Below are 72,089 nucleotides of genomic sequence, written 5' to 3'. Positions count from 1 at the left end.
GAAGTGCTGTTAGCTTCTTCAGTGAACACCGCCACTTTTATTGCTATGCCAATTGTTAAATTCATTCACCTTTCACCAGCATACAAGTGTGTCAAATTGTTGAAGAATTATATTATAATGGAATTATTTAAATATTTATTTTATCTAAAATTATGAATTCTATGATCACATACCATTAAAGACTTCATATATGACGCTGTCTATACACACATCTAGAAATTTTCTATCTTTCTTCTATCATTCATATTATTTTTAATAATTCTTTATTCAACCTCTAATTAAGTTTACCAATATTTGCACTTGAAATATTTGAATTTCTTTTCCGATAAAATCTTCAAGTCATCGTCTATCTCAGCGCCTTTATCCAATTTGCAAGATCATACTGTTCAACATAAATTGATTCAAATTCAATGGCAAATTAAGTGGCGCTATAAATCGGCACATTTAAATCACTTGACAAAGTTGTTGTCGGTGTTAGAGTTGGGTCCCAAGGAACACATGCCAGTCACTGTGAACCCCAAAAACAGCGCCACTCAGACGAACAGACAGCGAAGACAGAAAGAAGTCAAAGAGCCAAACTAGCAGGCAGTCAGTCGGTCTGCTTGTTTAACATAATCCTGGCCCGTAAGGCTGACAAAATGCGTCGGCAATTTGTTTATTGGCGCTGACTTTGCTGTTGCCGTTGCTGTTGCTGTTGCTGTTGTTGTCGGCAAACATGCCACAAACTACGCGCTGCAAATAAATCACCAAAAATATTTCAACTACACTCGCTGCCTGGAGTCGGATTTGGATTTGGTTTGCTTTGCTTTGCTTTGCTCTGGTAGCTGTGGCAGAAGTCGAAGTCAAAGCGACCCACACCGCCGGCATATGTTTTCGCCAGTTCCTTTGGCAGTCGGAAGTTTGCAATGTTTCGACAGGAAGCGGCTGATTGTTGTTGTTGTTGCTGCTGTTGTTTGTTTGTCATTGAGCTTGTGCTCTGTGAACTGTTATTTCGACGTTGGCCTGACACTTTGACTTTTGCATTGAAAGACACGCATTGTATGCGACATCATTGCCTCTGCCATTGCAGAGTGAATTGCGCTAATTCATTTGTCAAGTGCTTGGTGAAACTCGTGAATCATCGACGATGATATTGATGCTCCTTTGTCTGATTTTCGACTTAAGGATAACCGATTTGGGTCATTGACTTTTAGCTTAAAGCTACACTCCTGCCCAAAATTATACGACACCTCTAAATTTTTTGTTTCGGCGCTTGTGGCAGAATGGGAAAACGAAAAAGATCAAAAAAAAGTATGAGGAAAGATAGCACAAAGAGTAATGCACAAAATGAGATATTGTTGACTCTGTTTGGATCTCCCGTTTTCAAGTAACGGTAAAAAAAGCACACACGCTTCAATTTTAGCTAGGCTGCACGTGTATCAAAACTATACGACACATTTCAATATTTCTATGCACAGTCAAGATTTTATTTATTTTTTGATTAATTATTTAAGATTATTAGTTAATAACAGCATTTTGATCTTTTTTTAGTTCAAAAATTCTTTTAGACATTGAATTAATTAATTTTTTTTTTAATTATTTGGCCTGGGAAAGACCATTGCATCAAAATCTTACGTCGACGGTCTCAAATTTACTGTTTTCGGCATAATTTCGACTGGCTCAGATACTCCATCTGTTTTATATTGGGTTAAGGCCAGGAAAGTAGGCTGGGCAATTCAAAACATTTATGTAATGCTCCTTAAAACCCCGTTGCGTTACTTTGCATTTATGAATAAATGCCTTATCCCACATAAAAAAAAACATTTTTTTCCTCGTTATGTTTCAAAAATGGTAGAAGACGATTCTCTAATACTTTTTATATTCATTCGTGAGCTTGTGAAGCACAGATAATGCGTTACAGACGCATGGAAGGCTCTCCAAGCCATTGCGGATCCACCTCGGAAATTGCGCCTTGAAAACATAAGAGGATCTCTATGCAAATCTCGCCAATAATGTCGAAACTCATCTAGGCCATACAGATTACATATTTTCTCATCAGAAAAAATGATCTTAGTGAGAAATATTGATAAAATCTTCATAAACAAAATGAAGGTGAATTTCCATACCGAGTACCCAGTTTATCTTCAATTTTTTTTTGAAGACGTAATTTTTTTTTGGTGTTTTAAGTACCAAGTCTTTCTTAAAACTCCTCTTACAATATTATCCGAGGTTTGGAAGTTCGCCAGATAGTCAACTGAGACATAGGATTACTTAAACAAGCAGCAAGGGAGGAGTATGATGCAAATGAATTGGTTAATTTTTTTATTGTGCGTCGTTTATCACTATCAAACTGTTTGGGTTTTCTCCCGGAGCTGCGTTTAAAACCGTATGCATCCATATCACTTATAAATTTGATGATCACACATCATTTTTGACCCAACATCTTCGATATTTGGCTTATATTGAAGCCGACATCGTTATTAGCTTTATTTCTTCCATTTTCTTCATTATTTAATATGCAACCATGCGGCATTTTATTTTAAACTTATTAAATGTTTCATAAAACTATAAAAAAATTTAATTCCCACCAAATTTTTCTCTCCAGCAGCAAAAATTGAAATGTGTCGTATAGTTTTGATACACGTGCAGCCTAGCTAAAATTGAAGCGTGTGTGCTTTTTTTACCGTTACTTGAAAACGGGAGATCCAAACAGAGTCAACAATATCTCATTTTGTGCATTACTCTTTGTGCTATCTTTCCTCATACTTTGTTTTGATCTTTTTCGTTTTCCCATTCTGCCACAAGCGCCGAAACAAAAAATTTAGAGGTGTCGTATAATTTTGGGCAGGAGTGTACAATACTCAACAATAATTAAATATGCTTTCTACTTTCGGTACTTAGAATTATTTTCCCTAAAAAACAAAAACAAACAAAATTAAATCGCATTCCTAGCGACTCTCATAAATCAGCGTGAAATTCTTAGCCAAAAGGTAACAAAAGAATGTTTTGCGTTCTGGCCACCATTTTCAAATTTTCCTTGCATTGTTTTCACTTCACCGTTTTTTCTCTCAGTTCATAGCCGTGTTACCTTTTGTCAGGTAACATGTGGCCCATAAATTATAAGGCACAAGAACACACACATGTGAGTGTATGTAAGTGATTTAAAACAGCGGAAGACTAAATGAAAATGTAATGATAAGAAAATTCTCGCTGACGCCCCTGATGGGGTTGAGATGCGGAACATTTCTGTACAAATTTTTAATGAATGTGGGAAGTCCTTATCGTACAAGCCTGATCCTTAGTGATAAGCGGCTGTGGAGTTGAGCAGCTTAAGAAACACCATAAGAGTCTTAGCTAAATCTGTTTTGAGCATACATTAAATTAAATTTCTTTGAATTTAATAAACTAAGGCAGAAGATATAATTATATATTGCATTATTTTAAACTATTTGTATTTGAGGAAAAGACCGAAAACCTATTTATTTTAAAGTCTAAATTTATTTTTATTTAACAGCACTTGATATTTGTGCTCGATGAAGATTTTTTTTTAATTTTTGTTTCGCACACTTCCGTATCTGCAAATTGAAGAAAACCGGATAACAAGCTTTATTTTAAAGCTAGAGTTGCGATTTCTGGCACCCACAGTAATTACTAAGCTATTTATGATTTCCAATTTTGGTTGATATGGCTCCGACCGGATAAAAATTGTCGAAGTTACGCCTACGTTTATGCCTACTGCAATCAGGTCTTAGTTGCTTTGACTTTTTTAAAAATCCATCGAATTGTGAGACTTGAAATGATAATTAAAGCGAAAATTAAAAAAGTTAAGCATTTCTTCATTGAGATTCTAACGAAATCTAATTTGGCAATTGTAAAATTTTCGTAATTTAGCCGATTTTTGTTACGTTTATTATTAACTACAGTATATATGATTTATTAAAATTTGGTTGCAATCAGATTAAAATTGTAAAATTGTATTTTTGTATGACAAATAACTCCTTCGGTAATCGGGTCTTAGTTGCTATGGCTGATAAAGTGAAATATTTTGAATATAGTACAATATCGATGTACCAAATACAGCAATCTGTATATTTTTGTATTTTTAGTATATTATTTTGGTATATTTTTGGAATATGGTTTTATAAAAAATGGTCAGCGGGTATCTTAAAGTTGAGCACACTCAACTGTAGCTTTCCTACTAGTTTTCTTTTATTGGTTTACGATCAGAGCGTAGATAATCTGTGTTTGAAACTGAAGAATTATTTATATATTCGCAATTTTAAAAAATCAAGTAATAAATTTTTTAAAATTTAAAAACACATTTTCGGTTTATTAAGTTTCAGTCTTAAGTCAATAAAAATGTGGAATTATTTAAAGTAGCATTTAAGTCTCTCCTAATCCACTGCTCCCCCACAAAGTTGTGCCCCTGAGGTCGCAGCGGCAAAGTGGCAAACAAAAGCTGCCAGGATTGCCGCAAGCTTGTCAAGTGTCACACACACACATGTGTGTGCGACTCCACCTGTGTGTATGTATGTGAGAGTGTAACCTGCCCCTTTTTAAACCGCTTAATAAAGTCACTTAAGCCCGACCTTTTGACTACGTTACAATTGACACGAGGAGAGTGTTCCCTTGTCTGTGTGCGTGTTGACAAAGGCTGTCCTGTCGCGCTGCCATTGTAGTTGCTGTTACAAGACACACTCGCACACACACTTTGCCACAGGCAGCGTGACATCATGTCTTTTGTTGCGGTCAACCGGAAAACTGCAAAACATGTCGCCCAAAAAGTCACATGCCACCCCGTCCCATGTCCCCTTGCCCCTTACTTTGTATATTGTTGCTTGCCTTGTGTCCTGTGCCTGTGTTTAGCAAGGACAGGCCACGTTTGTCATAATACAAACACATACACACATATGCACACCCAAACAACAAAAAAAAAGGATCACAAACAAGTCTGTCAAGTTTTCTACTTACAAAATACCTGTCGCCGTCGTTTATTCAAGAGTGAATGTGTGTTGGGTATGTGTGTGTGTGTGTCGCACACACAAATGTGATAAATACGCGCTACATAATATTGTGAATCATTAATAAAAAGCTGCCCTTGGCGCGGGGGTTGCTTACTCGCTTCGCTGGAGACGTGGCAAGCAACCCCGCTTCACCTGACATTGCAAGACTCATCCTTAGACCTCAACACAATGATCCTATATAAACAGAACATTGTGTCCGAAATGATTTCATTTGTGGGAATACATTTGCCTCGTTCTGCTTTCTGTGCCGGACTCAAGTAATTTGTACAATTTTTCAGCAGCATCATGTGTTTGCCCGTATCATGCACATTATCAGCCGTATCCTCATCGTTGTCCTTGTCGTTGCTCCTGCTCTGGCTCTTATTGCTGTTGGTCATTACGGTCATTAAGCTGTGTCTGTGGCTATTGCCGTCGGCAAACGCTCTACGCGTCTTAATCCTTGGCCCATTTGACGGGCTCTCTGTGCTCTATGCTACGTCTAACAATCGTTAGACAGCTGCAGCTATGCCCTGGGCTACCTCGAACCCGAAATCCTGCCACTTTGTAGCTGTTAAGCCTCCTCCACACGTTATGACGGATTGCCCTTAATGTTAACTTTAATTTGATCAGATTTTGACTATTGCAAAAATTGCCCATTATGTGTCTTAAATTGCGGCAAATTTATGATAGTAGGCAAATCATTTTTCCAAGTCATCTGTCAAAAAGTTTAATAATCGTGCGTAATTTGTTAAATTATATCTAACTAACAAATATACAAATTGATAATCTGGAAGAATATATTATAAAATACTTTCTTTATTCACGGCTTCAATATATAATATTCCTTCTTTGCATTATACATATTTTTAGACCAAAAAATTTTTTTTTCTTAATCTTTAAATTTCATATAGCAAAATTTGCTTGGCTTTTGTTGTGGACAATTTTAAAGTCCTTTGAATTATTCTAGAATCAATATTTAGCATATTTCTTATTATTTAACATATTTCTCTAAGTAGGATTTAATCAATAGATTTAAATAGTACGCATTAAAAGAACTCGTACATAAAACGATAACAAATTTTATGAATCAAAAAATTGTATGAAAAAAAATATTTTGCATCAATTTAAATACCATTATTCTCAAACTTTAAATATTTGTGTTTTTTTTTTAATAATATCGAAACTGGTTAATATTTTCCTAGATATCTAAATAAATAGTTATAAAGTAAACATAATATTTAATAAAAATTATAAGACTTCAACTGTGTGATTTTCAGTTGATTTTTCTTAGCCAGATTAATCGAATGCTTCACTGCTTTCAGCTTTAACCCATTTATGACGCATTCGCATCAGCTGTGGGCAATGGGCTCTCACTTTCGCTAACAATTTGGACATTTAGTGGCATCAAGGGCACACCGTCTGGAGACTAAGGCTAACACACAGTAAGTGTGTCGTGCGTGTCGCAAAACATCAAAGTGCAGAGAAAGATGGAGTGAGAGGGCATCGAGCGTTGTGACTGGGGAGCTGGTTGATCATAATCGCGGGGCATCATCATTGGCAACGACTGCAAAATGCTTTTGTGACTGCCGCCAAACAAAACGTCTGGGCAGCTGCTGGATGTCGGTGGGCATAGCTAATGCTATGGATGCTCGATAGAGCGTAGATCAAGCTGAGGATCGGTTGTAGCCCAGTTTGGTCTACGCATAATTAGTGCAATGTTGTTGCTCTTATTAATTCGGTTTAATTAGAAATGCAGACAAAGACGAAATTAATTCAATAAAAATTCCAACTCTGCTCTTTTTTCATTCCTTTTTTTTTGTTTGGGTTGTGTATTGAGGCTGCAACATTTTTGCTGTGCCTAAAGATCGCAATCTAATAAATTATCATTTGCACTGCAATCGTCAATGTCCTCAGCCTTCAATCAAGCTGGGTGCCTTTGATCAGCTGCCGTGTCCATCTCTCTCGGCAGCTCTTCTGCTCCTTTTTGGCTGATCAAAATTCTGACCAGATCGAGACTGAGTGACAGACGTTTACTTAGTTGTTATAATTCTGCTCGTGTTGATGTTTTATTGGATTTCGTTGTCTCTCTGCAGTTAGACTGCCCGATGTGTAGTAGGCAGGTAGAGTCAAGTATTATTTTGTTGGTAGACGCATTCCATTTGTGTCTCAGTCTGGGACCCAATTTTGGTTTCCAAAAAACCCAATACGTCACTGCAAATTTGATGATCCTTTGATGGATTTCTCCTGGCAACATACCAAATGCCGTTAGCTGCGGCAAACTTTGCTAATCTAAAGCAAAATATTTGAAATATTTCTGCGGCTGACCGCTAAAATAAGGTAAGTGGAGAAAACAGAAGCTAACAGCCAGTGACTTGGGTTAAGCGAGCAATGTGTGGCATCCATGTGAAGGGCAAATATACGAGTATTTTGACGGTCATTGGGCCGCTTTTTGACCGCCTCGATTTTACTTTCCGCACTATTTGCGCCAAATTGTCGAAATGTTGCCAGCTCTTTAGTTCGAGCACACAAAAAACATCCAAACAACAGTGAATACAAATTAGATCTGCACTCAATTGAACAAATCAACAGCTTTTCCAGCAGTCAGTTGGGTCGAAAATAACAATAATTCCAACACCTCACGCAGTGCTGAGCACTGTTGCTGCATCGCTGAGTTTTTCCAATCCCCCAAAAGCCCCTTCAACACCTGCTCCTCTTGGCCACCAGTCATTTTACCCACTCTCGATTTACTCGCCACTCACCATTTAATTGCCACACTTCCTACTTCCGTTTTCAAAGTGTTTGCTGTTTTTTTCTCTACTAACTCGATGCCTATTTTTTCCACCGTGTTTTCGATTTTAAAAGTGCCAGTTTCAGTGAGTTTTGCCTATCGAAAGTGGTTGAGCACGTCGTCGTACTCGTATTTATTTTTATTACGCGGCTTAGAGTGTGTGACACTTTCATTTTCATTGTATTGCTTATCAGTAGGTTATAAATTTAAATATTTAATTGGCACAATCAAATCTAATTTGGAACCCAATTTTCACGTTATATATTAATGCGATAGTTTTTCGTTTTCTATAAAAATTATTAGTTAGGATTATTTAAATGTATTAACAGCATTAAGAATATCTAATTTATTAATACCAGCTCATATCAAATTTGTATGTATTAACTGTTTTAGACTACTTTTAATGCGAATCACACAAATTAATTGTTAATTAAAGTGACCATTAAAAAATAGGTAATGAATGCAAGAATTGATTTATTTATTTCACACAGTCCTTTTATAACCATTTTCACATGTCAATCTCCAATAGAAACTCAATAATTTACCATGTGCCAGTCGAGACCGGCGAGTAAGTCGTACTCTACTCGCTCTCGTACTCGCAATCGTACTCGAACTCGAACTCGAAATCGTATAAGTAAAAGTTTTTGCTACCTGTGGCAAATATACTCGTACCCGTACTTGTTGAGCGTTTCTTTGTGTGTAGTTGAACTCATATTAAGCTATGAATTTTCATGTTATTGCAACTAATTTTCATTTAATGCGTTTGCTACCATGGCAAGACAACAGAGGTGTAGTCAGGAAATGTTAGAAAATATACTTTTGGCTCTTATTACATTTGGTATTTTGTTGATCCCCTTTTGAGTTGTGTAGCTACTCCTCTGATTGGAGTATCAAATGCTGTCGCCAGCCGACAATCGCGCAATTTTAATTGTAGACCATAAACTATCGAACGTATCGCATGCGTATCGCATGGAGTATCTAATGCCGGTCGCAAACCCGTTCGCAAAGGAAACTGCGCAGACGTTGACGTTAGATTTGCGCCACTGGCCAACAGATTCTCACAGTCGCAACCAGAGAGGCAGAGGCAATCCTGAACCACGTCCACTACATCGATGACGTTCACGTCCGTTTGTCGAACAAAAGTGGCAGCACCTGATTTGAGCGGCAGTTGTCCACGTCTGTCACTCAGCCGCTCAGGCGACCATTCAGTCATTCAGTCATTCAGGCGCTCATTCATGCATGCTTAGATACTTATTGGAGTTGCAATTGAAGTCAGCGTCGGAGTTGGAGTCGCAGTTAGAGTTGGAAGTTGGAACTCGCAACAGCTTGGACTTACACTTAGGGGGGAGACATAATTCAATTTCCGTTGGCGCTGGAACGTTCGATCTCTAGTGTATCAGTTACCCATATTGACACATTGATTTAGTGCTTACATGGACCGTTTGCCATTTGTTTGATATTGATTTATATTTTCAGTTATTGATATGTTTGCTTAAAAGCCCAGATAGCTGTTGCTGCTGCTGCTGCCTGATTGAGCGATTAACGTAGCGTTCCATTGGTCTGCAAAGTTTGTCAAACTGACATAAGTCAGTTGCTTGAAAGCCTTCAGTTCAAATCAATATCGTAATTCATGTTAAGCAGTGAAGAACTAGATGTCTTCACATAAGTTGTGTACCACTCTTAAGAAAAATATATTCCTAATGGCATTGACGAAAAAGTAAATTGAAAATCTAAATATTTTTATGTATTTATTTGTACCATATACATAGCTAATTTTTATTAAAAATTGAAAGGAATAATAAAAAACTCTTAAACTAAAAAAACCCCTATTTTAAATTTTTTTATTTATATCGTTTGGTACATACATAAATGAGTATTAAATTATTTATATAACTTTTAATGTTATTAGAAAAAAATATTTATTTTTTTTATATGTTTACTAAATATGTATATTAAATCTGTCGTACATAAATGTTTGCATAAAATATACAGAAACTTTATTGGAAATCAAAAAATTTAATTTAATTTAATTTTTTTTTTATTATTAAAGGATTTTCGTAACGCTACAAATAGACATAGTGATAATCATTTAGATTAACAAGAAATGTTTTACCTATTACCTAGGTCTATTAATCACATTGACAATATGTAACATACTATGAAGGTATATTTTTTATCAGCGTCAACAGCTGAAAATCTAAACTCATATTCATATGTATATCTGTCCGTCTGAGAGCTAAAATACCTAGATTTCAAAGACAATTAGACATAAAGCTATAACGTAGTTGTATAACAGATATACTTTTTGGAAATTTTCAGTATTTTTCGGTATTAATTTTGTTTCCATTTAACTGCTTTGGCTGACTCTATGGTATATTTTGAGTGTAATACTATATCAATATACCTTTGGTATATTTTTGTATTTTTGTGGTATATCAATTTTGGTATATTTTAAGAATGGTACCGCACTGTTTTCTCCTTTTTAAAAATGGGTAGCGGGTATTTCACAGTCGAGTACTCTGTAGCGTTCTTATTTATTTATTATTTAAACAGAGTAGCAAAATAATTACAAAAGTGGTTTAAAACAAAAAATTACACCGTAGGACACATTTCTAATTAGAGTGATACCCTTTCAATTTGTAACAAATTACATGAAATTATAGCCTCCTCTATCTAATAGTAGTATCTATAAGATACTTTGCGTCTGCTTGCATGTTGTCCAGAGGTAATGATTAGGCCGCTGTTAACAAAGCAACACCTCTGAATAACTATGATTGCGCTAGACCTCAGCCACGACCTGATTATTGTATGCGTGTGTATCTAACAAAACGCGCTAACAACAACAACGACAACAAGGAGGAGATATAACAACAACAAGCTTATCGCGTGCAAAGTGCGAGACTCGTGCTGTCTCGTAGGGCCAACACAGTTTGGGTTTGGTAATGATGATGATAGCTTTTTGATGGTAATGATAGACGAGGGAACAGACTCACTCACACACAGGCACTGTGTCTAACTGTGCTGATGGGCGTCATGTGTGTGTAGTGATTGTGCTCATCGCAATCGGAAGTCACTGAGAGAACTTTGATTGAAAGTGAAATTTGCAAAGCCGCAAATGATAATCGTTCAATCAATTAAGGTTAATTACAATTTAATGCAATTGACCAAAGCAAAAATTTGGAGATGCCCATGAGAAAAACCATTTGTCCATCGATTATGCAAACGATATAAACCCACCACACAACGCCGCTGCCCCTCTCAAGCCCACCTCAATCAAAGAACAGTTAGTTTTCAAACCTAAACGCGATGATCAGCGGCAATTCTCATTTTTTTCGGATATATATTTTTTCGCCTTTTTATGGTAGCCCTTTCGTGTCAGGCCATAATTTGGTGGAGCCCATTTGAAAATTGCAGTAGCCGGACAAAAAATTACTCACCAAAATTCGTATAGGCTTGATATTCTAATTTGTTGCGTTATTATGACTTATAATTTGAAATTATTGGGCTACTGGCTTTTTCCTGCGGGCATTTCTGACTACCGCACATGCAAATTTCCTAATACTCTACACTCTGGGTGACATGATTTTGAGAGAGCGTTTGGGTCAAATATAATACAAATATTTCAAAACAAAGTAAATCTTCAATATTCTTTCCCAAAAATAATAACAAAAAAAAAAACATTCACAAAAAAAAATACTTTTAAAAATCCAGTATATTCGAATTTAATTATTACATGAATACTTTGTTGGATTACATCCAAAATTCTATATATAAAACAAACAATTTTGTTATTTTTTGGTATTAAATTGGAATTATAAAGTTAAGTACTTCGGTTTCAAAAAAATCAAGTATTTTCTTACTTGGCTTAAGATAATCTGTAATACCGTTTCGGACTTGATTTAACTTATTTCTCTCGGATTTCTTGTCCATTCACAATTTGAGTATCTCAATAATATTCAATAATTATTACAAAGTGTGTACAATATTCGTTCTTTCACATCTTACTTATTACCTCCAGTGATAATCTTGGATCTTTTGAATTTTGGCAAATTTTGTTTAGCTCTTTTGGCGCTGCTTCTAACGGTAATGCGTTTTGGCCAACCCACTGATTAATCGCTGCGTGTCTTCTATAGCTGGCAATGTGTGTTTATCTGTCTGGCAATTTGCATAAGCTAAATGATAATTGATATGGATAGTGGCAATAGATTGGTTGTTCTCAAGGTTATCAAGCCACTGACTGCCAAGTTCTTAAAGTCACCCAATCCATCGATGACTTAAATCGCTTACAACTGTAGCAATTGTGGTATGATCTGACTGAAATCTTCGCTGATAATACACTCAAATCTTAACCACTTCCCAGCTAAATGGCCATTTAGTAAACCAAATACACGAAAAACAAACAAAACGAGAAAGAAACTTGTGCAGTACTCAGAAAGAGAGAGAACCGCAAAACAAATTTAGTTACAACAATGAAACCACCGTTGCATCTTCCTCTGGTCTCTGTCAGCGAGCTTGAGCCTGGGGTAATGTTTTCGCGTTCGCTTTGTATCGATTGATGATTGTCAATCAGAGCACATTTAAACGAAGGTTAAGAGTTGCATACGTTTAATCTGGCCCAACGAGTCTGTGGCAAAGCCGCAAGCAAATCATTGAAGCGCGTAAAACGTAGCAGGCAGCCCAGCAGCCTCTGTGGCAGCAGCAGCAGCAGCGGATGCTGCAGCAGTTGCAGTTGCAGTTGCAGAATCTTCTGCAGCTCCTCCAGAGTCATGGTAATGATGCGATGTGATAGAGATGCGGCGCCGTTGATTGCAATCGCTTTGCCATTTACTGTTTGCATTTGTGTTGCAAATTTACAGCTTCAGCTGCAACGGCGAGGCATCATTAGCCGCAGTCGCAGTCGCAGTCTCAGTCTCAGTTGCTGTCGTCAGCTGGCAACCAAGGTCATAGAGCTGCGATGAAGCAATCTGTGGGCTGAGATCCAATGCAGCAAATTAACCAAAGTGATGATGCGTAAAGTGGCAAAATGGCGCAACTGAAACCCGAGAACTGTTCAACCACCAACCCAACCCGCAATCCCACTAACAACCACATTGCGGAAATTAGTTTTAGCGGTTTTGCACCATTGGCTTTTGGCTGATGCCACGCTGCAGTCATGTCACATTTTGGGTGACAGCTGCTCGGTCTACGCCCACATTTTGGCACTCTGTCTTTGGCCAATTAAAATCAAATTTCATCAATTTTATAAAATTGTTTGTTGCAACATTTTGGCACTGATGACAGTTTAATTGCTACCCCCAACAAACGAAGCCATCCAGACATAATGCTGTCATCCATCCCAGCTGCTCCTTCCACATTAACCAGAACCATTTTGTGGTATCATCGTCCATTTGGCCAGCGATGCCACTTGATAAGGGCGACCAACTTCAGGGGCACAATGTCGCAATAGACCTGCTCAGCATAAATTTTGAGACATTAATTAGCCCTCATTTTGTGGCCACTCTAAATACTCACTTGCAATTTGCGACTGCTTTTGCCAACGTCATTATCATTATGACACAAAGGGGATGAGCACACATCATTTATAAGGGAAGCAAATTGTGCTTGGCCCATAAACTTTATAAAGCGTTGTATGCATTTGTTTTATATTTCAATTTTAAATGCAGAATTATTATAAATTACTTAAAAATATAATTTATCGATTGATTGTGCTGGTTTATTATTTATAATTTTATTATATAGAAAAAATTTCTATTTTAACTCATTTTAAATTAAATTCAATATTATTTCTGTTCAACTTTTAAATGTTATATTTATGTACATACATACTCTGAAACTTTTTTAATTTTAAATATATTCAACTAAAAATACATTACACAAATTACATTTTTTGTATATGCCCATAAAATTGAATTTATGTCCTTTTTAAATTAGTAATCAATTTAGTTGTTTTCATTTATGATATACCAATTCAATTTTTAACAAGTTGAGTTAATATATATTGTAAACAGATAATAAGTAATCACATCTGCATTCTGGTAAAACTCTTAGTCTTATGTTAAATTAATTTTTACAGTTTTAAGCGATGCCAGCAACTGGCTAAATTTGGTTAACAGATTAACTGGCCAGCAGAGAGCAGAGTCCATTAGCAAGGGCGAGCGACAAGCGACAGTCGACAGACACTTTCAGCACGTTTAGCTTAACTTAATTAGTTAAGATCAAAGAGCGAAACCACCCAGAAGCCCGGCACTTAAACAGTAGTAGCTTCCGTCCACGCTTGACACAAATTACCAATTTTAATGCGACAGCCCATCTTGGCCTCCAGACTCCTGACTGTGCCTGACTGTGTGCAGAAATTAACATGACAACGGCAATACTTCAATAGCCAAAGTCTGCGCGCCTGCAGCCTGAGGATGAAGAGAGAAGCTTCAGGTTTTGCAAACCCCAAAACTTGTCAGTGGAAACACACAGACACACAGGCTTACACACATAACTTTGGTGTTAAAATGGGCATAGCTGCGTTTTATTATGATTATTATGATTTTCAACTGGCAACGGCGAAAAATTACAAATCATCGTACAGCGAGCGGCACTAAACTCATCAGACGAGCAGCCATTCAGTCAGTCAGTTCTTCAAGCAATCAGACAGTCAGCCAGCCACTGGCCATCAGCAGAAAGAAGAACCATCAACTGGCCCATCAGCAGCAGCAACAGCAGAAGCAGAAGCCAATGCAGAAGCGTTAGCGGTAGCAACGGTAGCCGATCGAGTGCAAGCCAAACAGCTTTAATGGCCAACTGTTGTGGCACACTGAGAGAAGAGCAGCATGACTCGGGGGGATGGCGGAGACAAGCAAGGGCTGCTGGCTCGAATGTGAATTCCGTGCATTTGCAATCGCACTTGACTGCAAGCACTACGTCCAGTCGGTCAGTCGGGTCAGTTGCTGTTGCTGCTCCTGTTAGCTGATGTTGCTGTCGGGGCCTAAGGGGAGTTGCTGTTGATGTTGTTGCTGTTGCTGCTGCAGCCCGTTGCTTGATGACGACGTTGAAAAGTTTAACGCGTTTTTCGCTTTTGTATGATCATTATCGCAGTTTTCGTTTTACGCAACTTCTTTGTTTTCAACTCATTTGGCATTTGGCTGCTGCACTGTTGCCTCTTGTTGCTGCATGCTTTTTGGTGATCCATCAATTGCAACTGTTGCTGCTGCTGCCATGATATACACTCATTGCATTCGCTTGAGTTTCGAGTTTGCTGTTTTCAGTTGTGTTACCATTTTGTGGGACTGCGGGCTCAATTCTTTGGCTGGGCTTGATTGCTTGTTCTGTGGCATCAAAAACAAATAAAAGCTTAAATTGTTTTCAGATCATAAAGCAAAAAGGGTTTAACCCCTTGATTGTCTGCTGATTGCCATTTATTGTTCCCCCTCCCCAGCCCAATGGGAATTATGTTGTTAGTTTTGTTTTGTTTTTCGTTCTCAGCTCATTGGGCTAATGATGAGCCAAATATCATGGCCACGATGAAGACCAATATCTATTGCTTGCTAAATGAAAACCGACATCAATGCGGCTTCGTCTTGTGGCCACGCCCCCAAAGTATTATTCGAGCACATAATACGTATACGCAACGTGTGTAATTAAAAGAAACAAGATGAAAATTGGCCAGTCAAGACATTTACGAGCCATAAACTCATGCCGCATACATTGTAGGCAGCACTAAAAAAAAGCAATAGCTAATTGGGTCAAAGAGACATGGCGATGAGAGAGATAAAGATAGAGAGAACGCGAAAGAGAGGGGCAAATGTGTGCACACCTGTTGGCAGGTGAGCGCGAAAAGTGACCGCAATGACGATTCACTTAGGGTCTGGCTCGGCTGTCATAAATAAATACATAATTTTTGACAGACGGCAATGACACGACCCGACAATGGTGACAATAGAAATGATGACATGACGAATAGTGAGTGCTACGCACCACATTATGAATACACTCGTATTCGCATTCGCATTCGTATTCAAACTCACACTCACATTGGTGTGTTTGCGAGTAGAGTGCAGCTCGTCGCCTAATTGCGTCCTGAAACACATTTTGGGGATACTCTGCGGTATCTGAGCCAGAAACACAGCCGCAGCAAATGGCATAAATTTAAATTTTAATTTACTGCCGTCGATGTCGTCAATTGAAGTCGTGCCCAAGCACTTGGAACCCGTCCGTGATCCAGTCAAGAGCCAGAGCCACAACAAACGACAGGTAAAGGTAACGCTGACTGCTATTTTATTTCATTTATTTATTTTGAGCTACTTGCAAAATAATTGCATAAATAAATATTTTAAGAAAAAGGTTCGAGCTCAACGGGAGCTGAGTTGGGAGCTCTGTGCGTTCAGCACTCGCTTTCCCTGGCCATTGACGTCTCCGAGTCTTTCCCGCTCCTTAATTTGTTGCATTTTGATTACAATCGAGAGCCAACCGGCAGGTTGTCCACTCGCCTGGCAGATGTGGTCAAGTACCTCCTCCTCCGTCTCCTCTCGCTTCGTCTGTGCCCAGATTGAAGTGTAGTGATTATTTGTGTGTGTAACAGACGCGACGTTTCCACATGTTCAGCTCTCATTATTATTGTTGTTGTCCTCGTTTGTCTGTCTGCCATTCAGAGACAATTTATCAATAAAAGATGGTACCGCGGATGTTCTTCGGCCTGCTAACGCTGACAGGCATTAGGTGCATGTAAATTTTGGCACAGATATGCAAAAATCCGAATACAAATAGAGACAACTCTATGGGTCAACGAAAGCTAAAGAAAAGTTAAAAAATAATTGCCTATTTTAAATAAATCACAAGAATATAGAGTATTCATTATTGACAGACTAATATTAATAATTTTTTTTAATATATACATACATATACATATATTTTAGCAATTAAGAAAGCTACAGTCGAATATGCTCGACTGTGAGATACCCGCTACCCATTTTGAATAAAACCATTTTCTAAAGATATACTATATTAATATAAATAAATACTAAAAATATACTAACCATCGGTATATCTTAGTATTTTTGAAATATTTCGTATAACTACCCTGCAGTTCTGGAGGTGTCGATTGCCCTGGGTAAGTGCTTACCTCGCCGATCACTACATGGGTACTTACTAAAGTGACCCTATAGTAATCGAACGTCGAACCACCGAGTCGACTCGAGTTTGCGATTGGCGCTGGATAAGCGCTTACCTCGTCGATCACTACATGGGTACTTACTAGATTAACCCTATAGTAATCGAACGTCGAACCACCGAGTCGACTCGAGTTTGCGATTGGCGCTGGATAAGCGCTTACCTCGTCGATCACTACATGGGTACTTACTAGATTAACCCTATAGTAATCGAACGTCGAACCACCGAGTCGACTCGAGTTTGCGATTGGCCCTGGATAAGTGCTTACCTCGTCGATCACTACATGGGTACTTACTAGATTAACCCTATAGTAATCGAACGTCGAACCACCTAGTTAATAAATATATGCGCATTAAAGCATAAGTACAAAATAACGGCAAGCATCGCTTTTGTTTTTGTTATTTTGTGGAAAAAGTATACACAAGTTTAAAGAGAAAACTTCGATTATGCTTTACATCGCTGTTTGTTTACGCGTCTTTGTTTTATTTTGTGCAACTCTTTTACTCAAACACAACTGTGTTTCCTAGATGATGAAATTATTGCAAGCATCCGCGATCAATTATTAGGTGAGTTACTTAAAAAATAATTTATGTATGCATTATATGTTTAATGTGTAAAATATTAAATAAACAGATAATAAAAGAATATCAAGCAGTTAGTATAATGCATAGTTCTACAGTGGAAAGCGACAATGTGCCTAAAGAAGAGGAAGTGGAAATTATGACAGAAAATCTACGTTATGGAAATAATGACAGGGGAATGCGGCCCAAAAAAAGAAGACAATTTCTTTGGTGTTATGATCGGTGAGTATTTTAAAAGATAATTATTTAATAATCATTATCCACTTCAATCTATTAAAACTTTTTGAATCCTTTTTATTTCCAGATTCAATAACTGAGGACCAGTTGAGAAAGGCCTTGCAGCTCCAAAAAAAAAAAACGATATTTTAAAACTCAAGGTGCCTTAAAGTAATAAAAGTATTATTATTAAAATAAAGAAAAAATAAAATTAAACAAAAACTGTAATTGTAATTGTAAATGTAAATGTTTTTTAATTTATAATGGCCGACTCTTCAATGGGGTCCGATGTAAGCACTTATTTTACTGACCCTTCAATGGGGTCCCATGTAAGCACTTTTACCGGCCGTTCCATGGGGTCTAATGTAAGCACTTATTTTACTGACCCTAATATGTTGCACTATTTCACTAGTTTGTGGTAATCGAGGCGGTGGCGATTGACCCTATTTGCGGACATTTCATGAACAGCTGAAATTAAGAAACGCATGGCTAGACGCCACTTTGTAAGTAGTGAGTGGCTCCTGGTAAGCGCTTATTTCACCAGCAAAACTTTTTTCAGAACTCATTGTATTGCTATTCAAGATACTATAGAAAAATAATTAAACAACACTATGTTGACAAAAAAAAAAAAAATCATTATATGCCGCATATTTGGGCTTTTGACCCATAGTTCATCTGCCGGTTAGCAGACAGTTATAAATCCCTTCTAAACTATAAGTAGCGGGTATAAAAAAAATTTAAAAGAATAATTACTATAAAAATCATATTATAATAATTGCTCCCATTAATAAGCAATTCAACCTCACCTAACTTGATCTGATACAATCTGGCAATCATAAACAAAACACGACGACAACTTAATCCAGCAGCTCGAACAAAAACCCAAATCGCATACATAAGCAGACACCGACAGGCAATTGACATATGCAGACACGATTAACAAGTGTTTAAATCACAATAAAACTTTAAATCCCACAGATGAAGCCATAAAAAACTTATGAAAACAAAACAAGCCAAAAGAAATACAAATAAACTGGCATTGCTGCTGCTCAGGGGCAACAGCAGCAGCAACAGCAACAACAACAACAGCGGCATGCAAAAACTCCCCCCAATAAGCGGGAGTAACAATGAAGAGAAAAAAATGAAACCGAGAAGAATGGGCAAAAAAGCAACTTACGCATCCAAAAATTGGTCAATAAAATCAACGACAAAACTTTAGCTTAGCAGCAGCGGAGTACAAAGGACACCCAGCCAGGCAAAGGACGGGACAGGGCACACACACACAGACACACACACACTCTCTCATACACAATGCGAATGTAGAAAGAAAAAGTTTCGGCGGGGCGTGTGCGTCTCACAATGGTGGACAAAAAACATTCCCAGGGCAATAAAAATGACAACAGTTACAAAGTGGCGGCGGGAGATACATATTACAAAGGCAAACGGACAGACAGAAAGACAGCGAGACAGTGGGACAGACATGCACACACACACTTGTGCAGATTAAGCCAATTTAACAGATGCTTTAAGTCAACCGTCCCCTTAATCTCATGTAGGATTAACGCTTGGTAGTGCGAACTGCAAGTGTTTTTTTCTTTTTTTTTTTGATACGAATATGAGTAACATTCAGCCGATTCAACTGGGCATTTTGGTTACGTGAATGTGTGTGACAAGAAGGTGACTCACGAAGCTTCAGGTTGAGTACAGTGCTCAGATATACCCTGCAATTGATGTTGGTAGTTCTACAAATATGAACCATATTTTGTTATAATTTATAATCAATAATACTAAGTTGAGAATCAGTTAACTTTTTAAATTTGAATTATTAGTTAAGTGTAAATAAGTAAATAGTTAGTTCAATAAAACAACCAACTGAATATTATTAGTAAATGTTCTATAAAATAACATTAAAATTTTAAATATTTTATATTTCCGGGAATAATTTACAATCTTAAATTTTAAATATTTTATATTTCCAGGAATAATTTACAAGCTTTTAGAGTGTTATAAAAAATTGTCTTTAATTCTATTTTAACTTTAAACTTTTTTCCCTTTAAAATAATAAAAGAATTAAAAAATAATAATAGTTTCATACTAGAATTAAAAAAAATTTTATCTTTATTAGAAATCATGCAATAAAATTAGTAATCTCAAAGGATTTCATTAAAAATATTAAATATTAATGTTTTTCAGTAAAATGTACTCCTTAAAGATAATAAATCTTTAAGCTCATTTTACATTTCTTACTTCATTTTTGTAATGGTAATTAAAATTATTTTTTATTTAATTTTTGTCAAAATTAAGAAAATTGTATTACAAAAACTTAAAAAATTGTCAACTATGCAATATTTTTTAATGGAATTATTTTTTGATTTTAAACATATTTTTGTATGCATAATACTATAATCACAAATAAATGACTTGCTTAAAGGCAAATAATTGAATTAATAACATAATATTTAAATAGCAAAAAGCAAGAGTAATATCACATAATACTATATTACTAAGTGCTCCATTATTTTATTACCAATCGAACCATAGTTCTCTAACTTTAGTCGTCAGTTCGGCTTTCATTTACTTGGCTTTTTATTTTTTTCTTTATTTCAAATACGCGGCATAAATTCCCAATGCACAATACGTACATACACAAATATATGTACATACATACATACATAGAAGCCCACAGACAAAGCAAGCTCAGCGTATCTCCTGACTATGCCCGCAAGCTCTGCTTTTTCTACAGATACTTTGTCTTTGCTCCGTCTGCAGTGGCAAATCCTTTAGACGACGTCGCATGTTTGCCTTTTTTTGGCACTTTTTTTTATATGATTTAATTTTATATCATTTTTTTGTGCCGTACCATTGCGTTCTGTGTTGAGCAGTTCTGTTCTCCTCTGTTATTGCTTGAGTTGCCCATTTGCGGCGTTTTGATATGTTACCCGGTAGCTGGTCGTTGTTTTTTTTTTTTTTTTTTTTTTTGGTAATCTTTCTTCCCCTCCGTCCTTGGCGTTGGATTGCTGCCGTTGGCTATGACTTTGCCCCAACCCTTTGGCCTCAGCTCAAAATGAGCCACTTAAAGCGATGAGATTTTTGGCGTCTGGCGACGGCGACGGAGACGTCGACGTCGTTTTCGTTGTCGGCGTTTATCAAATAAATATCTTTGAAACATATAACAAATAATGAAATGCAGCCGAGCAGTTTGAGCATTGAGCTCAAATTGGTGTTATTAATTGTGGGCAATTGATTTGATTTGTTTATGACTGGAGGAGTGAGCAGCAGTCATATCTCTGAAAGTGGCTTATGTGGATAGATACATCATCCATCCCATTCACCATTATGTGTGTGGGGCATCATTAGTGTCTAGTCTCCACCCAAAACTGTGCACCACAAATGAATTAATTGAAACATTACCTAAGCAAACGTCGTCCCCGAAACACGACTCACTTGGCCAACTCACCCAATCATTGGGTTGGCTAATTGAATTTCCTACACAAAAAAAGGTTGCTGCGGTCCACGTGTTTTCCTTCCCTTACCCTACTATGCTTCCCATCGCTTCCACAGTCGTGTTGATGTTTGTTCACTTGTAGAAAAATGAATGTCTCGCATTTTAAGTGTGGCTCTCATTGTCTCCTTTTTGTGGTTGTTGTTGCTTTCAGCATTGTTGGTATTTGTTTTCACGCATAAAAATTAAAGTCCTCAAGCTTTTGTTTGTGTTTCGTCCCAGCGAGTTTGTTCTACCTATCTTCATCAGCTTGTCGGCAGCAATTGGCCTTTGTTGTAAATGTGGCCATCATTAGTTTGCCGGCTACTTAACACGACATTGATGCAGCTTAATTATGCCTCAGCTGTAGACGAAGATAAAACAGGATTGGGTTCATCATTTAATAAACCTTTTAAACATGAAAATGTAATTAATTAAATTTTATATAATTTCAATTCCAAAACTTACCAACATTTAGAAATGATCAGCTTCCCTTTGGATTCACAAAACGACGCCTCTGGCCAGCTCCACAAATGGAGCACAGTTTCACCCGCATAGAACCCACAGCATGACTTTAATTACATTGCGGGGAGGCAGCAAGACAATTCATTAAAGCTAAACTGGAGTAAAGTGGCTGTGGCCTGTTCATTGGAATTTGAGTGGGATACAGCTTGATGAGCAACTGTCCAGTCTGGACTGAAGGTGGAGCTGGCCACACCCAGCAGAGACGTTAATGATGTGCACCATGGTAGATGATTGTGATTGTGCGATTGCTAATGCTTCAACTTGAACTAAAATGAGATGGATGGATGGATGGATGGCTAGATGGCTGGATGGTTGGTTGGATGGCTGACTAGCCCCGTTGACACTGAGTTCAAGTAGCGGGCTGCATCTCAAGATTGACTAATGGCAATGGAAGCAGCGCGGCGACGACAACATACCGTTGATTGATTGTTTTTCCATGTAAATTGTGCGACAAATTAATCAATGCTAATGACACTTTCAGACCGAAAACAAGTTGCCATTTGCAGGTTGGCTTCACCCAAACCCAAACCCGAACCCAAAACGGAAACGGAAACGTCTTCGAGATGACCGAGCTGTGTGAGTAAACAAATTGCATTTTAAGCGGCGACTCATCGCTCCTGTTTGTCTCCGTATCCGCATCCGTGTCCTGCTGGTCGTGTGTGCAATTTTTCAAAAAGGCTTAAGTTGAGTTCGCTTGCAGATAAAACTGATTTACACTAGCGCAATTGTTAATTACCCCTAAGATATTAGATGTACTCACAAGATGCTGACGCTGATGCTGATACTCACGCTCATTAAAGCAACTTGAACGCATTTCCGCGTTTGGCATAAATCGTGCTTATCTTAATAATGATTTTATGCTAATGTATCGCAGCGTCTTGCTTGCACCAAGATCCACAAAGATAAAACGCGCCAAAGATGCGAGACAAGCCGCCAGTTCCAAACAAACAACTGGCCAAGACAGTCGCAACCCGCTCCAAGTACTCGCAGTCCTCACACAGCAAGAATTGCACGTTCTCTGCGTCTGGTTGACGCCCATTTGGCCACTGTGGCCACAGCTCATGGCTCATTGTCAACCCTTTCTGCACTGCAGTTGCCAGTTACCAGTTGCCAGTCACTAGTAGTTCCCATTTCCCAGTTTAGCCATCTCTCCCTATTCCCTACTCCATTTCACAGTTCCACTTCCAGTTCGCACCCTGAAACCAGCTTTTTGTTATGCTGCTCTGCATCTAAGGGGTTGCTGCATTGCACTCTTGTGGGCTGGCAGTTAGTGAGCACCATGAGCACTCGTAGTACATCTATAATTACGTCACCTTCGCCAGCGTGGCAGAGTGATACTGCAGCACTGTGGCACTCTGGCTGTCTCGGCACACACCCAACAACTTATCCACTCTTGAGTTGCAAAACATACACATTAACAGTTGAGCGGTTACTTGATCTTGACTAGAATTAGACATGAAAACACAGACATATTAAAAATATAATTTAATGGTAGATAGAATATTCTTTCAGTTGCAAAATAATATTTAGGATTTTAATAGCAATTGAGGGATAACCTGATCTTATCCTTTCCTTATTCAGATATTAAAATACAACTAAGCTAAATTACAAAATAACAACTACAGTCGAGTGTGCTCGACTAGAATTACCTGCTACCCATTTTGAATGAAAGAAAATCAGTGCGGTATTATTCTTGAAATATACAAAATAATTCACCGCAAGAAAAAAGTAAAAATATGCCAAGGGGCATATTTAGAATATCGATTTAGTGGGAGCGACAATAATTTTAAACAAGCTTGATCTGCGTGCAAAAATAATAAATGCTAACAAAAAAAATCTCTATCTCTTTTAGTCTTTGAAATCTAGGTGTTCATACGAACAGACGAACATGACTATATTGTCTCGGTTGTTAACGTTGATGAAAAATATATATGAATGTACTTTGTAGCATTGGAGATGCCTCTTTCTGCCTGTTACATACATTTCCTACCGGCACAAAGTTATTACACCTAACACATAATATGAAAAAAAAAATCGTATGTCCTAATAATATTCATAGATAAGTTGAGCTATATGGCAATTCCTATATAATGTCTCCTCTTATAATACAGATAAATATTAGAAATACATTAATTCATTGAGTTTAAAAACACAGATATCAAAATCAGTTAATGAGTCTTTAAATCTTTAGAGAATTTTGTTATGCCACTATAAATTAAGATATTGCTGATTTCAAAATATAATTTTATATTACATAAATTAAGACAATCTGGGGCCAGCACCATCAAGTTGTTACAACATATGTAATTTGCTCAATGTTTGTTTTAACAATAAATATTTTTACCTTTATTCAATTTATATTTTTTGGTTAACTCTAAATTTAGGAAAAAAGGAAACTTTTATTATCCATAAAAAAGCAAAAATATACAAATGAAATAAATCTTTTGATATATCTGGCTTTTTCATTGTTTGCACTGCTTAAATTCATTCTTTAGCAAAAATGGAGTGAAATGCTTAAAAGTTTGCATGTCCACATTAAGAGATTGCCCAATCTTCACATATTAAAAATATTTTTAAAACATAAACTTATCGTTTAAGGCAAAAGGACCTCCACCAAAGGATGACCACAACTAAGAAAGACGTTGCCAGACTCAGACAACATCTTGACCGCAACGCTTACAAGATGCGAGGGAGAAATGTGACTTACCTATGCTCGTGCAATGTGCTGGTCAATAGTCTGTAAGCGGCTTGGAATATATTAGTATACAATTTGTAAGCTGCTTCCAAAAAATAAATATTTTGTGGATGCAACGTCAACTTCTTGTTCGGGTTGTCCGCAGCAGGCGAAAGTTTTTCTGCACATGATTTATATATAAGAGAATTCAAGACAAGTGCGTGTGTGTGTGGCATGTGTGTGTGGCATGTGTGTGTGTGTATAACTGGAGTGTCAGTCGTGCAGCTGGGCCAATGGGGCGTATGCGCAACTCCATGTTGACACGTTTTGCGGTCAAGCAAAAGATAATAACAGCACTGAGACTGAGAAGGAGACGAGAGCTGCGTGCCGGCCTAGTTTTTCCTTTTTGCAGATACTCATAAGTCGACACTCGCTTGTATTCAAAATTGAGCTGACGAGCACTTTGAATGCCTCGAATGTTCACTCGTAGTTATCACAGTTTTTCCCAGCGCCATGTTTTTGCTGATTTTTCACACTTGCCCGGCCCTGGCCAGCTGTTGTCCAGTTGCCCTTGTCAGCCAGCTGGCACGCTTCTTTCCTTGCTTCCTCCTTCTCCTCATTGCAGTTTTTTTTATTAACTTTTTGCCCATTTTGGTCACGTTTGATAAGCTTTCACAAATAATTCATGAATGGGCAGGCGCATGTGGCCAGCTGTTGCTATTGCTGACGCTCGATGATGATTTTAAATATGATTTGAATGAGTTTATAAGTTTGTTTATTTGTTTAAGCAGCAGCCAAGTGCCGCTTTATTCCACCACACTCACTTTGCCCACAGGGTTGATTCAATTCAACTTGATTGATGTCTTTGCTCTTGAGCATTTGTATACAGTCATTAGCTCCGGATTCTTGTCTGCCCTTGTCTGTGTACCGTTCCGCTCTGTTCTATTCCCGCCCTGCACTGCCACGCCCCTTTGCAGTGAGTGGCGCTGACAGCTTGCCAAATTGTCTGCTACGTCTTCGACTCTGACAACGCGTCCTGAGAACGCATCATTAGCATTCACATTCTAAAGCTACATACCTGAAAAGCGTTTTCAAATTAAATCTTCACTTCGTTAAAACAAAAAAGGAAAGTAAGAAAACTGCGACTTTAAAGACATAATAGTATATTAAACTAACAAAATTAAACAATATTATTTATTATTTATATTTAATATTACAGGGAATTATAATAAACCATTATTGATGATATAACATTCTTTATTTCTCCAATATTTGCGACAATTTTTGAAGCATTTCCCAATTTTTAATTTACTATGCAGAACCAATTTATTATTAAACAATTAATAACCCAATAATAGAGGGTATGTTATGTTATGTTATGTATGTTATGTTATGTTAAGTAAGAAGGCAGTCGAGATTGCTTGACTGTGAGATACCCGCTACCCATATTGAATAAAAACAAAATATTACAATATTTTGAAAATAACAAAATAAACCGAAAATACTACAAAATACTAAAAATATACCAAACGGTATATTTGTTATTTCGGCACAATATACCAGATTGTCGGCCAAAGCAACTACGACCCCTAGTAAGTGGGCATTTTTATCTGAGCAATCAAATTTTCAGGAATTATAACTACTGTAGTTAATTATTGTATACACCAAAATTGGCAACTCTAGCTTGAAAATTACGCTTGTTATTTGATTTTATTAATTTGCGGTGGCGGAAGTGTCAAAAATTTGAAACAAACTTGATCTGCGTGCAAACATAACAAATGCTGTCTCTGAGATCCAGTGTTTCATACGCACGGACGGACAGACGGACAGACGAACATGGCTAGCTGTTGATGCTGATCAAGAATAGGGTCGAAGATGGCTCCTTCTACCTGTTACATACATTTCCTGCCGGCACAAAGTTATAATACCCTTCTACTCTATGGGTAGCGGGTATAAAAATATATCACATATATACACAATATACCAGATTGTACGCTAAAGCAGCTAAAACCCGAATTTAGTATGCGTTTTTGCCCATACAAATGTTGCTTAAATACCTTCAAAAATTTTAATCTGTTCGCAACGAACAATGTTTCAGGAATCATAAATACAGTTGTTATTATTGTATGTGCCGAAAATCGCGACTTTAGTTTCAAAATTACTCTTTTTATTCGGTTTGAGGGGGCAGAAGTGAAACAAACTTAATCTGCATGCAAAACATCAAAAAATTTATAAGAATTTCAAAGATTTGTTCAAACAAATACCAATTTTTCATTGCAAAAACTCTTACAATTAATTTATATATTATTATTATTTTAGATACTTAAAACCGAATAGATCACTGATATTTTCTAACATCTAATCTTCTCCGATTTTTCGAAATGAAAGTGCTCCTTTCTTTATTAAGAGTCTGACAATAGAAATTAGAATACTACCTTAACTTTATTCCTTAGCTGTATTCATGAAGCAAAAGAAGGAAGATACAATTCAATTTCTTATTTATTTTATTATTTTATATGCACTCACTTGTACTTGTAGCTATAAGTTTTTCTTGGCAAGGAGCCAAACACTAACCAGTTAGGCTGACTGAATGATAAACTGAAGAGTGAAGTCAATGCCACGCCAACTGAGAGCAGATCAGCCAAAAAGCTGATGAGGAAAATGAGAAGGGTAGCAAGGAGGCAAGAAAAGTCTCTGGCACATGCGGTCGCGGTCATATTTGGCTTATTATAAATGACCGAATGTGAACTGCCTGTCATGTTTTATCTTTATTTTCGTGCATTTTTGGACACATTTCTCTTGGGGGAGGCGGTGGGCGGAAGAGGGGCGACTGCTGCCGGCGTGTCTGCACATTTTCCGATGTGCTATAGTAGGTTTTATTTTTTTGTGTTCGTTGTATCTCAAAGAGACACAACGTGATGATAATGGCGCTTGCAGCCCGACTGACGTTTCTAACAAAGTGAGTCGCATTAAGGATAATAGAGGCAACTAAAAGCAAAAGCACAACAACATGAAACAAAGCAGAGACAACGCCAGAGACGGTGACGGCGACGACAACGAAGACGACTGATGATGGGCTCGATTTGCGCGTCATTATCCTTGCAGGCTCAGGACAGTGTCTGGTGAATGTTTGTCTGTGTGTGTGTGAGAGTGAGTGTTTGCTATTGCCACAAGGCCTGAATGTCCATCAAGTGTAAAGACGCTGCAACGCCTTGTGAATGCCGCCGTCGCTCTCTGCTTTTCGTTGTCCTTTTGCGCATCCTGCGCCTGACATTTTCGTCGTCATCGTTCGGCGTTACGAATGATTTATGGTTGGCAGCCCGAAACTAGAACTCAAGTGGCGCACCCCACCCCACACCACCCCTCGCTTCATGCTGACAACTTGAAAATGCTCTGCAATTGACAATTGTCCAGGCGCCAAGGACTAAGATCAGGGAACCAGCTCGGCCCAAAGTAAACAAATATTTATTAAGCAAATTAAAGACGCGCGCTGGCAAATCCCACGAAACAAATGACTTGAGGATTTCGATAGAAACATTTTGTTGTAGGCAACCTTCAAGATGATGCGGCACTTTCCCAACAACTTTGTATGTACAATTCGACAACCATTTGGCCATTGGCTAGTCGAATTATGCGCTCCAACGCGCTGTCCAATCTTCAGTCATCATTAGTCAATGCTTTAAGCCCATTTAATCAATGGCCCCAAAAGCAGCTAAGCCTCTCCACTCGACTTGTTTGGTTGTTAACATAAACCATGTTGCGTGTCTTTCTTTGCCGAGAAATTATCCAAAATTAAATGAAATACCTCACGTGCCATATGCAATGTGGCAGCTGTGTCTGCCGCCTGTCGGCTGCAAGCAAAACCAAACGAAAAACGAAAAAAATATATATATGTGCTGATATTAAAAAGGGCGCCGATCACACAAACCAACAAAGTGGGAAAGGGACAGCAACAAAGAGTTGCTCTCATTAAACAATTAAAGTTTTTATTCTCGTTTCAGTTTTTGGCAATTTTGGACTTAAATCACACCACTTCAAGTCAATCCTCACAAGTCCAAAACACGTTCCATGCATATGGCTTCTGCATCGCAAACCTTATTTTCATTGTGATAATTATTAGCTGACAACGTTTTGTAAAAGCCGAAACATAACCATTTGTTTTTGTTGTTTGGGTTTAATGTCCCAATGCAATAAAATGAATAAATATTAATGAGGTAAAAAACCTTAAGCAATATAACAATTAGTGGAATAAAAAATACGTAAATTATATATATTTAAACCTAAATAAAATTTCAACACAAATAGTAAACAGATGTACAATGTTATATGTTTACTTACCAAACCCAAAAATAATAAATGATCTAAATAACTCTCATACTAAATACACTTCAAATAATATTTATTTTCTGTCATATCTTAATATGATTCATTCTGAATTTACTTTATGACGTAAAACCCATTTATAAATATTTAATCAGACACTTTGACCTTAGTACTTGACCCAGTACTTAATAAATTAGAATTAAGTTAATTTATTTTTGACAATCATTTTATTCTCACTTATTTTACTCTCTTGTTTTGAAGTTAATTGACTTCTATAGCACAATTTTTGGTAAAATAAAACAATTTTTTAAAAACATTTAACATTTTGCTTTGCGGATTCATACTGTTTGTTCCTAGTTTATTTTCCCGTGTTGAATTAATGAACGTGTATTCGGATGTATTATCTTAAATTAAACCGTATCATAGGTGTTGCAGCTTTTTTAGGAACAACTGTGTAAATATAGACAACTGCGAAGTATTATTTTGACTCTGCGCAGTTGATTGAAATGCCGAACTTAAGTCAGAATCAAGCCATCGCTCCAGTTGACTGAACGAATTTCACAATGTCAAGACCTCATTTGGTAAGAGTTATATTTTTAGTCGTGCTGCTTAGTGTTGGCACCCAAGCGAAGCCACTTCGTGGCGGAAAAAGATCCTTCGGTAAGAGATTACTATTGATTCTAACAAATTTAAAATGTGTTATACATTTGAATTACTTTAGGCATGGGCTTGCTGGGAGGCGCATTGATGGGTGGCGTCGTTGGCCATGCGGTCGCCAAGAGTTCGGCCAAATCAGCAGCTCCAGCAGCTGCGCCAGTGGCTCAGGTGGTGGAGAATGGAGTGCCAGATGCAAATGGATGCTATAAGCAAACGATTAAAGAGCCTGTTGCGGGTCATCGTAAATTATACACCGAAACTGTTCATCTCGTCTGCCCCAATGGATTACCACCTGCAACTCCACAGCACGTGGTGCCAGCGCAAGCTGCTCCTGTGGGATGGAATGTTCCTGCAGCATCACAACCAACTCCAACTTTGAACTACACACACAGCGTCAATGCCACGCAAACGAATGGCACGCAGCAGCACACGGTCCTGTTACATCCTAGACCAGCTGCAGTTCCTGCAGCTCCGGCACCAGCGCATCCTTCTGGCGTAACCGTCGTGTACGCAGCACCTCCAGCAACACCTATTCAACATGCGGTGCCAGCCGCACCTCCTCGCGTTGTGCTGTTGTCCAAGTCAATTAAGAAACAGAGATCAGCGGCAGCTTCGCTGAACGTTTCATATGGACTTCTACTTCTCGTAGTGTTCTATTGTTTATTAAGAAACTGAAATGCTTAGATTAAAGTAACATCAATTCTAAGTTTTAAAAAATATTACAATATTCACTCAATAAACAACACGTGGGCCCACGTATATATCATGTAGTTATTGAATCTAAATACTTATTGTGACATTCAAATGGCGCAACATATCTGTTTGCAGCGACTCACGACTGGTTTTAAATTTCGTACTCGTTGGAAATTTATCGATAAGTTATGCGGTGGTCGGCCGATAAATTCAATGAATTTGAAATACACATTGGCAGTTGGTCTGGCAACACTAAACAAAGAAACCTTTGTGATACTCAAATTGAGGAAGAATGTTTGTGTTAAGTTTGAAAGCAAGGTAGGATACGCTTTTGCATGTTATGGGGAAAATAATATTAATAATAATAAATACAAAATTCTAGTCAGTATTAGAAGGAACCTCGAATAATGGTAAAAAACAAAAGTTATGCGCGATTTTTAAAATGACATCTAAAATAACGCTATTTCAAATTACGCGGCTCTTTATTTACTTTTTCGAAACAAAAGCAACGCGAAGTGTTTCCAAAAACTGATTGACATTTTTTATCATACCGTATTCTGGTATGTCACTTCGCTGTTAACATGTATATTTTTCGTACATTGGTTGCGGTCACACTCCGACTCAGGTGTCAAGCAAAACAGCTTTGAGAAAGCTCTTTTTATTAACAATTTAAGTTTCTACGATCAAGCTGGAATTGATAATAAATTAATATTCAATAAACTGTGAAAATGTCGCAGTCTTTTGGCGAGGAATTATTAGGAAACTTGAGCTACGAACGCTCCAAAACATGGTCCAGTTTCTTCAAGGTAAGAGTCCATTAATTAGCAGATCGGCAACTTAAGACGCTTCTTTTTTTTGTGATCGCTGTAGAATTGTTTGGACAAAGATGATGGCAATGAATTTGAATTTGAAGAACTGGGTGAATTGTTTCAATCTGAAGATGAGGCCGACAACAATGACGCCATTGAAGAGGCTAAAGAGTGCGAAGTTAAAGACGATTTCAACAAATCCACTCAATCTTTAACAAACACAGAACTCACTTTGTTATTGTGCCACGGGGATCAAAGCGAGATTTTAAGCCAGACGGTGCCCATTATTGAGGAGCATGAACGCAAGTGGAAGCAGGCTGGCTTAGATCGCATACTCAATACCTTCGATGCGGATAAGATTGAGGAGCATGTAGGCGGCTGGCTGAGACGCCACAAGAGTTCCTTTGCCAACTGTAGCACAGGTGCACCAGCTGCGACACCAGCAAAACCAGGAGAAGTGTATACCAGCAGCCGCAGCAACGGCAGCGATGGCGAGTCTATGCATTCTATGGACACAGCTCGCTATATTCGCGATAGTCGTAAGCGCAATATTTCCACCAAAAGCAGCACTTCGCTGACCACTATCAAAATGTATCGCACGCTGCCATGCAAGCGCGCCGAGCTGCGTGCCAAGTACGCCTGTCAGGCGGATGATCTACTCGAGGAGCAGCAGCATCGCCGTCACATGCAAGCACTATCACAAAGAAGAATTCACTACTTAAGACATCGGGGGCATTGCCACAGTTTCACGAGCGTCACTTTCAATGGACAGCAGCGTCGTAAGATGTTTCGGAAACGACGCTACACATCATTTGTTGCTGCAGCTGCTTCATCCTCATCATCTAGCGACGAATGTGAGTGCAGAAAACGCTGTTGCAGCTACCGCATCTACCGCTATCACAGCGAATGCCATTGCCGAGGACAAGACTGTTTACCAGCCCCATGGATGCGAGGCAGCGGCAATATGTGGACAAAGCGAAAGACGTCTTCCCCAGTGCCCAATAAAATGTGCAGACTGGAAAACGAAGAATTGGAAGACGATTGCCTTTCTAGTCCAACGGAGTTAACCCTTAGATCTCCTGCAAGTATTAAAAAACGGAGAGATGTCTCTGCGTTTTCTAGCCAAGAGCAGGCTCTACAATTACGTTTGCCTAAGAGCCAATCTAAGAGAAAAATGTCTGAGGACTACAATTCCATTTCGGAAAATCCCATTAATGTAAGCACAAAATTTGAGAAGAGTGAGCAGTCCCAAATACGCTCGCTGCACACTGCATCTTCTTTGAATATCAACCAGTCGGCGAAAGCAACAATCTTCTCACCAATATCTCAGACAGATAACGAAGAAAGCGATTCCTCTGAAAATTTGCTTAGTATGAGCCGGAGACTGCAGAAAAGGAAGCAATCTACACCTGAGCAAACTAACTCCAATTCGCCTAATGTTAACATGACAAGGAGATCTCGAGCATCGACATCGCAGCAAATCATGGTGGATTTGCAAAGTGCTGGCTCTGGGAGTTCCATTGATGTCAGGAGTAGAACGAAGGTGAAGGGAAAGCAGTTGCAAAGGAGCTTGCAAGTTATAGAGTTTGATGCTACTACATCTTCTTTACCAAACCAGCTGCAGGTTATGGAAGCGATATCCTCAACAAGATCTTCAGCAGATAAACAAGAAAATGACAGCTATGAGAAGAAGAAAAGTAAGCAAATTCCTACCCAGAAGGAAATTAACTCGAATTCCCTTAATAGTTCATTACATGCCAATGCTGACGCGGCAGCAAGAAATTCAAAGTTTCGTGATCTACAAAGTGACAGCTCTGAGGATTCCAGTTATATGCGTAGAAGAACAAAGAAGAGACAAAACCAGTCGCAACGGAACTCGGAAATTCGAGATTCTAATGAAGCGATGTCCACAAAAGGATCTCCAGCTACTAAACAAAAGAGTCATATCTCCGATAACATACTTAATGGGAGCCAAAGAAGGGAAGAGAAAGGAATGGACGAACTAACTAATACGAATAGTCCAATCCATGCCAATACTGACTTGTTAACAAGACATCCAACACCTAAAATCATAGCACTGCTAAGTGACAGCACTGAGGATTCCATTAATGTCCGCATAAGGCGCAGGAAACACTCCAAATCTCAGCAGCAAGTCCTTGACTTGGATTCGGAGCCACAAACTGCCTTTGTGGTAACTGAAAAGGGGATTCTGCTCCACAAACCATCATCCGTTGGATCTGAAACTGATATGAACTCGAGTGAAAACGGATATGATAAGTTTGTGCTCACGGCGAATATTCTAAGTCCCTTTATTGGAAGACGTAAGGCAAGCCGGTTTATGAAGTATCATATTGGCACATGTACTTATGACAGTCGTTTGCACATCTACTATCGACCATCTGCCAAGATATTAGCCAACTTAAAAGGCACTACCATCCTGGGAGATTTAGATTCCTCTAGTTGCAGTGAAAGCGATGACGTTTTTGAGATGTTCGGTCGATATGGAAGTATCGTAGAATCAAATACGTAAATTTGTAACATAATAATTTATGTTTTTTGGAAGCACCTAGTTATATGTTATAAACTGATTGTTATAGTATTAAACATTTTTATAACGAACTTGGAGTGTTTTTGTTTTTTATCGTTTTGTAATGTCCAGTATTGAAGCATCAAGTGCGTTGACTCATAGATGGTGCTGTCTTTCTGGCGCCATCTGTTAATAGTTATATTATTTTTACTCAAAATGGCACTGCTTATAGTACAGTCTCTAATTTGCGCATGTGGTCAATTTTAGTACATGTTAAACTTAAGCGGTATATTTAAATTTTTAAATAGAAGTTTAGCATTGATGCCCGTATGCCGTATGTAACTATTTCATTTATTTTAATTTAAATTTTGATTAAGACACATTCCGTTTTGAAGATCCAGAAAAGTAGTAGAAATTATTTTTGTTTTACTCCAGCAGTTTGCTCTAATATTGCGGTTTCGCTGACTTTTCGGTTTTCTTTCAGAAATATCGAAATCTCAAATAAAACACTCCATTTAAAAAAAAAAATAAATAGCTTAAAATTATTATTTAGTAGAAAATAAATAATTATTCATAAAATATTGGCTGCAAATATATCGATATCGATGTTTAAAAAATGTCAACGATGTCTGCGCACTCTGCGTATTTGGTCACACAATTTCTGCCGGCGTCGCATCGCTGTTGTGAAATTGGCGGACTTTAAAAACTAAAACATTAACAAGTAAATTAAGGCAAAATGAGCAGTTGGAATCCAGATCGTGATATTGAGTTGACTGATTCAGAGGATGACACCGAAATAAAGCGTGATTTCAATGGGCGTGAGGCGATTCTCTTTGTTGTCGACGCCAACCTGGAGGTAATAATTCCAAACACTCAATTTGCAATTTGTTGATTAAATTATTATTTAAATCGATAGACAGAGAGGCTGATGGAGGCACTCAAAATTATACGCGGAGCCTTCATCTCAGGCATGCTGGTGAACGACAAAGATCTGATGGGTCTAATGTTTTCCAACACCAAGCACAGTCCGCCACCCCACGAGGCACAGTGTCTGGACAACATTGTTGTGCCAGCGAATTGTGCCGTCTTTCTTCCACTGCGGCAACTGACCAAATCGATTGTAGAGCACTATTTGGAATTTATGGGCACAGCGGAGGAGTCCTTTTCCAGCGATTATGGCATAGCTGAACCCGATGGCCGTGGCAACTTTGCGTACATGATTCGACTGTGTATTGAGCTGCTGGAAAAGTGTGGCAAGAAATTGAACAATGCTAAGATTGTGTATATGACAGATATCGAGGAACCCCATTTGCCCTCCAGCATGGAATTCCAGGCTGCTCTGCAGAAGGCCAACGATCTGGAGGGCAAGGAATTCGAATTCCAGGTCATTCCAATGCATGATGACTTCGATTACGAGCCGTTCTACAAAGAGTTCATAACTCTGTCGCGAGGTAAGCGGATAATTAGTAGTATAACTAGTTATGCGATGTTTGTTCCCCTTGTCGGCGAGCAGTTGTAGCCGTTGAGGTTCTATGATATCGCAGAATAAACTGAGCGATATATTCACTCGCAGCCAAGTGAAGTGCAATTTGGCTGCGCTTTTGCAATTGCTTACAGTCTCAATTCGCATAGCTATTGAGTTGTGAATCGTTTTTTTTTTTTAATTAATATTTAATTCATATATTTTAATTATCTTTTTAATGATTTCACAAATATAATAATTAAATATCCATATATTTTATGTATTTGATCATGTACATATGTATATATTACATTTTATACACATCAATTAGAATTATAATGGTATGATTAATTTGTTTGATTCAAATCCCAGTGAATATTTTTACTAATGCTCGTATTTTTCCGACAGCTATTGAAATAGATGCGTTCAGAGTTCCGGATGCGCAACTACAGCGCGAAATTCTGGAGGATCGTAAGCTGCGACAAGACTTTCTGCGTCGTTGTCTGGGACATTTCACATTCTCACTGGGCCCAAATCTCAAGATATCCGCCCAGTTCTACAATTACTTTCAGCGTCGATCCTATCCGCACAAGGTGCATATAATGCGACGTGACAATAGCGTGGTGAAAAAGAAGCGCATGATAATGGTGCGAAAGGAGGATGGCGAGACGCAGCAGATAACTCATGAGTATCAGATTAAAACGACGGGTGGTTGGTACGAGTGCAAAGTGGGTGATGAGACGCTGCGTGTGACGACAGAGCAATTGAATCGCGTGCGCAATTTGCACCCGCCTGGAATGATGTTGCTGGGATTCAAGCATCGCTCGGCATTGCCTACACATTTCTATAGTAAGCCCTGCAGCTTTATGTATCCTGATGATCAGAGCATCGTTGGATCAAAGCGTCTCTTCTGTGCGCTCTGGCAGCGCTGTTTGCACCGCGAGAAAATCGCCATTTGCCTGTTCCTATCGAAGCGCAAGTCTGTGCCTCGCTATGTGGCTTTAGTGCCCGTGGAAGCTGCTCAGCCAGATGACAAGAACTATCGCTCGCTGCTCTCAGGCGATGGCTTTAAGATTGTCTATTTGCCGGAGGCAAGGGACATTCGAGACATCGATATGTGCGATTGGAATAATATTGAAAATACGGCCGCAAAAGAGAATGTTGAACTCTTTCAGAAGGTCATCAAGAAACTGACGGTCGACTATCAGCCAAATCTGATCAATGATCCCAATCTTGAGGTGCTGCAATCCAATTTACTTGCACTCGCCTTGAACATTAAATCTGATGAGGACAATCTTAGCCAGCTGCCAGATCCTGCTGTACAGAATAAACGCATTGAAAAATTTATTCCCGACTATAATAGCATGTTTGGTCCCGAAATTGAAACGGCTAAGAAGCGAGCAGCCAAAACCGAGGCTGATGGGGCCAGCGCTCCAAAGGTGGCCAAAATCAGTGAGGATCAAATTAAATCGTATGATGTTGTCGAACAACTTATCAAGGATAAGCGCCTTAACGGTTGTACAGTCGCTCAACTGCGTTTCATATTGGATACTCATTTTGGGGAAAAGCCTGCGAAATCTGCAACGAAAGCTGTGCTCGTATCACGCATCGAGGAGTTGAGTGTGGACTAATAACATGTTTTTCAATTCCTGATACATAATTGTTGAATTATTATATATTTATTATTAATTTACTAATTCTTATTATAAGCAATCCAGCGAAAGCCTTGGTATGAAGCTACTAAACTGTGTTAAAAGTCTAAATTATGTGAAACACATTCCTAGAGTCAATAAAGTAACAGTGAAACCGAATCTTTCTGAGTTGGCATATGGAACAATTTAATTTTTAATTTAATAAATATTTTATTTTTGATTATTTTGAGATTAAAATAAAAATGAATGTATCCTTTTTTGTAATTAAGCAATAAATTGAAGGCAAGCTAATGAATTTATCTTAGCATATACATAACTTGCAACATTTTACGTTGAAGCATAAAAGTAGTTATGCAGAGGCTGTGGGATATATATTATACATTGCTAATTTGCCAACTTGAATATAGTTTTGATTCCGCGTGTATAGACCTTGGGAAAACAAGTTTCTTGGCATAGGATTATTCCGTATATAACAGTAATATGAATATCTCCAAATTTAATTGTCTCAACATGATTTTGTTTCTTATATCTGAAATTTATACAATAATTTTTTTTAATAAAAAGAACGGAAAATATTTACCTTTTATTTTGCAATTCAATTCTATATACAAAAATGAAATTTGTTTAATTAGATTGATAACAACAACAGAATATTCAAAGTTTTATTATTATTTTTTTATTTAATTATTGCAGGAAAGTATCATCTTAACAAACAATATTCCGTTGTAAAGAATGTTGTTATAATATATGTAGATTAAGTTGAGTTACTGTTGTTAGATTGCAGAGTTGGATCGTCCAAAAGAAGGACATGTTTAGCACGTCAGTCACTGTAAAATTCATAATTTGGCTCTTAACCCGAATGGGATGTAGTACTTGGCGAATATGAATGAAAGTTTTTGGCGACTTTTGGGTCAGAAAACTTTGCACTCGTCTTTGTCCAACTCGCAAGCGAAACAAGCGCAAAAGGTGAGAGTGTTAGCGTCAGTTGCTGCGTTTCTCGAGTGCAAAATGAGTTAAAAAATTATACAACAAAAAAAAAAAAAAATAAGTAAGAAAACTACAATCGAGTGTGCTCGACTGTGAAATACCTGCTACCTACTTTTAATAAAAGCAAGACAGTGCGGTATTATTCCTAAAATATATACTGCAAAAATACTGAACCATTCATAATGTATATAGGGTACGAAATACGTCGGTCAAAACAACTAAGACCCGTGGGAAGATGGCGTGTTTATTTACCCATATAAAAGTATTTCTTAAATTTTTGAAATTTTCATCTAATCGCAACATAATTTTCAGAACTCATGTAGACATCGACTTTATCCTTAAAATTACGCTTTTTATTCGTTTTTTATCGATTTCGGGGTGGCAGTGGGAATAGTAAAAATTTGATACAAACTTGACTGCGGACAAACAACAAATGCTGTTAAAAAATATTATATCTATATCTTATATATCTTATTATATCTTTTTTTAGTCTCTGAGATCTAGGTGTTCATACAGACGGACGGACGGGCAGACGGTCATATCTGTATCGTCTCGGCTGTTAACGCTGATCCGAATATACTTATATACTTTATAGGGTCGAATATGTCTCCTTCTGTCTGTTACATACTTGTAATAGCGGCACAAAGTTATAATACCTTTCTACACTATGGGTAGTGGGTATAAATACAAAAACGCGAGCAGGGAATGGAAGGTGGGAGGAACGCACGCAATGGTAACAGTTTTGTGTTATGCGGGTTTAACTAGAAGCAAACCGAAGAAGAAGTGGAAAGTCGTGCCGTGGCCCGGAAGTTGCAGTTGCTAACGCTCGGGCCAACTTCAAGATGGCCAACGCACTCGCCTTTTACTTTCTTGGCACTTTATTTTAATTTTTGCGGCGTCGCTGCTTGTTTTAAACTTTTTTTGCCGGCACTTTTCTATGCTGGTTACTGTGGAAATTGTGGCTAAGTAGAAATTACTTTAGTTTGCGGTTTGCTCGCATACTTTTCCCGCAGGTCAGTTGGTCAACTCTTCAGAATGAAACCAGCAATGAGCTAAATCGAAGACCTATGAATGCCCTTGCCAAGAGTTTATATTGCAGCAAACGTCATCGTTTATTAATTACATATTTATTATTTAGGTTCTTTGCGTTGTCCATTGAATTAATAATATCTTTAAAAACTGCTAAGATTTCGAAGCATTTCGACGTTGCTACATTGTGTGGAGCGTCTCCTTTAAAACTTCCGTAGCCTTTTGATACAATGGAGTATCCTTAAGATCCCCATTCAAGTCGAGGAACTTTTGTAGTTTTTCATGGTGGATCTTCATCTGTCGAGAATTCTCTGCTAGCAGCAATTGAAAGTCCCGAATTTGGCAAACGTGGCTCAACTTCGTGTGAGTTGTGGCATAACAGTCAACGGCCTTGCGAAAACGTTTCTCCTCGTTGCGGATCTGATGCAGATGAAAGTTTTGACGATTCAATAGAAAGAACAAGAAATTAATCAGGTCCTTCATATCCCGATTGCGTATATCATCCATAATGTTGGCTAGCTATAAAGTATTTCGTAATAATTCGGATTTTCAAAATTGTAAGTGATTTTAAGTTTTTGTTTTGTATTAGAGTAAACATTAATTGAACTGTTTTAGTTACTACAAACACAGACTCAAAATTGGCACAAAACTCAAAGAATGTTGATGTCGATTCAAACATGAAAAATAAATAAAAATTACACATAAATCTTTATTTTTTTTTTTTTGGTTCTAGCGACACTGTAATAGAGAAATGATTACATTCGCCTCACTGATGTTACGCAGAAAAAAACATGGAATTTTAAAGAACACAATTTTCAATAAATATTTTTTTATATCAAAATTGAACCAAGCAGGTAAAATCTTAAATCAGCATAAAATGTCTACAAAAATTTTAAATTGCTTAATATTGAAATTCAAGATATAATCTTGAGTAGAAAAATCTTAAAATTGAGCCAAGAAGTCTAAATCATAAATCAAGATCAATCGTTCTAAAATGTACATTTTATTTGTACAACATTTACATTTGTCCAACTTTTATTAATACATATCATTTTCTCAATAGGACCACCGACCACACGATAGAATAATTCCCAGCCTCTCTTCTTACTAACAGCAATAACACCAGGATTTGGTTCTAATTTTAGAGGAAGGAAGTAAAACAATTCTTATTTTAATAAATAAGATAGATACAGTGTTCTCGACTGTGTGAAACCCGGTAGAAATTTGAATAAAATTATTTGAAAATAGATGAACTGTCAGACAGACGAACATGGCTATATATATGTCGGAGGTGCCTCCTTCTGCATGTATGTATGAACACACAAAGTAATATCTGACATATTTATATCTCACATATTTTGATATGGATGGATTTACTTTTTAATTTTATTTACGCATTATTTCTATTTACTTTTTATTAAAAAGGGTATCGCAAAGTCGATCGCATTCGTCTGCAGCTTTCTTACTTGTTGAGCCTTGAAAGGATTATTGAACAACAAAATCTTGATTTAAGATTTTTTCAACCCAAATATCTTGTTTCACGATTTTTTATATCGAAAAGTTCGCAAATCTTTTTTCAATATAGATTTTTTTCTCTCTGTGTACTTAAAGTGGCAAAAATGAATTATGAATTATTAGAATTATGAATGCCAGTTTTCACAGATCTCGTATATGTATATATTTTTTTTTTTTTAAAGATAAAACTTATTACAGAAAGAGAATCAATTTTAAGCTTATACCCAATAATTATTCAACAATTACCGGCAATTATCGTTTTTTTCAGAATTTGTATCTTATGCAAAAACAATGTGGTCAATTTATTTCAGTCAACCTTCAAGTCTGTGATAGCAACATGTTTAATAAAAATATAAGCAAAAAAGTATTGAAAATGTATTGAAGAAAAAAACTTTTCGACATGCGAGTGCAGGTCATGAAGCATGAGAGAAATAAGTTAAGCTGCAATCAAGGAAACAAACATCAAAATAAGTCGGATACAATTGTGCGGCGATAAAACTACTAAGAAGAGTTAGGTTGGTTGTGTGACGAAATTGTTCTGAGTTATGGATAAAAAGTTTAATTTTTAAACTAACTTTTAGCTGCGCATCAACTGCAAAGTAAAATCCTTTTTCTTTATATTGTATTGTAGGAGATAAAATAGTTTTTGAGTAGGTCAAATAATAAAAATATTTTATTATTGCAATAAATTATTGTGGTAAACACTACAAATTTAACAATCAGTTTTCAGGAGAGTTTTAGAAGAGAAACAACAGAATTTCTTGCAATATCCAATAAACACCATGCTGGCATCATTCAGCATTAAACATATTAAATTGGAAATTCTTGATTGATTTGCTTTTAAAGGAATTTTCTAATTAACGATAGGCGTAATTCATATGCCTCTGCAATGATTGGGGATATTACCATATACATTTATTCGAAGTAAGCAGAAATCAATCTGCTAATTGTTTCATTAACAGTTTTTGGCGGTGGGGATATTTGCCACCATCAAACAAATAACCCCAAAGTTAAATAAATATAAGAAGCAAACAAAGAGCCGCCAAGAATTCATTGCATGTGAGGGAATGTTTGATTGTTTGTGAATTGCAAATGGGTCAAGCGGAAATGTCGCTAAATTCATTTCCGTTTTCAGCCGCAAATACTTCTTGTAGACTGAAAAAGGAAAGGGAGCACAAATAGTGTGAATAAACAATCAACATAAATATAAATATAAATATGACTTGACAAATATTTGTTATTTTCTGTCAACTCAATGGGAAGTAAACATTTAAAACTTACATAAATTTAATTTGAAAATTGCAAATTTGCCAGCTCAATTATTAAAGCAAATAAATACCTTTTTACAATGGTTGATTTGAGTAAGTGAATAATAAATTACATTCACATAATAAACGACTCGAGTATTTGTTGGGTAGTTAATGCAGTCTTTTATTGGATATCTTAATGATTGGAGTTCAGTGTAATACTAGACAGATTTCTGAAAATTTGTAAGATTTTCTTAATGAGATACTGAGAGTATTAATTTGATGTCCCTTAGTCAAATATAGGATTGGATAATTGTTTGAAACGACTTACCTAAATACACAACTCTAATGCAGGAAAATAAGTTGAATGAAATCTTTTTCAACATTAATCATCATTTTATTTATCCTTTGAATTTAGTTGAATATTAATTTTAATCCATATACGAGACACAGTCATTTTGCCATTTTGGCCTTAGATTATAATTTTGTGTCTATTAATTACAATTACCCTTTGGCTCTCTAACAATTATGCAACTTTGTCAATTTACCAAGCAGTCGATTATCCGTAGCAGATGTACAACAACTCCTTGCATGCACTTCCTGGGGGCAATACACAACACATAACCCACAATACATAAGTGGCTGCAAAGGAGTCCTTGTGTGCGTGTGTGTGTGTGTGTGTGTGTGTGTGTGACAAGGTTGCTGGAAAGGCTGCACATACATCGATTATTTGTGTGTGTGCTTCCGGAAATGCAACAAAAGGCTGGCATATTTGCCAAAAGCCAATTGTCAGAAGGTATTTGCTGGAAAAGCAACAATTGAAATCGAAATGAAGTCAAGCTATGCTCAGAAAACTTAAATTTAATCAACATGCTTGCTGTGGAACCCCGTTGCGAATAACTAGCAGCAATCAAATTTAATAGCAACTAGTGGACAACTTGTCGATGTCCGCAACAATGGCCTGCAAAATCATAGAAATATTTGGTGAGGAAATTCAAATAGTTTAAATTAAAGCATTTCAATTTTTGCTAGCCACAATTCAATATTTTTTGTTTTTTTTTTTAGTTTTCAATTCAGTTTTTTTGTCTTTTTATATGCTGCCTTCAGACACATTTTCTAAAAAATATAATACATTTGTTATATTTAATACATTTTGTTATAATAAGCATATCTTGTAGTCAACCACTCTCAAGTAGACAGTTTTAAATTATTTATGGAAAATTGTGGCTTATTTATTTTTAGCGGACTTATCTTATGCTGCATTCAACTGCCTTTCATATAATTATGATAATAGGTGCGTAAGCCTTCTTTTATATGGACTTCGGATTAGATGGGTATTAGACACATGCAATCACAAAAGATTACAGCAAGTCTTAAGGCAGACAGAAAATTGTGTCTACTTTTTGGCATTAATGCTGTGGGTACATTCAAAGCGTGAAAAGCTGCCACAAAATTAAAGACTCAAAGCCTAATCGGGATAAGAATGTATGGCGAATGTATGATATGAAAAATATGCCTTTCAAGTATTCATCACAGTAAAATGTGTTTACCAGTTTTATTACGCAAATGTATTTAAATAATTTTATTGTTGTTCGACATTTGCATTTCATATCATACAAGTTACAAAAATACCTGATGAATAACTTATTGAGAAACAAATTGTTCGGAATACATATTTGAATGCAACTCTTTTTATTTATATACACACATATGTATTTTTAATTAGACCCATAGGATAGAAGTGCATTATAACTTTATGCCTGCAGGAAGTGTATTTTACAGGCAAAAGGAAGATCAAGTTTCAAGTTATTTAAGAAATAACTTTCTATGAACGCTTACTGCAATCGAATTTTAATTGCTTTGGCTGAAAGTCTGGAATATTTTGTCCTTTATGGTATATTTTGAATGTAGTAAACTCGAGGACAATCGTAGCGTTATTACTTGTGTTAATAAAAAGTTAAGTAGTAAATTGGTTTTTGATTTATTTTAAAGACTAAAAGCAAACCAATTGCAAAAATATTAAAATAAATATTCTACTGATAGAAGGTTAATAATTTAATCACAATCTATTCTAATAAAAATAACATGGTCATAAATTTGTTTTTAATTACTATTAAAGATTGAGAAAAAAAAGTTCCCAAGTGAATCATAACAATTTATAGTAATAATTATCTTTTTCTGAGAACAAATTAACAACAATCATCTTTTCCATCCTTTTATTTAATTGTGATATGTAACTGATATACAGTTGCTTTTGATTAATTTTAAGGATTGAATGAAAATTCATTATTATTTGTTACTTCCTGAAATCAGATTAAAGTACATCTGCTGCAAATGTTAACTTCGATTCTTTTGAATCGGATAAGGAAGTGTAAATTCGTCAGCTGTTTCAGAATCATCCGCATTTACACTTCTCTTAATTTGTGCGGTTGTACAACAATCTCCGACCAACCACCTACGGCTGTCAGCGTCAAGCAGCAAGCAGCCTGCCTAGACACTGCAAATGAGTGATACATTGTGTATGCGTATGTGAGTGTGAGTGTAAGAGTGTGTGTGGTGTGAGAAGATGAGAACATGGGTGGCATAAGAAAAAAGCGCAGCAAAGCGTTAAACCGTTAGTCGAGCAACAGCAACAGCAACAGCTGCTGGCGACACCTTGCAAGAGTTGTTCCTGTAGAGTGCTAGACAGAGACAAAGCGTCACAAGGCTGACGTTGCTAATGCCGCAATATGTGAGTGCACATATCCCTGTGTGCATGCATGTGTGTGTTCTCCCTTTGCATACAAATACACACACACATGCATTGTGGTTAAGCAATTTGCGCCAAACGAAATGAAAGTACTAAGCGCATTGGCCGTCACATCTATCTGCTCGCTCACACACACTTCCATGTATATATGGACACACACACACATATGGATATGTGTCTAGTATCGGTGTATGTGTGTGTGCAGCAGGTGCGATATGGCAAATGCTGTCATATAACTGTGCATGTCTGTGGGGTCTTTTTTTGCTGCCTCGTCTGTGGCTTGTGCTAAATTTCATAATTTTTGCCAGCGACTGCGGTTGCTGCTTCCACCTTCCTCTGTCTCCGTCACCATCTCCATATTCATTTCCACCTCCATCTCCTGCTGCTGTTCCTGGTTGTCTCCCGTTCACGTGTCATTCATATCGCGCCATAAACAAAACCAGCGGCCAGCATCGAAGAGCACCCGTCCTCCACTCCGTGCGCCTTCTGTGATCCTCAGGCGTTGCCAGGCACATCGTTGACAGGCGCATCGTTTGTTACTTGTTCGCCTTATTTCGATTTATTTTTATGTGCAGTTCCTTCTGCACTTTGCATTCCGATTTTTTCTTTTCATTTTGTTCATTTTTTTCTACCCGTTTTGCTTTTTTGTTGTTGTTGTTGTTGTTGTTATTGCTCAACCCCTCGGACTTGTTAACTGAAAATACTTTCTCATGCGTAAAATGCATGACAAGCGAGACGTTGACGCATTGCAAAAGCGAACTCCATAGTGTGGGACCAAGGGGGGAGCAAGGTGAAAGGGCATGGATTGCAGGCTTTAGATGCCAAATAGTCTGCACTTGGCGAGAGAAGCGGAGGATTCGCGTCCGGTCTGTTTAGCGCACACATGTATCGATTTGTATGCATACGTGAACTTGATGAAGTGTTTGAGCAAATGTTTCAAACGCTTTACTGCCAGCAATTTTTCAGCATTAGTCTGGCAGCTAAGAGAAAACTTATGTGGCAACTACTTAAATAATAAAACACCGAATAAATTAAATACTAAATACTGTTTTCAATTCTTGTTTTCTATTTAAAACCATCCAAATTTTTGTATTTTCTAAACTCGTACATATAGCTCTCTATTTTGCATTTGAAATTTACTCAAGCAGCAGCAAAAACAATGCAATCCAATGTGAAGTCTGACAAACCTTTCGATGAAAACTCGCAGTAATTGATCGGAAATAAAAACAAACAACAAAACCTGAAAACGTTTAATTAAATATGCAATGTGAATTAGCCTATAAAAAATACAAAAACCGAAAATCAACAGCCAATTGCCAGAGCAATATCAATGGCAAACATATACAGGAAAAGGAGGGAGAAAAATAACAACAACAATAATAACAGGAGCGAAAACAACCATAACAGCAAACACAATTGAAACTTTGCCGCGCTCGGAATATTTAAACGAGGCAGAAACAAAAAAAAAGAGAAGAATAAAAAAAGTTGCATCGGACTGATATAAACATTTATTAAAAGCAACCCTCGACTGAGGGGCATCTCAGGCAATATCCATAACAATGGGGCAACGGCTGCTGATTGTGGGCCCCTCCAGCCGTTCCACTCCCTCCGCTGGCTCTCACGATTCCCCCTTGGCCAAATAATTAAGCCTGCCATTCATTAACCAAACTTGGACGGGGCGTTACAATACAACTGAGCAAAGTTGCGGCCACTTTTGTTGCATTGTTGTGTAATGCAAAAACAAAAGTTTTTACACACATACACACATACACATGTATACATGGGCGCGTGTGTGTTTGTGTGAGTTGAGGTACAATCGACAGATAGAGTTGGGAACGAGAGAGGAAGAGAGCGTGTCTATTGATGCCATGCAAATGCTTTCAGTTAACGGCAAACGTTGCATACTTTCAGGCTCCCTTACCCATTGACCATGTCGAATTAATGCTTCCCTTGCCAGCAGATGATGAAAATTGCAAGTTGGTACTAAAGTTGGCCTGTCAGCGACCCGAGCAAAAATTATTTGCAAGAGTATTTGCATATGGGCGAAGGCAACCATATCCAATTAAGCAAGTTTTATACGCAATCATTTCACATGAATGAATGGTTAATGGGAAATTTGGGTAAACTACGAATTATAATATTATATATTTAATTACATATTTATAAAATATAAATTCAACAATTTTGAAATATTTTAAAGCAGACACACTTCAAAACAAAAACAAGGACCAAGACCTTACAATTCTTGTAGCTGACCAAGTGCTCACACAAATGTGTGGACATTGTGGGTTAGTCAGAGGCTAAGAGGTTTATGCAACCGCAAGAACAAGGGACTGCAAGAACTTGGCACTTAGCTTAGCATCCAAATGTGCCACAAACAACAACTTGGTAAGCAATTATGTACAGTGAAGATTCAAGTAGGTGACCGCATAGATAAGTAAATGAGCGTTTACTGAATGTTCAATCATCAAAAAACGTCCATGGCGGTGGTTATTAATGGCACGTTATCAGCTGCTGCGGGTCCCTTGTCTGTGGCCCATAAGTTCCATTGCTAATAAATTTCATGGTTCTCCATGGGCAGCAGCGGAAAGAGCAGCAACATCATCAGTAGAAGCTACAGCTGCTGCGGCTGTGTTGAAGTTGGAGAATTGTGCATGTTGGTTTCAGCTTGCTCGCTGGCTGCATAAAAAGCCAAGAAATTAGCATAATTTCAGGCGTTGCGACGAGCAACAACACTTGCGGACCCCGATAAGGCGCAAAATGAACGCGACTTCTCTCTGCATGCATATGTATGCGTGTCCGTGTGAGAGTGTGAGTGTGTCTCTTGTTATTTCGGCCGCATCGTGTTCAAGTTGCGTCATGTGTGAGCCACTCGCTGCATTTGATTTTTTTGTGCTTGGCCATGAAGTTGCTTGTTGGCTGGCTTGCATGCTTGCTAGCTTGCAACATGTGGCATAGATACATAACATACATAGATACACACTGGCAACCATGTGATTTGCATAAATGCTCAACAGCGACACATTGGTTGATTCAAGATCTCGGACAATGCTTCCGTTGGGACTCACAACTTGAAGACTGTAGTGCTTAAGTTTTTGCAAAGTGATTAGTGCGCTTTTAAAGAGTTTAACAAATGTTGTTTGTATGTGCCTTTAAGAAGTAAGAGTCAAAGTGTCTTAAGAACAACATATAATCCCTTTAAATTGTTATATTGTTCTTAAGACATTTTACATGAAATAATTTGAAAAATATTTGTTGTTCATATATTTTCCTAGTTCCTTTTTAGTTTCAGTTTGATTATCTAAATAAAACGCAGGAATCACATACGTTTGCTTAGAGTGTTGTGTCGTTTTTAATTGTCTCAAATTCAGCTTTGTATTTTTCGGTTTCGATTTGTCTTTTAAATTCCCCATCAACAATAGAAGTCTATGCCTTTATCCCGCATTTAAATCTCGTTTCTGCCAAGAGCCAACACGCTGAGTCACTGTCAAATCCCCATCAAACTGATATGCCACCAAGTGACAACCAAATGGAGAATGGCAGCATAACAGAGTATACGCCTGTCGGTGATGGAATTCATTTGCCTCAAAATCAGCTGCCACTGCTGCCACTCATAGAACGCACACGGACACGCCCACATTCGCTGGTGCGTAAGGTAACGGTTGTTGGCAGCCACGTTCTGCGTTACGTTAGTAGAAACAGCAGTTTGTTCATGAGGCGACACCTGCGACCGAGCTTTCAACGCTCGCAAGCAGCTCGTCATGATCAACAGATGGACTATGCGAATGCCCCCGATAATGATCTGGAAGACATTGATTGGCTTTCTTCCAACCCAAGAATGCTGCAATCACCTTTGGAGTTTAGTTCTCATCATCAAATGCTCGAGGCCAATGTTGCTGAGAGCTCATTTTGGGGATTGTTCAACTGGAAAATATATCTTGGCGTGATTTGCATATTTCTAGCGCATTCTCTTTTGAAACTTTCATTCCGAGAGACGTACAACATCAGCTAAAGGCTTAGATCTTACTGCATGAAGTAGTTGAAACCAAAGTAAAACAACAAATCATAGAAATAGTCAGATATTAAATAATTAAATAAATAATACAACAAATATTGTTATATAAATAACATTTATATAACATGTATATAAATAACATTTGTAATAATTTGCAATATTATTAGAAGCAAACCAAAGAAAATAATCAAGCCATTTGTCCTATTATCCCTTATGTACATATATATTTAAAATTAAAAAAATTAAACATAAATTGCAGTAAGAATACAAATTTCAATATAAATAACATTCATTTGTCATAGAAAAGCGGAATTATTGTGAAACGATTCTTGGCAATGGCATTAATAAACAAGTAAGAAAGCTACAGTCGAGTGTGCTCAACTTTGACGGACAGACCAACAAACGGACAAATAGACATGGCTATATTGTCTCGGCTGTTGACGTTGATCAAGATAATATATACTTTATGCAGTCGGAGAAGCCTCCTTTTACTCTCTATAAATAGTACCTATTTAGACTTTTAACTATAGGAATTTAAGAAATGTACAATAGACACATATTTTTCCAACAGACAATACAATTCGTCAACTTAGTCTTTTCATAGCTTAAACAGCATTGATCAGGTTTCATTTAATTTGTCGCTCAATAGATTGCAGTGTATCCCAAATTCGGTTTTCAGATGCAACCTTAGTTGAGTTAAGTTGGTCGCACTTGTGCCTTCTGGATTACGAGACCAGCTGGAGTTCTGTTTTCGTTTCATCCAATTAACTTTTTGGCAAAGGCATATGTACGTATTCATATTACTTATTCATATCGATGTATGTATATTGCGCTTATTAAACGCTTCGACTTGACTGCCACACAGAGAGTGAGAGAGAGCAACCAGGGAAACAAGAACGAGTCAAGTTCAACGCTGAAACAATTCATTTGCTTGGCACTCAGAAGCTTAGATGCTCCACATCTGCTTATTCCCCAAGCTGCGTCATCGTGTGTATGTGTGTGTGTTTGTATGTCCATATATAAGTGTATACGTGTATATGTATGTGTGTGTATAGAGGGGCCAATGATGATGTCAAGATGCGCACTTGCTTCATAATTCAAAGTGGCAACACTTTTGCTGGAAACTGTAAACTCAACACGACACAAGCCACACGCGCCAAGAAAATGAATGATAGAAATCATATCCCCAGGCATTTTACCGACATTCTAATACGTGATATAGTATTCCGATGTGTGGGAAACAGACACCACTGCGATCCTAAAAATGAATTGAAATGTCAGTGGCTGTGTGGCAGCAGCAGTGCTGCATTTGCTGGGAGTCATTAATAATTGTACTTGGTCACATGGGGCGTATGAGCAACTCTTGGCGAGTAATTTACTTTGATCAATTCAAGCACTGACATCAACAATGCAAGTAAAAATGCCACCCCTTTTGCACACTGCTTGCACATTTATTTCGGGTCACACTCAAGCCACTTTTGCCACTTGGCACTAATTAAAATCGCTCGTTAGCTAATTTAAATGCCAGCAACTTTTGTAGTAACTACTTTCATTTTTCAGCTCTACTTTGCCACAATTAATTGCTGCATGTTGGCATAAATTAAGCACTGCCTTTGTCCTTGCAATGCCATTTCGTACGCATACGAGTACGTACATGGGTAATGCGGACTCCTTCTTCCAGCAATTGTTGTCGTTGCTTTCCGCATACTTGTTCGTACTCGTACAATTCCTTTCGGTTTGTTACTCTACGTTAGCTACCTGAAATTTTAGAAGCATACTTGAAACTGGGAGCTACAATTTTCTGTGCAGAATTACATACGATTTCATTGCATTTAAGAAACCTATTGTGAATTGAAATTAATTCGATTTTAAACAAAAACAATGAATTTGCAAAGTGGTAAATATATTCCCAATTTTAAATATTTAAACTAAAGAAAATATATATGTATATATAATAAAAAACGTTAATAAAACCGGACAATGACAAAAAGCCGCATAATTTAGAACAACTTCTTCTATATTTAAAGATATTAAAATATATAATATAAATATTTAAATTTTTTTTTATATTACACCCAGGGTGTCCTTACTCTGGAAACTACACTGCATACAAAACAGTTTTATTTTTGTCTTACTTTAACATATTTATTTTTAGCATTGTTCTGAGGAATTTAAAAATTTCTGGTAATAAAAATGGTTGCTATTGTTTTCGGTCGCGATCCAATTGCATGAAAGGTGTTCTAAGAAATTTCAGAATTATGTAAAAGCCTTAACAGCAGCCGCCACAACCACCACAGCCACCGCAACCTCCACAGCAGCCATCACAGGGTCCGCTCAACGATCCACAAGGCCAACCACAGCCAAGGATCATCATGTGCAAGTGCTCTAAATTTTGCTTAAGCAACATGAATATTTTAATATTAATATTTTAAGTTACTTTACCTTTTTGAACCGGACCGATAAACATTTCGAAGTTGAAATTTAGAAAAACTTATGTGTTGCTGCCAAAGGCGAGAAAGTAAGACTAACGATTTGAAATGATTCCAGTACCTAAGACGCTGAATAAATGACTGATGTTTCACAGGTGATTAGATTATTTCAAAAAGTGGATGAAGAAAACGATATAAAATATTTGAATGTAGTAATTAATTTCTGAAATTAGCTCATAAATATTTAAGAAATTGGAATTAAACATTTTTAAAAAAATTTTTTTTTTTTTAAAATTTCTACGTCAAATTTTGTGATACATTAAAAGAAAATTAAAATTAATGAATTTTATTGGTGGTCAACATTTGCTATTCATTAATTTTCCGAAGAGTTGCTCGGATATGATTGACAAAATTAACATTTCATATATCTACGTTGCATCAAAATTTTAGAAAAATTTGAAGTTTCATTTATTATTGCATTTTTCATATGATTTAACTTGCACACGGTACTCACTATTCACATATAGCTAAAAAAGAGCTTATTATTATAATATATGTACATAAATAATAAATATTCAATGATTTTACTTATTGGATAAAAACAAGTTAGAAATCTACAGACGAGTGTGCTTGACTGTGAGATACCCGCTACCCATTTTGAATAAAAGCAAAATATTGCGTTATTATTTTCAAAATACCGAAAATACTACATACAAATATACCAAATGATACATTTGGTATAATGATATAGTATCACATTCAAAATATGCCATACACGGCACAATATACCATATTGTCGGCCAAAGCAACTGATCTGATTGCAACCAAATTATCAGGAATTATAATTACTATTGTTATTATCGTAAATTCGCGGGGACGAAAGTGAGCGTGGCAAAATTCGAAACAAACTTTATCTGCGTGCAAACATAACAAATGCTGACGAAAAGAATTACAGCTCCCCCTCTCTTATAGTGTCTGAGATCCAGTGTTTTATACGGACAGACGAACAGACACATAGGCAGACAGACGGACATGGCTATGATGCTGATGGCAGTTGATGCTGATCAAGAATCTATATACTTTATAGGGTCGGAGATGCCTCCTTCCACCTGTTACTTTCCTGTCGGCACAAAGTTATAATACGTTTCTACCCTATGGGTAGCGGGTATAAAAAAGTAAACTATTTGTCAGTGAATCTATTAAATTATTTTTTTACCAAAAGCAAAGACAATGCTCCTGTGGGCAAAAAGTAGTAAGACTTTTTAATTTATATTTCGTGCGGAAATCCATTTGTCGAAATATTTTGTTTATAGGTTAGCAAGACTATGAACAAAGTCTTACTACTTTTTGCCCACAGTAGTATACATATATCCTGAGCCTAAGTTAATTCTATAATTTGGGGCGACCCTAATGATAACAAAATATAAATAACCGATAAATAGATTAAATTATTTTTTTTAACATTTAAATCTTTTTTTTTGATTCTGGAATATTTTTCAAACTATTGGACGAGTTATTATTACATGACCCCAATCTATTTCGGTGTAGACCATATAATGTATTATTCCAATGTTGAAAATACATTTCCTAGTACAATTGATCGAATTGTATTTAGAGTTCAATATTGAACTTCTGAATTCTTCAATATCAATTGGACGAAACTATAAAATGCGGCACGTGATTTGCATCCTTACCAATTATAGCCTTTGATATATTTTAGTATTTGTGCGATGTGATGTACATTTATTCAACGCAACCAAAGATCATTTAAAAAAACAAAGTATGAAAGCTGCAGTCGAGAGTGCCGATGCTTGAGCTTTGTCAAAAAATCAACATACTTTCGTCTTATAGCAGAATTGTAATAACAAAATTTAGGAATACAAATTAATTACAAATACACGTACTGTTTTTGTCTTACTTCAAACTGTTTATTTTAGCATGGTTTTTAGGAATTAATTATATGATTATAAGAATGGTTGCTATCGTCTATGGTCGCGATACAATAGCATCAAAGAAAGTGTTCCAGGAAATGTAGTTGAATTACTTTCCCTGAGACAAATCCTTAACAGCAGCCACCACAACCGCCGCAACCTCCGCAGCAGCCATCGCAGGGTCCGCTCAACGATCCACAAGGCCAACCACAGCCAAGGATCATCATATGCAAGTGTTCTAAATAAATTTGGTTTGTATAGTAAGAATATTTTTTGTAATATTTTAAGTTTCTTTACCTTTTTGTACCGGACCGATAAACATTTTGAAGTTGGAATTTGGAAAAAATTATATGTTTCTGCTAGTGGCGAGAAAGTAAGACTAAAGTTGTAAAATAATATCAACACTAAGGTCAGAAAACGAGTGATTGATATTTCAAAGATGACATGATCCGAATGTTCAAACAGTTATTTTAGTTTTTTTTACAAAGTACAACAGTATTATAACTACAGTACATGTATGTAACAGACAAAAGGAGGCATTTCCACATCATGTCCGTCCGTCCGTCTGTCGCCTATACCTCAGAGACTATAAGAGATGGACCTAAAATTTTAGACCGCACTTATAGTTATTGTTACATGTAGATCCGTTCTGATAATCAAGAATAACTAAATAACGAGTATAATTTAAAAACTGGAGTAGATTTGTTTGCTATAAGAAAGCTACAGTCGAGTGTGCTTGACTGAGAGATACCCATTTTGAATAAAAGCAAAACATTTCGGTATTATCCATAAGATATACCAAATTATTATCCACAAAAATATTAAAATATACCGAAGGCTATATTTTGTATACTGATATACATAGATGACGTACTTTATCAAAATATGACAGAGCAACAATTATATCAGATTGTCAGCCAAAGCACCTAATTTCCTATTATAGTTGCCGTCTAATTGCTATACAAATATATTTCTTAAATAACTTCTGCAACTTTTATCTGACCGCAGTCAAATGTTCATAAATCATAAATACTCGATGCATTACCCTTTTTATGCGATTTTCGGGGCGGTATTAGCCGAAACAAAATTGATCTGCGTGCAAACATAACAATTCCTGTCGGAAATTATATTTCTACCTTTCTACCTCTCAAACAGACAGACATAGCTTTATCATCTCCACTGTTGACGCTGATCAAGAATATATATCACTTATAGGTTCGGAAATGAATCCATCAGCCTTCATACATTATCTGCAGGCACAAAGTTATAATATCTTTCTACCCTATGGGTAGTGGGATTAAAAACGTCTGCTTTAGGCGGGACTTCTTTGCTTTGGTTAACAACCTTGTTTATTTTCCACACTGAAATAATTTAAATGTAGTAGTATATCAATGTATTTCGGTTTTTTTCAGTTTTTTCGACTTAAGCATACTTATTTCGCATTTTCGATTAGAACTCTATCACCCATTAAAGATTACGAACTGAAGGCCATTATAATAATAAAGCTATGACCACTTTTATTTTGTTAATACTACAGAATTATCAACTGTATTTATTTCTGTTCAATATGTTCATCATCTGCCTCGTAACCCAAATCCGATTGTAAATTATTTGACTGATGACAATGATTCATATAGACCCCCTCAACTTCTATTGCACACTTTCTTCGCTTGATTGATTGACGATTAGTATTAAAAGATCTTTTGCGCTTCCGTTCCAAACTTTCAGTGTGCCCATAGATCAAGTAGAAATTTTTCTGAATGAGATTACATCTTTTCATATCAGCAAGTTGTTTATCACGTTGGATCGTAGATGGTTCTGGCTCTGATTGAACTCCTTCAAAATCTTTTGGGACATAATTATCCTTTGGGATAAATTGCTCATTATACCAAACTGATGGTTCAGACGCCACACCTAATTGTTTTTCGTTGGGGTCTGATAATTCCATTGCCGAAAGTTTGTCAAGGAATTCATTGATTTTTGACTTCATTTTTGTACCAGCAATCAGATCAAAATGATATTTTACATAAACATTTTGAGCTACATTTGGCATATTTAGGATAAATAGCTCACAGCTTGCCTAGGATTAAAATGCTGTTATTAACTCAAATTTGTAAGGTATTTGACATTATTTTAGAGGTGTTCACTATTTAAAGTTTTGAAAATAAAGGTTATATTTGGTCTATAGTATAAAACTAAAAGTTGGTGTTTAAAATTTTGCGATAGCGTGCTTTAAACAAATTTATCGATTTATTTTTATTCTCTCATTGTCTTTAAATTTTACAAATGACGTATACTTCAACGCTTATTTAACCTAACACTCTGGACTGTCGGATTGCTTTTCTTAACCTTCGCTCAATGACAAAAAGCAATCAACAGCAGATGGTTGTGGGGCAATAGTGAATGTGGCGAGTCAAGGCGAAGGGTGAGAAGTTCACACTAACAAATGAAATGAACTGTAAGCGTTGTGGCATCTTTTTGTGGGCATTCAATGCGCTGACATTGCAATTTAAATAATGCATCAAATGAATTAAGTCACCAGCCAAATGGTTCTCAGGACATTTGTAGTTCGCAAGCGTGGCCAAATGCCCATATGTCCGAATTAAACTTGAGTAAGTATTAAAGTCAAATGGAGTAAATCCTTTCTCCACACAAAATCGAATCAATTCAACAATGAAATGAAATGAAGCGCACACAAAAAAAAGGCAACAAACTTAGATGGAGACTGATTTTGCGTAGCATAGCTGCAGTTTTGCTGACAGAATATTAAACACTCTAAAGTATGTATATATATTGTTTCATTTTAATTTATTTTCGGCTCTTCTATATGGAAAGCATATATGTTACTATATTTTGAAAGGTGTAGGTATATCAATTATTGGCTGCACAATGTAGAGAAGTTTGACTCTGGCCAGTGACAGGGCTTAAAAGAAGTATTAAACTCTCTTTAGCAATAGATGTGACAAAGATTTTATAGAAAAGCCACCAGACAAAAACGTTTAAGCAACTACTCGGCGTATACGTTATATGAAGGCGGTTCGTTTAGTGAGGACTGAGAAGGGTAGGAAATACGTGTGTGAAGACGACATGCGAATCGAATCGAATGTCTGTATGTTCTCGTATTATATATATTTTTTGCAATAGACGGATGTGTGTTGTTGTAGTATGTGTTTCGTACTTGTCATTGATATATCGCCGGAGCACGATTCGACTCGAACGAGTCATTGATACAGGAAACGCACGCAGACAGTGAAGACGGCAATAAAAGTGGTAATGATGCAGAAGAGGATGAGGACAACAGTACACCAGAAACTCGTAAGAGTCGAACAAAAAATATATATCAAATGGAAGCGTTGTCAAATGTGAAATGTCACATTTAGCTTACTACTAAAGTGAGATCAGATTCGAGTGCTTTATTCATCAAATAAATCATGTTTCGATGAAAGTTCTACTATAATTGGCATTGGTCACTTATTTGATTATAACATTAAATAGAATGCTATACTAAAATGCTGAAACTTAATTTACACCTGTCCGGATGAGCCACAAACGCAAATCACGTACACAGAGAGGAAGTAACTGAGGGGAGGGTGACCAAAAGGGGGCAGAAGATATGCGACATGTGTACCCAAATTACCGCGACAGCCACCAACCGGCTCCTAAATAAAACATAATATGTGTATGCCATCTAATTAAATATATCCGCATGTAATTTTGCAGTTTAATTTGCGCAAAAAGTGGGTAAAACTAAAATACAAACTCGCGCACCGACGGAAAAGCGCGCGGGAACAGTGATGGGTGAAAGTATGTTTACGGTTAGGGCATAAACACGTTAGGAGACCCCTGTCTGTTGACTTTTGTGGGACACTGTAATCGTGTCGCAGTCAACTCACCCTAAGAACAGACACATGCACCCGTACCAGACACAGACACAGACATACCGACAAACACACACATACACATGGGCACATGTGGAGCGCGGCTTCCGGCAAAATATTTCAGTTGAAAATTTTTAATGAGCTTGAAATTGCGCAGAGGCAAAGAATACAAAATAAAAAAGGTCTGGCAGCAGCAGAAAATAAAATCAAATACATAAAATCTGTCGAACGGATTTTAATTGCAAATTATAATATGTTGGCCAATCAATAAGGACATCTCCACCTGCACAACAGGTCAGGGACATCCCAAAAATAAAAGCATTACGGTTTACTGGTAGTGGTAAACAAAACAACAAGAAAACGAGGTTAACAAGCGAATGAAATCGTGAGTAGGTTGTAAGGTAAGATACTATACATATAGTATAAGATTATATTATTAGTTTAAGATTATTTGATTTCTATGATTATAATATATCTAAGAATTCAATGCAGAGTATTTGGCAGTCGTTTAAATATATAGTTGTAATATATGCATTACTGTGCATCAGCTTGTGGTCGATTCAGTTTTTTTTCTCAGCGTCATTGCAATATATTCATAAATATGGCACTTACACTCAAACCTCTTGCCACCACTCGATATTTCTGTCACTGTGGCTGTGCCTTCGGATGGGGTATGAGATGTGTATGCCTGTAAATCTCAAAAATATAACATGGCAGCAGTCAGCGGCAGCAACAGGACATGCAACATATAAATATACACATACATAAATACTCATATCTGTGTGTGTGTGTGAGAATGTATGAGTATATTTGTGTTTTGCATGCTCCAAAATACTGACGAATCTGCTTCGCTTGTCGTCGTGTGAGGTTATTCTTTATTTCTTTCTGCAGTCAGTGTCAGCAGCATCAGCATCAGCTGCATGAGCTTCAGCAGCGCCAACGACAACATTGAGGAACAGTGAGAGCGTCTGTCTGACATTTTGTTTTAATTTTACAGATTTACTTGTTTCGCACAGTTCGGTGACGACTGAAGCACTGACTGAAGCCCCTCAGGCAGCAGCCATCAATGCTGCATGTTTTCAAAAGTTGTTAACTGTTTATCAAGCCAACCATTCATATATTCATAAGTTACACATACACGAGTACTCACACCTATACACAGACAAACCGACAATGTTTGTATGCATATGTCTCTGAGGGCTCGACGCCAACATTTCCTGTGACCCCTGTCTGTTGTCGTTCCTCACTCATTCGTTCTCGCACTTGCATACACTCCTTTTTTACTCTATAAATACACAATGCAAATTTTTGTTAAATAAATAAAAACACCCACATTTATTTTCGTTTTTTTGCATGACACTGCCTTCAAAATGCACGCAGATGATATTTTATTAACCACAATATTAAAATGACATAGTTTTATTATTTGCGAATGCGGTCGTTGACACTTGTTGGGGAAAATTATGGAACTGAACATGTGTGGAATTGAAGAATATAGACAACAAATTTTATAGATAATAATGAAGTTAAGAAACATTTAATGACTAAGGAAGCTTAAATATATTTATTTTTGCTTAGATTAACTCATAGAAATTACAAAAAATCAAATTATTTAAAATAATAATTTCAATGTAAAATGAAATGTAGAGAAATAGCAATTATAACGTTTACTGCTTTACTACGAAAAGCTTGCAAATAACATAGTAATATTTCCGAACCGTCAAATAATTGTTTTGCTCGCCTTTTATTGTTGTTGATGCTTGATTTCTTTTCATGTCCATTTGACGAGTGTTATTGATCCATTCTATCGTAATGTGTAACGCTTGCTAAGTACATTTTTAACGAACAATTTCCCGTTTCCTGATTTTCACGCTTCAAATCAGTTCAAAAGTGAAAAGCATCTAGTTCCGTTCATCGTATCCGCATCCGCATCTGCATCCCCTCGAATTGAATGCGCAGTTAAATATGTATCTGGCTTTAGTCGGAAATGAATTTGTCATATTGTCGTCGCAGTTGTCAGTTTAATTAGCAAATAATCGCTTTGTTAAACTGTTAAAATATTGACAGATGTAATCGTGTTTAGCTAGTTCTAAAGCAGTCTCATTTAGCATGCTAAAGTACGCTGTTCGATGGGGATTTGCTTTGTGACTGGCACTTGTTATTACAGCTATACAAGCGTATTCGTGGTGAATGCTCAATAAGCTGTGCTCATCATATGACCGTTGCCACGATTTTTCTGCGAACATTACGTATACGCAGCGTGAGCAATGAAATCAAAATCGCCCGCTGGTTAATAAATGGTTTCATCTGCGCTTTGTTTCTACTGCAGGCTGATATCAACTGCAGCTGTCGCTGTTGCTTTGGCTGTGGAGCTGCAGCGAACAGTTGCCCTCAAGTTGCATATGCGCTTAGAAACCAGCCCAGTTGACAATGCGTCGTGCTGTTTCATCGGCTTCTCGCATCCCGGCGCATAGTTCTTCATTTTGATTCAACGTTTGCTTTCACTGATGTCGTTCACCACCATTTTTGTTTTTTGTGATCTTTTTGGTTTGTTCATTTTTTTTTTTTTCGTTTTGTTTGGGTTATCCTTCTTGTATCAGGTTACGTTTTGGGCCTTATTGCGGTGTATTGTTACCGTGGGCAAATGTTGGGGCAATGTTGGGCCAATCGATTGTTGCCTTTGCGTATGCGGTTTTATTTACTGCTCTCGCGCTCTATTGAAGCGTTTTATATTGTTCCGTTGGGCAGTTGCTTTGCTGGCTTTTGCGAAATCCAGTTTGTATTTCAATATTCCGCTTTCGGTTTAGACCGCGTTCAGCTATATTGAAGTAAAACTTGTACACTCGGTTTAAACATCTTTTTATATCAAAACTTGTCAATTAAGTAGACAAAATGTTGTACAGCACAGAAATCAATATACACAAATGAAAGTGCAAGAAATAGAACTTGCTGTCAGTTTAGCACCTTGAGGTTAAACCAAAATGTACAAAAGCATCAGCTAGCAGAGGGTAGACAAACGTATGGCTAACATGTGCAATTTAACCTTAGACACGCAGGCCACGGGCATTTAAGAGGCGCCCGAATGAAAGAGAGATGGAGAGAGTGGGGGTGAAATGCCCTAACAAAAGAAACAAAAGTGTAGAGCAACAAAAAACCATTTGGTTGGGCAACAAGCAAAGAGCGAAACAATTTCGCCAGCACTTAGCCATTTAAACCCTAACTGAACCGAGAGAGCACGTTTGACCCTGGACAAGAAACAGCAACAGAAACAGTACTGGGGATCAGGATCAGCACCTGGAACACTATAAGAACTTTGAGACAAAAGCTTGAACGTGTGCGAATTGAACGAGGATGCTTGGCTCAAGATTTGGCTGGGGTTGCATGCGAATTCAGCCACATCACACCACAGCACTGAAGAGAATACAGCAAACCACACTAAAAAAAAAAGGAAAAGAAAAATTAAAACCACAAAGGGTTTAAATTTATAACCAACGCGAAGCTACCGCGGGGGTGAAAGGATGAGATGGAAACGGTCACCAGGTCGTGGACACGGATGCAGAAGGGGATGGGGATAGGGATGTGTGGGCGCGGCTAACAAGCAGGAAAATGAAAGCCACAGTGAAATGCATTTTAGAAGTTGCAGGGCGCAAAAAGTGTTGCCTGCTTGTGTGACGGCGACGATTTGAAGTCCTGACCCCGCGCAGTATGCAATGGAATTTGTATTTTTTTATTCCCTCTTCCGCTTTGCATCTCCCTCCTCGGTCCATCTTGTGTTTTGGTCAGCGGCGCCCAGTTTGATATAGCAACTGGCAAAATGGCAGCTCACCTTAACGGAAAACTCAACTGAACTGAACTGAGCTGAACTGAACGCAGTGGAAAGAGATACTTTTTGCCTCTTGCAACGCACACACACATACACACTCACCCAAAACCTTGTCACATGTGCAACGCAACATTTCCTCTGTGTGTTTAGGTCTGTCATTGTGCATGTGTGTATGTGAGCTTGTGGGTGTGTCTGCCAGTGTGTGTGTGCAGTGGCATGTTGTGCCCTTCTTTTTTGTAGCTTTTAGTCGAATTTCAAATGTTGCTTACTCTGCTGAATAGTTGGACATTGCCATGTGCCAACATTGTTTGTGCACTTTTTTCCCTCTTCGCTCTTGGTTTTTTTTTTTTGGCGCTTGTGTGGCAATCTGAACTGTGACAGTGACACTGAATGAAGCTGCAGCATACTTACATGTGCCACACACACTATTATTAAACCTATAAATTTAGACGAACACCTGCAACACATGTCGCATTAACTGCTAAACAAAACACCAGCTCCAACTTCATACTACAACTGCAAACTAGAAGCACAAGTATTTTAACGCCAACACGCAAATCTCGCATATTTCTCACTATTTATGCAGCTGGGTTTTCACTTGCCAGTTGCCACCCAGTTTTGCATCTGTTCCCGCTAAGTACGATATCCCAAGCAATCTAATATCATTTGGCTTATCCGCTGACATAGACGATTTCAGTACTCATACTCTCAGATTCTCCAATCTCCACGCTTCACCCTGCCCTGTTTTGTCACAATATTTCGCACATTTTACAAACACACATTAATTCGTAGTGGTTTCTACAAGCTGAGCTGTGCAAAAAGCACGTGATTTGCTTATTCAAGTGGCGTTGCTTTCGAGAGGGGTGCCAGGGGGGAGAGGAAAACATGCGTGTGCGGGATGGGAATAGCACAGGTGCGACGCCAGCTACTGATTTGTGCCGTTGACATTGTTGTTTTAGCCAAATGCTGATGCCACAGCTCGCATAAATTGCTCTGATTTAATGGCATTGCCTGTGAGCAATTACTAACTCAGATACCTGACACAAACTACAGCTAGAGCGAGCATAGAAATGACTTGACTATTGCACAAGTGAGAATATATTTGAAATTTAAATTCTCCCATAATATATGTATGCTTATATCGGAAAGTCTCACTTCAAATGTGGCTCAAATTACATGTATCTATTAAAGCGTACGAACAAAAATAGAACAAAAACTTTATAATAAAAATATAAAGATTTATTGTAATTTGTGTGTCTTAATTTGCCACAAGCATCTTTCTTGAATTATGAATAAAACAGTATTTCTTAATTACACTCTGTGCTTGGTTTGTTATGATAAAACAAACGTAGGCTTAACATACATAAATTGACAGAATGTTGCCAGAAAAATAAGCACAGGCTGCTTCGATTATCAATGCTGATAAAATATAAAATCAAAAAAGTAAAAAAAATAACCAACAATTAAAATTAAAAACCAATCAATGAAATGCAGAAAAACTTTAATTAAAATATACATCTGATTGTATGCAGAAATTGTCAATTAATTCTTTTGAAATAGATTAGTAATAAAAGTAAGTCACGTCAAACAAATAAATTGCACTAAACATAAGGACCCAGCACAATAGACTTGAGTGTTCGAGTGTGTGTGTGTGTGTGTGTGTGCTAAACTGTCAATCAAAGAGCAACTTGGTAGTTGGCAGAACTCAAACGAGGAGAAACGAAAATGCCATAGACTAGATAGACATATTTGCAATTCTGAGCTGGTTTTGCTTTGTTCTGCAAACTACTACAGCAAATCCAAAAATACGCATCTGAAGTTTAAATGCTTATAGCAGTTTCAAATTTCTTGAAATGTATTGGTGCACAAAAATGCTTTGGTGTTGCTCTCTTGTTCTGGCTGTGGCATGTAGGACAGACCAATAAACAGTCCTGACCAGCTCTAACACGCAATGTCTGTCTGTCCCAACACCTTGAAGACCAAAACCAACTGACACCACGCACACAAACATACACACACACATGTGTCCATGCTGTGGAAGGAAAAGTACTTTTTCTTGCTGTCTTGTTCGCTAGCTTGGTTTTTCCTTATCGGAAACGAGCTTATTCCGTTCAATGAACTGCAAAATATTGTTTACCTCTGGGTTTCCTCAGCTGCTACCTCAGTTGAGCACCGTTTAAATTGCGTCTTCGATTCGTTTTCCCTTATGTGACTCCTGTTGCACACACTTTACTCTTTGTTGCATATCGACATTGCATTTTGATAAATTTCTATTTCGCTCCCCGCCATCAAATATTCCAGTTAAATTTGTCATTAAGGCGCGTTACTCATATGTCGCGTTGGCTGATTGGCTGTATTACTGTAGAGCTGTAAGGTGATCTAAGTTCAACACATTTTCTGCGGCAAGAACTCAAATATTTTTTGCGAAATGCTTAAAATACTTTTTGTGTTTTTCATAGTCTGCAACTAACTTTTAATTTCCTACGCATTTTAATGTCATTTAACACAGGCCAAAAGCAAAAAAAAGGAAATCAACAAGGGCTAAAACAACTAAAGAAATAGTAAAACTTTTTTACGAAAAACGACATTTGACATATTTTAGACAGAGGAGTTTAGCTGCCAACGCGTTTTGTACCCTTCTCAATTAGGCTGACATTGCGTATGCGTAATATATGCGTGTTTATGTCTCTATAGGATAGGACAGGAGTAAAAAGAGCATGCAAATTATATATGCAAAAAATATGATGATGACAAAAAGTTTTGCGTTTGCGTTGCTTTTGAACTTTTGTCGACCAAAAAACCGTTGCAAAAATCCTTGCCTTTGTCAAACTAGAAAACAATTTGCCAGCCACACGAAGTGACCAAAAAAAACCCAAAAAAAAGAACAATAATCGTGTGGCATTTAAATCTTTAAATAGCTTAAATTTACTGGTATCTAAAAAACGAATCCATCTGTTAACTCGATATTTCTTTGTACATATATTCCAGTGAATTAAATTGCTTCCTCAGAGAACTTTGCTAGCAAATCTAAGGCAATATTTTTTTTCGGGTCAAGTGCAATCAAAGTTTGCCAGGCATTTGCATATTTTTGAATTTAGTCTTTGACAAGAAGGAGGCGTTTTTATTTCCTCTTGCGTTGAATGAAATGGTTTGAATTTTTATATGTTACTTACTTGGCTGTACGACTTTATCTGGAACGATAATTTTATTGGACATTAAAAACATTTACGTGACAGGACATCAACGCCAGTTACCAAATATTAAAAAGCCATCCGAATGCGGCATAAAACAAAGCAGACAAAAACTCCAGTTAAAGAGAGAGAATGAGAAGGAGAGCATGTAACACGAGGCCCAGCGTGGTCGCTGATGCGTGTGTGTTTGTAATGACAATAATAACAACAACTTGGCAACTTGGCGTATCACATATCATGGCCATCAGTCATAAACTACTAAAGAAGCAGAGCGAGAGAGAGGCAGGCCACTTTGCCATATGCCTGCGATCGACTTCGACTTTGCTTTGCGCCAACATGACATAAAACGTAAATGGCATAAAAAGCTATAATGTCCCGTTTACTTGTAAGATAAACAATAACAAACAGTCGACTTGTTTGTATTACTTCTTCTACTTCCTCATCTGGAAAAGACAAAGGCCGTTGTGCTGCCAAGTAATAACTCAGTCCGGGCGTGCCACATGCAAGTCGCAACACACGCCAAGCGTTTGTCCAAATTGATGCACGACCACACTCAAAAAATATATGTGTGTGTAGTAGAGATGTCGCAATTGCGTAGGCTGTTGCCTGATTTTAATTGTAAAACTAAACTTTGAAAGTTGTCAGGTTTTACCACCGTATTTCTCTGTAATGGGTTCGAATAGATTTTGTGCTACAAATATTTATGCATGCTAGTCTAGCGTGCAGAATTCAGAGAGCATGTCAAGGAACATAGAAAAATCAATTTATTGTTGCCAATGGCTCGACATCATGTTTACAAATGTAAAATGATATAAAATTTAACGATTATTTGTTTTCTCCGATGATATTTAGATTGCTATTAATATATATTCATCTATGATGCTTACAATTTGTTTATGGCAATTCGTGCCATTTCGACAAACAAAAAAAAAAAAGGAGAGCAACACAACACATTCGAGCTGCCGTTACGATGACAAATGGCAACTTAATTCAATTGAGCCAATTCCATTCTTTTCTCTTTTTCTTTGCTTGTCATAACTGGAGAAAGAGAAGGAGTCCGTCTTAAAGGCATGTGTTTCCCCAAAACTTTTCTTGGTACTCGAAAGTATCGAAGCAAATCGACGAAATGCGATATGTATTCGAACTGTCTACGGCTTTGGCGACACATATTGCGTATACGAGGAAATCGCTGCTCAGGCGTGCAATTTATTATTACAGTTGGGCAAATATCCAAAAATGAAAACTGTCAATAAAAAATGGGATATTTCTGCAAGAATTTGGCCGCTAAAAATATTATGAATACCAAAGGTTCATTTAAACCTGACGCGTTTCGCCCCACAGAGAAAATGGGTCAAACATAATGTGCAGTTGCAGTTGATGTGTCTGGGAAATGAAAATGAACCATAAATTCATGAATGCTGCCATGTGCTTGCCCTGGTGTGCTGCGTGTGTGCGCTGCGGTTGTTTATTTATGCGGCCCCAACAAATGCATTATTGAAATAAAATAGATTTGTATCGCAGGTGTGACACTCATTGCGCTCTTCTTTGCCTGTTCATTCCTATATCCCTATATCTCTTCCCCTTCCATCACCATCCTGCCCACTGACCGCACTTACAAGCTACGCTGCTCACAAACCAGCGCACAATAACTTATCACGCCCATCCTGACCACATCACCATCTCATACTCTCATACTATCGTATTTACACACTCCCACACTTTGGCATTGGTGTAGTTGTAATATCCCTGGGCAGCAACAGGCCTGCATCATTTTGCGTGTGGTTATTGACAAATGTATTTCCAATTGTTTCTCCAGTTGCTCCATCTCCCTCTCTCTCTCTCTCTTTCTCTCTCTGACGTTCGTCCTTCCGTTACACCTGACTGCTACGTGACGCTTATTACAATTTTCCTCACCTGTGTGTTTGCTTACATGTTTTATTGAGCCGCAATAATTTCCGTTCCTCCCTTTCTGTTTTTTTTTTGCGGAGCTGTTATGCACAGCTCTAACACTTCATTGAGGTCAGTTGCCATGAGAGGATTATATGAAAATTTAAAAATGCTGAATAATGCTCTTAAAATGTCAGAGAGTCAATTGAATAAATACTTTCATAATTTCGAGCTCGCTTTTATAATACTTCAATTATGGAAATATGAGTACGAACGAATGTATAATTATTTTGCAACTAATATTGTTTCCATTAAATTTGTGCCTTTGTGTTTTAATTTATTTTGCTGCCTTTCCAAAATTCGATGGGCGGCGCTCAGTTAGTTGGCAAACTTTCTGATTGAATATGTAAATTCTGAACAAATATTTTTTCAATTTTTGACGCCATAAAAATAATCAAATATCGACTATAAATGCTGAGTTATAGTTCAACGGCTTTATATATCAAATGTTCACGGGAGAAGCAAAGGCACAGGCACAGGCACAGGCACATGTGCCAATGTCTGTCGCTCTCTCTGGTATTTTGGCACACGTTTGGACACACTGCGCGTATACGTAATGCCTGGATTTTTATCCATGCGCGTTTCGTGGCCAATCTGAAAATCGAGGCTCGCTTCTACATTGTGCATTTGTATTTGCCAGCATTTTGTCGTCGTTGTTTTATTTACCATTGTTTAGTGGCTTTTTTTATGCAAACACTTGTATATTCCATTCAGCGCGACGATGCAATTGAAATTGCAAATGCTTTTCACAAAAATCAAATACGCTAAAATAAATAAAAGAATGCCTAAAACAAAAATTGGCGCGACGATAACCAGCAAAATTGTAATTAAAAAAAGAAACATAACATTGAAATGCGCTTTTATTAAATTTTTAAACATTTTTCTATTCTAAATTCACGTGTTATTTATGGAATGTGCAGAATTCAATGTAACAATGACTAGCGCAATAAGTGTGAAGTAAACGTTAGTGCTAGACTAAGTAATACTCTATAAAATAATCATATGAAGGAAATGGAAAGTGTATAGCTAAGTTCTGCATTTAGCTTCTTCAAAGAAGCTGTGTCATCTGAGTAATATATTTAAGTGTTAGGGCATATGAGCTAAGCTCTGAAAATGGAACAACAGAAGCAACTGTTTTAGGCTTGCGGGTGTGGCAAAGCGAGACAAAGTAACATGGCATAAGAGAAACAAACAACAAAAAAGTATGAATTGTGACAACCTCGATTTAAGCCGTATATTGTTTGTGTCTAACGCATTTTTTCTACGACCAACTGCATCAGCATTTTGTGGTTGTGACACCCATACAAAAAAGGGGGAATTCCAAACAGCACTAAAAAAATGATGCTTAGCAATTAAACTGTATGAACAGACACGCAACACACAAAAATGTATTCGTTGTTTTTGTTTTTTGTTTGCTTAGTTTTTTGGCACGTCAATCAGGAATAAAAAATTGACATAGGTCTCAGCCTAAATTAAACGTCAGTCATGAGCTTTTGATCGATAAAAGAGTTGCATCCAATTAATTTGGAATACGTCTGCATAGAGCCTTCAACTACAAAGTTTAGATTGGGACGTCTGCAACTAGATCTAGATAAAACAATGGGCAAGACAGGAACACAAATTTGCATAACAATTTGTTTCAATTTGAATAACACTTTCATGGAGGACAACCACATAATGCTGCCCATTATTAGCGCTGGCCAACTGGCCAACTTGGTCGAGTGCATAAATGCGTAAGCAACAATTTGGGGTTAAATAACAAGATGCCGACAGGAGGCACTTGGGTGGCGAAGATTTAAGATGCAACTGCATAGGGCAATAAATCAAATCATACAATTTTTTCTCTTTCTTTAAAGGACGCTTTCTCCCTTACTCAGGCTTGTATTCAGTCTTGTACCGTCTGGTCTATGCATAGATAAAGGCAAGTGAGCGAACAGTTGGCTACTTGGATTTCATCTGGGATGCGGGCAAGTGTCTTGTGGCAACAATAACTTAATTGCAAAGTCATGTTTGCTTTGTGGTCATGTCTTGGATGTTACTAGCTACCTGTACCTATTTCAGTTCCTGCTGCTGCTGCTTCTGCTGCTTGGCTGTGGTTAATCTAACCCAAACACTCAAACACACACACACACACACATACATACACAAACACACAGCTTGTACATGACTGCAAGGACCACAAGGCACATTGAAGTTGGTGTCATGGTACACGATAGTGGCAAGCGGCAGAGCCTCTTACGAGTCCGGTTACCAACTGCGATTAGCTGCACTTGCTAGAAGCTGTCCGCTGTTAATGTGACTGCTGATAATATACTAATGTGCCTTGCATTACAACTGGAATCTGTCTTGAAGTTGTATTTTAGAAAATGGTAACTAAAGCTAAACAACTTAAATATTCATACGTTTTATTCCTGGCACTTATAAAAGCAGAGCTTACTTATTATTCTACATTTTATATTTTAGAAAATCTATGTTTAAGGGAAAATAATGACAACTCATTAGGCAGTGTCTTTAAACAAGTAAAGTAAATCATGATACCTAAACTTCCTTAAGCTAGAAGGAAACATAAAACTTAAATTTAAGAAATCAAAAAACTATAGTCGAGTAAAAAACACGTATTCTACACGTATAATATACCAATATGTAGAAATTAATGTACCGCTAAAATACCTAATTATACTATAGTGTTTATTTGGTATATTGATATAGTTCTACATTCAAAACATACCACAGAGTAAAAAATATATCAAATTGTCATATACAGCTACCGGTAGCGAGTAGGCGTTTTTCCATAAAAGTATTTCTTAAATGAATTTCATCTGTCCGCAGCCATGAATCAGGAATCTTAACATAAATACTTTAATTGTTATTAAATGTACCAAAAATCATGGCTCTAGATTCAAAATTATGCTTGCTATTCGATTTTTTACGTTTTGAGAGCGCGTGGCAAAAATTTATAAAAAAAACTTTGATTTGCGTGCAAACATAACAAGTGCTGTCGAAAAATATGTATAGTTCCATCTTTAATAGACTCTAAGATCCATTATTTTATACGGACGGACAGACGATAAGGCAGACAAACGGAAATGGCTATATCGTCTCTGCTGTTGAAGCTGATCAACAACATATGTATATACTTTATGGGGTCGGATGACTCTTTTAATATAATAAATACCCATAATACCATAAATACCAACCCGTATTGGTATAAAAAGTCCTTTTGATGTTAAGAAAAAGAAGGTGACTTTAAAGCCCCAAATTTAGATTAAAGAAAAAACGAATAGAAACAACTATTGGCAGCACATTTAAGACTTCTTTTTAAATAATAAAAACTAAAAACAAGAAAAATCTTAAAACATGTAATAAATATTTGGACAGCATTTGGATGTTGTTGTTCTTGCTGTTGTTGTTGCTGCACATGGTCGCTGTCGGGGACATAAACTTTAAAATTGAGCGAGGCAGAGCAAAAGCGAAGCAGCAGCAACTTTTAGTTTTATTGTCATTTCAATGTATTTCCGCACTTTTAACCGCAGTCGCACATGCCTTGTGACCCAGCTCCAAAAAACGACAAAAAAAAAGAAGTATGGAGAGAGCAAAAAAGTATTTCAAGCAGCTTCGAAGCCATAAAAAACTGCATTTGGCAGTTGTCGCCAAAAGGCAAACTACATCATCAGAGTGCTTTGTTGTATCTCACAGACATTCGCAGTCGCTGTACCCAATTTTATTGGGCTCTTTTCATACTCTGGCATAGGTTATTACAATATGCTCGATGCTTTGACAGCGGATGAAGTAAGAGATGAATTACTATATTCTTAAAGAAGGAATTTGATTGGTTTCAAGCTATCCAATAATAGTTTTATAATTTTAAAATATATTTGGATGGCTTTATTTCAAAATTACAACACTATAAAGAGCATTGAGTTTTCGACTTTCCGCTCACAATTGTTTTCTTTGGTTTTATTCTAACATTTGGCGCAATATCGCAGAGATTTGCGTGCCAACGACATATTTAAAATGTTGAAAATTATTTATAATTAAAAGTTGGAGGCCAGAAAGTTTTTCGGCTATGCCGCCTGCCAGCTTATGCTCCAACGTTTTTCCCCTTCCGTAAAATAATACTCATACACACACTCACACTCCTGCCTGGGCCAGGACAAAGGCATCGCTGTAGCGCATAAAATTTTTTAATAAAACTGCTGAACCAGGCCGGGCAGCTTTCGGGCAGTCCGAGGGAGAAGTAACCATAGCCGGAATGATTGTTATTTACGCAATGGCAATAATAATCCGTATATTTGCACGCCCAACGCACACACACACACACACACATACATGACATAGAATGCACACACATATGGGGAACGAAGACTAATACCTAAATGTGAGTCAGTCTGTGCTCATACTCGTAACCAGCAGAAAATTCAATTTTCCCTTTTCTTTATTCAAAATTCCAATAACTCACAATCAGAGCGAGTTTTCGCCTTACTTGACTTCATTTCACTTGGCTGCGGCTTTGTATTCCTCGCTCTCTCATTGCAATTTATATATACTTTATTTCTTTTATTTTTGTTTTTGGGTTATTTTCCCATTTCTTTCGTTTCGGTTTCCCAACAATTTCCCAAATAAGCATACATTCATGTATTTACATATTGTACTTACATGTATGTTAGTAAATATTTTTATGCAGTTTATGGCTGTGAATATTTGGCTGCTAAACAACACTAAATCAACGCAAAATCACAAACTTAACCACAAGATAAAATCAAAATAAAATAGAAAAATTTGAAAACCGTTGTTAGATCATTTTGTTTATTTTAATTTGTTTACTGTAATTTGATTCTGTCAATAATTGTAAAACATTTAATAGAAACAAAAGACATCAGCTTATCATTGGGTTTGAATTGCAATAATTTAACTTTGCAAATAATTCACAGATATTTTTATTACTCAAAATTGGTTTTAACATAAACGGAATTATTTTATTTGATTACTGAGTAAATTAATCGCTTTAAAATAACATGGTTTAGAGTTGTAAATCGATTTGGTTTTCACTGTTATTTAATTTAATGCTTAATTATGATTTTAGTTTTAATTTCAATTACCAAAGAATAACATATAACGAGTCTTAACGTTAACAAACAGTCGCTAACCCCATTTTGCAGTTACTTCAACGACTGCAAGGAACATAAACAATTCATTCCTCAAGGTCGAGAAAACTCGTTAGTTTGTCTGCAGTTCATGGGTTGGCCTTTTAGGTAGTCCGTCGCTTAGTCAAACTAACAGCAATTTTCAAACTGTCCAATAAAAGTCAATAAGCTAACAGTAAGATATGCGCATTTTTCAATTACGTATTTGCATTGCAACGCCAAACAATGCCGCACATCCCATTACTTCACTACTCGGCTGCATACTGTGTGTGTATCTTCAAGAATTGTATGTGTGTGAGTTTGTGCATATAACAAAACACAAATTCAAATGGCATTTTATGCAACATGCTCTCACATGCTCACATGCTGACACGGCGCAATGGGGCAGGGACGATGGGAGAAGGCCATCGAAACATGTAAGCCATGTATTTCATTATGTACGACAAACTGCATGACACGGGCGGCTAATAACGGCCACGTTGTACCGAGGAAACCGTTCTCGTTCCCCTTTATAGTTGTTGTTCAAGCTATTGCAGTGACCCAATCCCAATCCCAATCCGCTTCCCAATTCGAATACCGAATCCACAACCACTTTTAAGCCCAATGCCATTACCAAGAGCAATGCCGATACCCCAATGCAAATGGCGTTGGCTATGAAAGTAAAAGCTGAGTTGATACGGGTCAAAAAGCTTGCCTGCTTACAGCAAAATCAAATTAGTATTAGCCGAAAACAAAATTAAGAAATAACATTCAAACGGACAGTCACTGCCACTTCCTCAATCCTCTCTTAAAACCCAACCCCGAACCCGAATCCAAACCTTCAAGTACTTCCCACTCTCAATTTTCCATTCTCTATGGACCTGCTCATTCTCATCCACTTAGAGAACGCTTCCATGCACATGACTGACCAGCAGCACAACTTTAAATACGGCAAGAGACGAGACGCTGACGCTGCAGCGCCAACTCTTGTGCACTCTTGGTAAGTCAATGTACTTGACTGCGGCCAGACTTTGAATGCCGTAATGGGTGGATGCTTTGGCTTTGGGTCGACTCTAAGAGTATTTTTGAGCGCATTTAGTCAAGCGTGGGCCTTTAGTTTAAATCAAGTATTTGTTAAGTGCGGCGATTCGATTTTATAGTTCGCAATGAACTTTATAGACTGCTCGACTCGGGACTCCGACTCACTTAATCAGAAAGTCGATTACGAAATTCCATTTTATATTTTCCATTGATGCAATAAACATCGATCCCTTTGCATCCGTTTGGCATATCCGCTGCATATGCAGGAACTGGAAATTCCACTGCCATTAATTTAATTTATTAATTCGCGATTTATTTGAAAAATGTTATTAAACCAATAACAATGACGGGGAAAAAAACAGATTAATAAAATAAAGCATATAACCTGAAAACTGCATTAATCATACGCAAAACAAGCGAGATAAGCGGAACAGGAAGAGCTCATGTCAAGTGTTTAAATGTTTTATATTTTTTATTTGGAATTTATTAAGGGCATGCCAAATGCATGCAGTTGTTGAATTTATTAAAAAATGATGTAAAATACAATTGTAGATTTTTTACCTTAGGCTATCAAAGTTATGCAAATACATTTCAATAAATGGGAGTTTTATAGTGTTCTACAATTAGATTATAGAATAGTTCTCCAGTTTTGCAAAAA

At 37.2% G+C, this 72,089-nt stretch overlaps 5 protein-coding genes and 3 long non-coding RNA genes across 8 annotated transcripts in view; 3 read left to right on the top strand and 5 right to left on the bottom strand.

Moving 5' to 3' along the window:
- LOC127565911 (endoplasmic reticulum resident protein 44) overlaps positions 1-5,380 on the bottom strand; it is a 17,097-nt gene extending 11,717 nt beyond the window's left edge. The window contains exon 1 of the mRNA XM_052006830.1: positions 5,272-5,380. Coding sequence (XP_051862790.1) covers positions 5,272-5,380 — 109 coding nt within the window. The remainder of the gene's footprint in view (positions 1-5,271) is intronic.
- Positions 5,381-29,069: 23,689 nt separating this feature from the next.
- Positions 29,070-30,147, top strand: LOC117574640 (uncharacterized). Its single transcript, XM_034258538.2, has 2 exons — positions 29,070-29,386; positions 29,448-30,147. Exons 1-2 carry the CDS (start codon positions 29,290-29,292, stop codon positions 30,056-30,058), a joined length of 708 nt encoding a protein of 235 aa, XP_034114429.1. The 5' UTR covers positions 29,070-29,289; the 3' UTR covers positions 30,059-30,147.
- A 252-nt stretch (positions 30,148-30,399) lies between these two features.
- On the top strand, positions 30,400-33,502 carry LOC117575432 (uncharacterized). Its single transcript, XM_034259636.2, has 2 exons — positions 30,400-30,882; positions 30,947-33,502. Exons 1-2 carry the CDS (start codon positions 30,805-30,807, stop codon positions 33,413-33,415), a joined length of 2,547 nt encoding a protein of 848 aa, XP_034115527.2. The 5' UTR covers positions 30,400-30,804; the 3' UTR covers positions 33,416-33,502.
- A 545-nt stretch (positions 33,503-34,047) lies between these two features.
- LOC117575492 (ATP-dependent DNA helicase 2 subunit 1) lies at positions 34,048-36,798 on the top strand. The gene is made up of 3 exons (XM_034259726.2): positions 34,048-34,268; positions 34,329-34,863; positions 35,283-36,798. Exons 1-3 carry the CDS (start codon positions 34,149-34,151, stop codon positions 36,503-36,505), a joined length of 1,878 nt encoding a protein of 625 aa, XP_034115617.1. The 5' UTR covers positions 34,048-34,148; the 3' UTR covers positions 36,506-36,798.
- A 1,844-nt stretch (positions 36,799-38,642) lies between these two features.
- On the bottom strand, positions 38,643-39,150 carry LOC117574763 (uncharacterized). The gene has a single exon (XM_034258706.2). The coding sequence runs from the start codon at positions 39,047-39,049 to the stop codon at positions 38,723-38,725; it is 327 nt and encodes a 108-aa protein (XP_034114597.1). The 5' UTR covers positions 39,050-39,150; the 3' UTR covers positions 38,643-38,722.
- Positions 39,151-50,186: 11,036 nt separating this feature from the next.
- On the bottom strand, positions 50,187-50,635 carry LOC117574893 (uncharacterized). Its single transcript, XR_004572823.2, has 2 exons — positions 50,511-50,635; positions 50,187-50,453 (listed from the first exon to the last, which is right to left on the bottom strand). It is a non-coding gene; the product is annotated as an uncharacterized LOC117574893 (long non-coding RNA).
- A 1,768-nt stretch (positions 50,636-52,403) lies between these two features.
- Positions 52,404-52,967, bottom strand: LOC117574891 (uncharacterized). The gene is made up of 2 exons (XR_004572822.2): positions 52,726-52,967; positions 52,404-52,666 (listed from the first exon to the last, which is right to left on the bottom strand). It is a non-coding gene; the product is annotated as an uncharacterized LOC117574891 (long non-coding RNA).
- Positions 52,968-63,065: 10,098 nt separating this feature from the next.
- On the bottom strand, positions 63,066-65,660 carry LOC127566007 (uncharacterized). The gene is made up of 3 exons (XR_007955345.1): positions 65,235-65,660; positions 63,303-63,320; positions 63,066-63,228 (listed from the first exon to the last, which is right to left on the bottom strand). It is a non-coding gene; the product is annotated as an uncharacterized LOC127566007 (long non-coding RNA).
- Positions 65,661-72,089: the final 6,429 nt, after the last annotated feature.

The sequence above is a fragment of the Drosophila albomicans genome, chromosome 2R, assembly GCF_009650485.2.
Source record: "Drosophila albomicans strain 15112-1751.03 chromosome 2R, ASM965048v2, whole genome shotgun sequence".
Classification (NCBI taxonomy): domain Eukaryota; kingdom Metazoa; phylum Arthropoda; class Insecta; order Diptera; family Drosophilidae; genus Drosophila; species Drosophila albomicans.
The sequence above is the reverse complement of the archived record's forward strand: the minus strand, read 5'-3'. Positions and strand labels throughout refer to the sequence as shown.

What these genes read in the sequence shown, in the direction of transcription:
- LOC117574640 (XM_034258538.2), top strand. Translation starts at nt 29,290, where the DNA reads ATGTCAAGACCTCATTTGGTAAGAGTTATATTTTTAGTCGTGCTGCTT. An exon ending in TGGCGGAAAAAGATCCTTCG is followed by an intron (nt 29,387 to 29,447) that starts GTAAGAGATTAC and finishes GAATTACTTTAG; the next exon opens with GCATGGGCTTGCTGGGAGGC.
- LOC117575492 (XM_034259726.2), top strand. Translation starts at nt 34,149, where the DNA reads ATGAGCAGTTGGAATCCAGATCGTGATATTGAGTTGACTGATTCAGAG. An exon ending in TTGTCGACGCCAACCTGGAG is followed by an intron (nt 34,269 to 34,328) that starts GTAATAATTCCA and finishes TTAAATCGATAG; the next exon opens with ACAGAGAGGCTGATGGAGGC. An exon ending in GTTCATAACTCTGTCGCGAG is followed by an intron (nt 34,864 to 35,282) that starts GTAAGCGGATAA and finishes TTTTTCCGACAG; the next exon opens with CTATTGAAATAGATGCGTTC.
- LOC117574763 (XM_034258706.2), bottom strand. Translation starts at nt 39,049, where the DNA reads ATGGATGATATACGCAATCGGGATATGAAGGACCTGATTAATTTCTTG.
- LOC117575432 (XM_034259636.2), top strand. Translation starts at nt 30,805, where the DNA reads ATGTCGCAGTCTTTTGGCGAGGAATTATTAGGAAACTTGAGCTACGAA. An exon ending in CATGGTCCAGTTTCTTCAAG is followed by an intron (nt 30,883 to 30,946) that starts GTAAGAGTCCAT and finishes TGATCGCTGTAG; the next exon opens with AATTGTTTGGACAAAGATGA.